Source organism: Gossypium arboreum, chromosome 10, assembly GCF_025698485.1.
Source record: "Gossypium arboreum isolate Shixiya-1 chromosome 10, ASM2569848v2, whole genome shotgun sequence".
NCBI lineage: Eukaryota > Viridiplantae > Streptophyta > Magnoliopsida > Malvales > Malvaceae > Gossypium > Gossypium arboreum.
In genome coordinates this window covers 114,524,141-114,596,229 of record NC_069079.1, presented here as the reverse complement: position 1 = coordinate 114,596,229, position 72,089 = coordinate 114,524,141, and the positions used below count along the sequence as shown (strand labels likewise).

The 72,089-nt window shown below is 31.4% G+C and overlaps 5 protein-coding genes, 2 long non-coding RNA genes and 1 other non-coding gene across 9 annotated transcripts; 3 read left to right on the top strand and 5 right to left on the bottom strand.

Moving 5' to 3' along the window:
• The first annotated feature begins 37,045 nt into the window (after window positions 1-37,045).
• On the top strand, window positions 37,046-38,485 carry LOC108488605 (flavonol sulfotransferase-like). The gene has a single exon (XM_017792892.2). The coding sequence runs from the start codon at window positions 37,205-37,207 to the stop codon at window positions 38,210-38,212; it is 1,008 nt and encodes a 335-aa protein (XP_017648381.1). The 5' UTR covers window positions 37,046-37,204; the 3' UTR covers window positions 38,213-38,485.
• A 1,234-nt stretch (window positions 38,486-39,719) lies between these two features.
• On the top strand, window positions 39,720-40,901 carry LOC128282488 (uncharacterized). Of its 2 annotated transcripts, none has more exons than XR_008272766.1 (3): window positions 39,720-39,930; window positions 40,056-40,144; window positions 40,840-40,901. It is a non-coding gene; the product is annotated as an uncharacterized LOC128282488 (long non-coding RNA). The 2 variants fall into 2 exon arrangements; XR_008272765.1 differs by having other exon boundaries at window positions 39,721-39,926.
• Window positions 40,205-40,909, bottom strand: LOC108487180 (uncharacterized). Its single transcript, XM_017791448.2, has 3 exons — window positions 40,761-40,909; window positions 40,577-40,670; window positions 40,205-40,452 (listed from the first exon to the last, which is right to left on the bottom strand). Exons 1-3 carry the CDS (start codon window positions 40,807-40,809, stop codon window positions 40,350-40,352), a joined length of 246 nt encoding a protein of 81 aa, XP_017646937.1. The 5' UTR covers window positions 40,810-40,909; the 3' UTR covers window positions 40,205-40,349.
• Window positions 40,910-42,429: 1,520 nt separating this feature from the next.
• On the top strand, window positions 42,430-43,968 carry LOC128282474 (uncharacterized). The gene is made up of 2 exons (XR_008272753.1): window positions 42,430-42,836; window positions 43,760-43,968. It is a non-coding gene; the product is annotated as an uncharacterized LOC128282474 (long non-coding RNA).
• A 2,706-nt stretch (window positions 43,969-46,674) lies between these two features.
• LOC108487179 (peroxidase P7-like) lies at window positions 46,675-48,182 on the bottom strand. Its single transcript, XM_017791447.2, has 4 exons — window positions 47,860-48,182; window positions 47,598-47,789; window positions 47,364-47,529; window positions 46,675-47,291 (listed from the first exon to the last, which is right to left on the bottom strand). Exons 1-4 carry the CDS (start codon window positions 48,097-48,099, stop codon window positions 46,903-46,905), a joined length of 987 nt encoding a protein of 328 aa, XP_017646936.1. The 5' UTR covers window positions 48,100-48,182; the 3' UTR covers window positions 46,675-46,902.
• Window positions 48,183-48,434: 252 nt separating this feature from the next.
• On the bottom strand, window positions 48,435-50,243 carry LOC108488438 (peroxidase P7-like). The gene is made up of 4 exons (XM_017792714.2): window positions 49,814-50,243; window positions 49,531-49,722; window positions 49,211-49,376; window positions 48,435-48,971 (listed from the first exon to the last, which is right to left on the bottom strand). Exons 1-4 carry the CDS (start codon window positions 50,030-50,032, stop codon window positions 48,586-48,588), a joined length of 963 nt encoding a protein of 320 aa, XP_017648203.1. The 5' UTR covers window positions 50,033-50,243; the 3' UTR covers window positions 48,435-48,585.
• A 9,126-nt stretch (window positions 50,244-59,369) lies between these two features.
• On the bottom strand, window positions 59,370-60,990 carry LOC108488021 (tyrosine decarboxylase-like). The gene is given in 1 exon segment (XM_053020724.1): window positions 59,370-60,990. A coding segment is annotated over 1 exon segment (1,560 nt). The 5' UTR covers window positions 60,930-60,990.
• A 6,115-nt stretch (window positions 60,991-67,105) lies between these two features.
• Window positions 67,106-67,212, bottom strand: LOC128282861 (small nucleolar RNA R71). Its single transcript, XR_008273213.1, has one exon. It is a non-coding gene; the product is annotated as a small nucleolar RNA R71 (small nucleolar RNA).
• Between the last annotated feature and the right edge of the window lie 4,877 nt (window positions 67,213-72,089).

Below are 72,089 nucleotides of genomic sequence, written 5' to 3'. Positions count from 1 at the left end.
TAAAGATCACACAGGTGGTTGACATGACCGTGTGTTAGGCCGTGTGAGAGACACGGGAAGGCACATGGGCATGTGCCAAGCTGTGTAGGGTCACACAGGCTAGCTACTCAGGCTATGTGAAACCACACTAGCGTGTGGGCCAGTATCCTGAATTTTTGCTCTTGGACCACGAGCATCGCATGAAACGAATACAAGCCTTTACTAAGGCCGTATGAACTGAATTAACCTGTATAAACTAATATTCTGTAACTTGAGACTATGTACTAAAAATCTTTATGTGTGTGTTGCAAATGAAAAATGTTAATGGTATCGATCTATTGTATTCAAGCATGAATTGTATCTAGATATTCGTATAGGACTCTGTACTAACTGTCATTTGAGACTTGCATCTGCATTGGACAAGAATTGAGTAAGGAGGAAGTATTTTGTTCTGAAATAGTGGTTAAACCACTGGTATCTATACTCTAATCTGGTAGTTAAACTGCAAACACTGAAACATGTCAGACCGACACTATGTGATGTGTAGGGTTGGATGGGTAGTAAATACCTTATTGGTGTGTTGGGTTGGTCGGAGATGGTATATAGCAGATGAAATTAGGAAATTGTATCTATTTTGTTCTGTTCTGTAGTTGACTATGACTCGATTTATTGTCTGTTTGTACGGTTTTGATCTATAATTGAATGGATTGTCTTCTGAGTCTGATTCAGTATCTGAACTTGGATAACTACTGGTTTAACTATGACTCTATTGAATATATATATATATATATATAGTTGATTTCTTTATGAGGTATTAATTTATTTTGTTGTTTAATGAATTATAGGTAAATCACAAACTTAAGCTGGTTGACGGAAGGGAAGCTCGGTTATGCTGTTTTATACTAATTAGTACTACTAGTATTGTTAGTTAACTTTCGCATTTTCAACTTAGTAGGGTGATAAATCTCAAACTGCTTATTTTGTTATTCCTTTAAGTCTCTTATGACTCTAGAAGATTTTTAAAACTAATTTTCAAAGTTACATTTTGAATGTTGTTCAATATAACTCTCTAAACTAGGCCTTGTCGCCTAGGCCGGGTGTGGGGTGTTACACATTCTCTATAATCTTAACTTTTGAAGAGATACATTATGCATAAACTTAATTATATTCATAATATAACAATGATGAAACAAGAATTAATTAAATTCAATGATAGATTGTAAATTAATTGTGTATTATTCTCAAAGTAAATAAACATTATGTATGAGCTAACAAAAAGGTTTCAATTTCGTTAATGACATCTTGTTGAAAAACGCAACACAAAATAATAAAATTTCATTTTCATTCGCTCAATATAATAGTAATGAATTGAGGAACTATATTACGTAAAATTCATAACTATGCAATTATAATGTAATATTCCAAGATGATTTATAAAAATTATGGATTACTGATATAGCAAAATTTAATGGAAAAATCATATATTCTTTAACTCAGGCTCTGATACTGCATGTAAAATCTTTTAAATCTAAATATTAAACAAATCAAATCGCAAAATTCATCAAACAATTATTTTAAGATCTTTAGCATATTATGATTTTCATAAGCTTAAGAAATACTTAATGTGGAATTGGAGTTAGCCATTAGACGAAAAACTCTAAGAGCAGTCGATAAATTGATTTATCTTCTTAATTTTTTCCCTTAATTACACAAACCCTAAGTAATGGAAGTTATAATATTTATGTGTGTTTTGTGTGTGTAACCCTAATAGGTAAAGGGAAGATCAATTTACAATAATCAGCTTTTAATCTGATACGTCCATCAAGTAACTAAATGAATGAATATAATTTAACTTCTATCAAAAGTAAAACTCTTATCCTCCGTGAATTTTAGATTTAATTGGATCATTCTGATAAGTTCAGTTAATCAATTTATAAGTTTACGGTGTTTCAATTTCACAACAAATTATTTAATTAAGGATTTAATAGTTTATTGAGTTGTTGCCTTGATTATTTCCATTTAATAAAAATATAATTAATAGATTTTTCATATGAAATTTAAACATTATATTAAAATGATATTTTAATTAAAATCATTTTTATTTAGGGTATGTTTGGACAATACAGAGTAATTGAATGAAGATGTAATTTCTAGGGTGATAATTACACTGTCTTATAATTAAAAAGAATTGTAATTCACTAGACATATTTAGCTGAAAAAGTGTAATTACATTGTAATTCCTAAGTCATGTTTAGTAGTACAAATTATAATTACACAGTTACATAATTTATATTTTTAACAAATATTAATTGCTATAAAAATTATTAACACAATAAAAAAAATTCTAAACAAGTAACAAAAACTAAAATCAAATCACCATATGTATTGTAGAAATGGGGAGGTACTTGCTTTGCAAACAAAAACTGTGACTAAAATAGTTCTTGGAATTATGGCCACAATTTCAACCATAAAATCAAAAGTACAAAACTGTAAAGACGAATACTGAGATTGTTTACATAGTTCGACCTCAGTCTACGTTTGCGGGGCCTTACCAAAAACAATGATTCATTATATTTCTCATAGTACAACCAATGATTTAAGTCCTAATATTAGTCTAACTCTTACCAGTTAGCAACCTCACAGTTGTACAAAGACTGGATCACTCTCCCACTAAACTTCCCCTCGAAAGCATAGTTTTGCAATACAAGAGACGCTCTTGATTGCTTACAAAAACAATGCGCACATAAAATGTTCCTGACTTGAACAAATTTGTGCTCTCTCTATCTCTTGGTTACTCTTTAACTTAGACAAAACTTAAGTTTATATACTACTTAGGTTTTGCTTACATAAGAGTCATAGTCTAATTATTTTTCTATAAAGTAAAGCTAAAATTCAACATAGAATAATAATTCTATAAGAGTCTCAGTGTAATTCAAAGTCTTCAACTATAGAAAGTGATTTTACCTGTTTTGAAAGTAACCAATCTTCAAGCCTTCAATCTAAACTCAATTGGTATTAATGGTTTGAGTTCTAACTCATTTAAATATCTTCAAAATAGATAGTTCAATAATTTTGTTCTAAAATATGCCAACTTTGAAAATAAGCAAGTACGGCAAAATAATGCCTCAAGTTGTGGCCATTGTTTCAACCACAAAAACAACTACAGAATTCACATTGCCTTCAAATGTGTTAGCATGTATTATATTAGTCAAAAGAGTAATTGATAATATGATTACTAATAAAAATAAAAAGAAACTAGTGTTCCATATTTGTTGGGTTATTTCCTTTTTAAATTTTAACATAAGCTCAACTTCACCAAATAGTGGTCATTGACCTAGCTCATCATCATTTGAATTTTAATATGTATCATTAATATTATCGAGATATCTTTCTTCCATATATTATTATAAGTGAAAAGTTGTTATAAAGATATTAAAAGAAAACATAAAAATTAGATTCTACTAGAGACTTAATTGTTAAAATGAAATATTATTACAGTGAGTAATTATTATAAAAAATTCGAATATATTTATTTATATTTAAAATTCATCATGATTGAATAGTCCAAAACATAATTTGGAGGTTGTTTATAAATAAAGCCGGATAACGGACAAAGCATATATATTTTTTGCCTAACTTTATTATTAGTCGTTCAAGTTTTCAAGAGCCAGTATCGATCATGTTTTATGGGAATCAATCCTCTTTTGAGAAGGGGCCAACTTATTTTTAAGGGTTGATGATTCCCTTTAAGAGGGATCCATTTTTTTTTTTTTTTTATATCATGTTATTGGATTTATGCTTGTTTGAGTAATATTTTTATAAAATAAGGTTAGATTCGGAAAAAAAAAATATTTATATTCTAGGTTTGTTGAGGGGTGAGATGGTTCTTTTAACGGATATTATTTTCGATTAAGATTTTATTTTTTGGTTATATGAAAAACGTGAAGTGATGAGCTCAATAGAACGAAAGCAACTCATTCAAACGAATCATGTGTAGTGTGCACGATTAGTTACCAAAGAAACGTGAGCATATTTTTTTTTTTATATGGCTTGAGTTCGTGGCTTACGATATATAAAATATTTAACAACAACTTTATTACTTTGAATTATAATAATATTAATATATTACCCAAACTCAGAATGATTTCCCCCGAATTCATTGATAAAAACCGTTGATCATAAACAAACTAGGCATACCTTCTTAACCCACAATCATGATTTTTAAAATGTCATCTCCAAACCATATTCGATATTCTTCTAGAAACACATGAATCATGATCCAGTCCAACATCAACATTTCTTTTATATTCTTTTCTAATTAATTTTATCAGTTAATTAAAACTTGTCCCTGAGCAAAATAAATAATATCAAAAACTTTTTAATAAATATTTAAAAATTCCTTAAATATAATTAAGGATAAACTATTAAAATAATCACTTTTGTTTACCTAATATTATATTTTAGCCACTTATGTTTAAAATATTATGTTTTAATCACTTACGGTAACATATTTTAACATTTTAGTCACTGAGCCGTTAATTGTTATTAACAATGTAACATTAAGTTGACGCGACACATTAATTCATCATTTCACACAAAAATTTTAGGTTAAATTATACAATTGGTCCCCATATTTTTTCGTTCTGAGCAATTTAATTTTTTCCTTTTATGTTTTTTTAACTTTCTTTTTTTTTTCTTTATTTTTCATTCTTTTCTGTTTCTCTTTTTGTTTTCCTCTCATCTCTATCTCTTTTAACGTAGTTTTTCTATATTTTTTATTTGTTAAACTTAGTCCCTGTACTTTTATTTTTTTTGAACAATTTAATTTTTTTTCTTTTTATTCCTTTTTTTCTTTTTCTTCTTCCCTTTTAGTTTTAACAAATGGAAACATAGAAAACCTACATTAAAAGAGATGGAGAAGGGAGGAAAACAGATGAAGAAGCAAAAGAGAATGAAAAATAAAGGGCAAAAAAAAGTTAAAAGAACATAAAAGAAAAAAATTAAATTGCTCAAAACTAAAAAATATGGGGGCCAATTGTATAATTTAAATTTTTTGTTTGAAATGATGATTTAATGTGTCACGTCAGCTTACCGTTACACCGCTAATGGCAATTAACAGCTCGGTGACTAAAATGTTACAACACATTAATGCAAGTGACTAAAACATAATGTTTCAAATATAAGTGACTAAAATGTTACAACACGTTAATGTAAATGACTAAAACGTAACATTTCAAATATAAATGACTAAAATGTAACTCGAGATAAACAAAAGTGACTATTTTGATAGTTTATCCTATAATTAAAATTTAATCTCTTTCGCTGTGTATCAATAAAGCTTTATTGTCTACTAGATTCCCAAACCTTAATATTATCCTCCAAGCTAGAGTGAAGGGGATGGAAGATTTCTATTAATACCTGCCCAATAATGGTGAGTTGGTTTAACTTTGACACTCACATCATTGAGGGGATGAGTTTTGCTTATCTTCAAGAGTCACAAAGATGGTAAAAATAAAATCTATAATCATTTAAAATGAAATAAGAGATAAAAGGTAAAATCATAGGACTAACTTCAAATTCCAACCAAGTTTTAGGATTTAAGTGAATGATAAAGCTTTATCAATTTTGTGTCTATGCATCGGGAGGGAGAAGAGAAAACTATCAAAGAATTTTTATGTTTAATTAATTTTTCAAGTATTTATTAAAAAGTTTTTAATATTATTTATTTTGCTTAATAATGAGATGATAATTTTGCAATTAATTGAACTTCAAATATAATTCCATCAATTAATTAGTAAATAAAGTTTTTAAATTATAAATTATAAATTATAAATTAAATAAAGGAGTAATTAATTGGAAAGATTCCAATATGAAAATGGAAATTACCCGTCATGAAACAAAAGGGCATATATTCAGAGTTTTAAAAGAAAGTGGGGGAATTTTTCAACAAGAGAAAGAGATAAACGTGGGAATGTGGTTCGTTTATGTTCAGAAAGGTCGTCCACATTTTATAAACAGAGAATATGGACTTGAAAAAAAAAAAAAAGGAAAGAAAACCTTTACAACCACTTTCATAAGCCTTTGTTTCTCATTAAGAAAAAGGGAAATATTGTAAGATGCTAAATCAGCAATATTAACGTCAGTCAAGTGAGGTAAGCATTCATGAAAGAGTTAGAAGTAGAGTTATATATAGGTCAGGTCGGGTAAGTAAAAAATTTTAGACTCATTTTGTAACATTCTAAACTACGCCTAGACGTTATGGCCGAATCTGGAGGAGTTACATCGACTTGTTTGAAAAACTAATTTAAAATCCAAGTTAGAAACCGTGTGATCTGAAAATATTAATTTTGAAAAAACTTTTACATCGTTATTTAGAAAAACTCATGCACAGAACTTACTCATTTTACGGAAAAACATTTAGTTTGATACTTAATTTTGTAGCGAATCTTGTCAGATTTTTTAAGTTTTGAAAATCGAATTTCAATTTGCCAAATTCGTATGGTTTTGCAGTTTTACGTTTAAGAACACTAAAAAATCTACGAAAAGATCAAAACTCAAAAAATAAAACCAAATCCGAAAATTTAGTTCAAAAATCAAAGGTCCAAAGATTTTAATTAAAATAATTCCAACTGTCTTATGTGGAAAACCAATCCGAGTTCCCGCATGCCGTCTGGTCCTAAGTCTGAAGATCACCTGAAATGTATTAAAAAAATGAGTGAGCTAGAAGCTCATTGTGTGACTTAGCCCACAAATATAATTTTTACTTATAACATGCACATATACAAATATCAAATCAAAATGTCATATTACCAAAAACATATATCATATCAAAATGTCATATCAAATCAAAACAAATCCTACCCCCATCCGCTACACACTAACTTTGTCCAGCCAATCACACCAAATAAGATTACAAGAGTCTTTCCATCCAATCATACCAGGTCGTGATAGTATGCCACTCATAATGATGCAACTGAGCTACCAAACAGATATTGTGGTTTAACCGCCGGAATTGCAATAATATACCCATATAACACTTATCCATCATATCAAAACCCACCCCAATACATATGGATAATCATAATAACATACATACATATCACATGAATGGTATGACATGCATACCTAAACATATTTTTTTATAGACCATAACATATCATATTGCTTATACTAACAATTATTCTACATACAGGTGTCACGCATGTTTTTACATGTAATTATGCTTTTAAAGTTATCAGAACACAAATCGTACATAAGTTTCTCACCTATCTTAACCATATTAGATACTGACACATATTGACAGATGTCATATTTCGAATCTTGTTGAAGCCAAACAGACCTCACAGAAGGTCTAATTACGAATTTTTGACTCAAACAGGTCCAGGTGAAAATTTTCAGAAAATTGGGCCCACCCGACCTACTTGTCCAAATCGTGTGACAAACATCAGTCTCGAAAATAGCCTCTGTTTTCTCATTTTTTTTAGTTCTGAATGATGTTTCAGGTTAAAATCACACACCTGATGATAATTTTGACAACTTACTCAAAAGCGAACTCCAAATCCTACATACAACACCCAAAAACAAATCAATTAACAACACGAATTAACCCAAAATTTTCTCCCTTTTCTACAAAAAAAGTCCTTAAAATCACATATGAGCACTTACTTCACAAAAACAGTGTCGAAAATAGCAACTACTAGCTGGAGGGTTTCGGTTCTCACTCATTTTGCCTAATAAAAAACCATGAAAAACACTTAACACAATGTAGAACGGAAATTGTGTATTAACACTCAATCTTGCTCAAAAACAAATTAAAACTTAATATCAGAAAATAACACAACGTTACTTACTCTAATCTTGGGTTACAACCAAAAATTGAGAGTCAAAAAAATAGTCTCACAATGACTTAATGACAGCAAAACAAAATTAACAGAAAAAGAAAAGGTGTCATGCATGTTTTTACATGTAATTATGCTTTCAAAGTTATCAGAACAAAGATCGTACATAAGTTTTTCACCTACCTTAACCGTATCACATACTCACACATATTGACAGATGTCACATTTCGAATCTTTTTTAAGCCAAACGGACCCCACGAAAGGTCTAATTACGAATTTTTTAGTCGAACGGGTCCAGTTGAAAATTTTCAGAAAAATGCGTCCATCAAGCCTACTTGTCCAAACCATGTAATCACACACGATTGTGTGCTCCACATGGCCGACCACACCCTCGTGTGGTGCACTCAGCTAGCCATACGGCCGTGTGATGAACATTAGTCTCAGAAACAAGCACTATTTTCTTAGATTTTTTAAGTTTTAAATGATGATTCAGGTTAAAATCACACACCTAAAAATAATTCTGACAATCTAATAAAAAACGTACTCCAAATCTTACATACGACACCCAATCAATTAACAAGACAAATTATGTAACGCCCCAAAAATCTCTTATATTTATTTTTGTGTGTTTATGATATTAACTTGTATTTACTTCAATGGTTATGTGTAATAGCCTAAATTTTCAGTGGTGTGGAACAATGATTCGAGATCACTAAATCCAACAAATGAGTAGAAAATATTAATGATTTAGTGAATATAAGTTAAGTGTGAAGTTAGGAAAATTTTTGAAATAGCGAATAGTGTACTGGAAATAAAAATTTTAAAAATTAGAATCGGAAATGAGATATCGAGAGTTTGAAAATTTAAAAACGAGCCATAAATATTTTTATAAATATTTATGGAGTGTTAATAAATTAGTATTAAAGTTTCGTTAAGAAATTTTAAAGTTTCGATAGTTAATTGAATAAAAAGGATTAAATTGTAACAAATATAAAATTATGGGAAATGATTAAATAGCTTAAATGATAAAAGAAAGAGGGTTTAAAAGGAAATAGACCCAAGGTCTATTTGGGCTGGACGGCAAGGTGCATGAAATCAGCAGGAAAATTGATTAATTAAGGGAAAATTGGAATATTGCAAAATTTACTTAATAAACTAGGACTAAAGTGGAATTATGTAGAATTCTCATTATTTTTCTGCATTATCATCAGCAAAAACACCATATAAGGGTTTTCTTAAGCTGGTTTTTCATATTTTTACTGCAATTAAGTTCAAATCTTGATTATTTCTTGAAATTTTTGTGTTTTTATGACTTTTACAACTAGGTCCACTTGTTGAATTCATTAGTTTTTGATTCTATAAAAGAAATTGGAAGTTTTTATGAATATGTGTTGGAAGTATATGATGATTTAGCATTGAATTAGAGTTTTAAATTGTTTATATGCTGATTTTATTGAAAGAATTGAATAGAAAGTGAATGTTTGGGACCTAATATTGAAAGAGTTTGAAGTTAGGGTTTTATGTGGAAATTATGAATTTAAATAATTGTGAAATAACTTATAATGTCTAGGTAAAGCATTAATTTGGAAAAATTAGCTTCATTGAGGGATTAATTGAGCAAGGACTGAATTGTATGAACTGTGAAATTTGGGGCAAAAATCGAAATCAACATTTGCACTAAAATAGTTTTGGACAGCAGCAGTAGTCTAACTTTGAAAACTCACCATAAATTGTAGAAATCGAATTAGAAGATGAACAAAATATGAAATTAAATCTTATTGAGTCTAGTTTCTCATAGAAGAAACGGTGTAAGCAATAGAATTGTAGATCATGAGATATAATAGATTTTGTGAGATAATGTCAGAATGATTTCGGGTTCCCCTGTTCTGACTTTGGAAAATCATCAAAAATTTTATAAAAATAATTAGGGAATTAAATTTACATTTTTAAAATCATTAATGAGTCTATTTTCAATAGAAATAAACATGGACATCATCCGAATTCTGTACGAAGAGATAATTAATTTTTAGTAAAGAAGGGTCGGAATTGTCAGACAGCAGAACAGGGGTGACTTTAAAGAATAAACTATACTTATTGGCTAAACCAAAAATTCTAAAAATTTTATGATAAGAAGATATATGAGTATAGTTTCAGGAAAAATTAGCGGATCCTAATTTGGAGTTCTTTAGATAAAGATAAAAATAATTTAGTGACTATGGCACTGATGGATAGCATTGGAATATACATAAGTAAATAATGAAATTATAGATAATATTACTTATAAGGGGGTTGAAGATGAAGTCAATACTGATAAGTGAATGATTTTACAATGATAGATTGAGAACCCGAAGCAAGTTGAGGAAAAGAAAAAGTAGCTGATTAGTCCACGAACTTTCACAAATTTTGCAAATCGACCTGTAAGTTCATATGGTTGAAGTTTAATGATTATATGTTAATTTTATGAATTATATAATGTAATATGTATGATGAAATATATTTATTGATAAATAGAGAATAAAATAACAACACGAAAATCGAATAAATGATTAAATTGAGCGGAATGTCAGATTTGAGTACTTCTGATCAGTGACAAGTGATAAGTGGTAGCCTCAGCTACACTTATCTGATCAGTGATAAGTGACAAGCGACAAGCGACAAGTGATAAGTGGTAGCTTTAACTACACTTATCTGATCAGTGACAAGTGATAAGTGATAAGTGGTAGTTTTAGCTACACTTATCTGATCAGTGACAAGTGATAAATGTGATCAGTGTAAGACCATGGCAGGACTATGACTTCAAAAGGTGATAAGTGATCATACGCAAGACCATAGTTATACTATGGCAAAGTGAAAGTGAAGTACTCAATTTTCCGTAACCATTCCCTAATTTGGTTAAAGAATGATATGTGACAAATGGGCCTAAAAGAATTAAAAGAAATGGATAAGTAGTAGTAAGTTTATACAAGGGAACTCACCAATGGCTGTGGTTGACAGGTGAACTTAATAATTGTGTATATTGTATAAGTGTATAAATATTTGGTAAGATTTATGTTTTATGCCTATGAACTTACTAAGCTTCTATAAGCTTACATGAGTGTAATCAATGTCTCTTGTAGATTGACGTGGAAGTATACGGAGGATCGGATCAACACAGAGGATCACACTATCCAGATTATATCCGGTAGCTTTTGTAAATTTCTTTTTGATTTATATGGCATGTATAAGGTTTGATGATTATATAAATACTAAGACTTGTTTAAGAAATATACATTAAAGTAAAGAATGATGAATATGTTAAATAGTATAATTATAATAGTAGTATAATTTGGTATCAAATTGATTGAAATGAATTGGTTGGTTGGATTGGTCTCGGTTTTAAAATTTGCAGGAAAGGTTAGATATTTATAAAGGGGTTATATTGAGAAAAAAAACAAACTTTGGGATTTTGCAAAAAATTCCCTATGGTTTCGATTTAATTCTGGTTTGGTCTCGAAGTATGTTTTGGGCTTTGGAGGCCCATTTAAAGGACGCCATGACATGTTTTAGTAAATGAATAATATTTAACTCGTATTAATGGAAAATTAATTCGGTAAACTCCGGTAATGTCTCCTACCCTATTCCGGCGACGAATACGGGTAAGGGGTGTTACATTATGTGTACTGGGGGTGTCTGAGAAGTCTTAGGTTCAAGCCTTGTCTTAAACTAAATTTTTGTTTTAATTGAATAAAGCCTTGCTTTTATTCAGTAGGCTTATAGTTAAAAGTTTGTAAAAACATGTCAAAATTGGCCTGCTGGTCTGATGAAAAAGTGGTGTGTTAAAAATACTAGAAGTCTTGGGTTTGAGCTGTGCTTGGGAATTATTTTTGCTGCTTGTGGCGTGTAGGAGTTTGAGATGTGGTAAAATGCTGAGTATTTGAGGTGTGTGGGGAAGTAGTTGATGGTTATGGAGTGTTTGAGGGGTGTGAGGAAGTGTGGGAGCGAAGTTAGGGATAAGTGGGAGGAAATTAGGGGATTATGGGGGAAAATATCCAAAATCTGATCATTTTTTTTCTTTTTAGAAAAAAAATAGTCAATTTTCTCTCAATCTTCCTGACGATTTCCTTCCAATCTCTATCATTTTCTTTTTTCAATTCCTCCCCTTACCGCCGAATTCTGCTTCTCTTCACCCATCCTTGGGGTTTCTTTTTGTTTTCCTGGCTTTAATCGTTCATTTCTGGCAACCTTCATTTCCGTCTGTTCGGTAAGTGAAATAAGGTGGAGTTGGTTTTCCTCTCAACTTTTGGTTTCTCTTTTTTTTACTAAAAGTCTCTTGACGTTTTCCCTTTTCTTTCCCTAGCCAAACCTTTGTCGGGATTCTTCCCCTTTTCGGTTCTTTTCATTTCAACTTTCTTCCTACACATTGTTCTCTTCGCCCTCTCGGTAAGTTTAGTCTTGAGTAAACTTTAAACTGGGATGTGGACAAGTGTTGATATGGATTCTTTTGGTGATTAGAGGTTTATCGAAGGGCTGTTTATAGCTCGTCAACATTCTGAAGGTAGGGTCTACTTAATTTAAGGTAATGGCTTGCCACTCGAAAGTGAACACCTTATTTCGGGATTTCGATATATTCGATAGTTTAATTGTTTAATCAAGTGTATGTTGCTGATTTTAGGTTTTGGGAGTGCTCGGGAGTTTTAGGTGTAAAAATCCAAGCAGGTGTGTAACTACAACACTGAAAACGATAATCGACAAAAAAGCCGAAAAATGAGGTTGTCGACGCCAAACGGGCGTGTGGCTGCCTGTGTGATAGGCCATGTAATGGAACACGGGCGTGTGATCAACGAGATAGGTTGTGTGCGATACAAGGGTCGAACCGAATTGGGTCGTGTGGGCTACACGAGTGAACCACACAAGCATGTGAGATTTTTAGGTCAGGCCATGTGATCCATACGACCAAGGCTGTTTTGGGCCATGTGGGTCCACACGGGCCAATAACATAGGCGTGTGAGCCCATCTCCAATATTTTTTCGCTAAGGTTGCACGGGTCGCCTAAGTTGACTGTGAACCTACTGTAGGGCCGGTAAGCTTACCTAGACACTTAATTGACTGAAATGATTGTATGACTGACATATATGTATTTACATGTTAGCGAGCATGATGATATTTAATGAACTAATATTGTATGCACATTTGCCATGATATAACATGTCATTACTGTATGTTACATTGTAAAGGGTTGGGGGTTGGTATTTTTTGGAGGAAGCGTACTGAAAGGCCTTGAGCCTAATTTACTAGCAGCTCAGCTGCAAACCACTATTTAGTCCCACATTCAGTACTTTTTGGAATGTAGGGATGGGTGGGTTGATTATATCCCCACATGGAGTGTAGGGTTGGACGAAGATGGTGTGTAGAGGATGGCTGGGTAGGAATTTTGTGATTGTATATCTATTACTGTATTAATTGCTGATACTGAAATGGGCTAAGGCCTTAATCAAATCGAATCGACATCGAAAGGGCTTAAGCCCGCATCAGGATCGTGTTTTGTTTGCTTGTTTTATATGGGGATTACACACTGAGTTTTCGTAAACTCACCCCTTTGATTTATCTATACAGGTAGTCCCTAAGTGTGGACGGATTAGTGCAGCGGAGGACTTAGTGGTGGCCACACAACCTTATTTGACTCTGTTTCGTACTTAATTCTGATTTTAAATTTTGTTTGGGAATTTTATTGTAAATATGGCCTCTATGGATTTTTCTTAAATTTGAGATTTTTATTAGTTATGAATTATAACTACTAGTTTTAGGAAAACTCGAGTTTTCAAAGGAACTAAACGTTTTAACAAATTACTCACGAATATGCAAACTGTTTTAAAAGCTTTCGCATAGAATAAATGTTTTGAAAGCTTTCGAATGATTAATTAACACGATACTAGAATTAATAAGTAATAATAAAAAGATTCTAAATGGAAAATGTTTGAAGTAAAGTTGCGGTTTTCAACCCAAGTTACGGTTTTCAAACACATTAACATGTGACACTGTCAGATTCGGCCATAACGACCAGGCCAGGTTTGGGGTGTTACAAATTAACCTAAAATTTTCCCCCTTTTCTACAAAAAATAGTCCCTAAAATCACATACAAGTACTTACTTCACAGAAACAATGTCGAAAATAGCGACTACTCCACTTGAGGGTTTCTATTATCACCCCTTTCACCTAATAAAAAAACCATGAAAAACACTTAACACAATGAAAAATAGAAATTAAGCATTAACACTTAATCTTGCTCAAGAACGAATAAAAACTTAATATCAGAAAATAACACAAAGTTACTTACTCTAATTTTGGATTACGACCAAAAATGGAGAGTTAAAAAAAATTGTCTCATAATGACTTAATGACAACAAAACAAAATTAACAGAAAAAGAAAAGGAAAAAAACTCAACAGGAAAGAAAGGGAGGAAAAGAAGAAACAAAAGAAAGAAGAAACGATGGAGAAGAGGGGGAGTAGGAGAGAGGAACATGAGAGAGATACTTTGGGATAATTTCAAACTACCTACATCCCACTAAAGCCCATTAACTAACCACCCATCAAATTCATTAGAGTTCAAAACAAAAACAATTTCCACGTTGCACACACGGGATTTTGAGCACAATACTTCCGCGTAAGCTAAAGCCTTATCACTGGATCAGTAGACTTTTTCTTATCAACAATCGAGTACAAAAAAAATATAAACCAGATGTTCTAAGATAGGGGTTTAAGAAAAAAATAACAAAAATTCAAGGAAAATGATTCAAACCTAGAACCTCACACACATCAACACAACTCTTAATCACTGAACTAGATCACTTCACTTTTCAAAATTTCCTCAATCTCAACTCAAAATCAAGGTGTAACCACTCTTGGTTTCACTAACCCAATTTCTTCTAACCCGATTTTCGGGATGTGACACATTTTTTAGGCTCGAGTTTTGTCCGGTCTGAAAAATGGGCCTAAAATTTTGTCCAGTCAGCTCAAATAAAATTCTAAACCTAAGTCCGGCTCGCCCATATTAAATTTTTATATTATTATTTTTATATAAAAATAAATTTAAAAATATAATACATCAAATACACTAAAAATTAAAATAAATATTTCCCAACAAATAAAAAATTAAAAAATACTTAAATAAGACTAAGATAAATGTAACTTAGCAAGCAAATACCTCTAAAATAGTAGCAAAATTAATAATAAAATAAGAGTTATACAATATCCAAACAATAACAACAAAATAGTAGCAATATAATAATGAAATAATAGCAAAACAATTAAAAAACAGTAGCAAAACAGTAAAAAAAAATAGCATCAATTTTTTTTTTTTACAAATTCAGGCCAGGTTAGGTCAGGCCTCGACCAAAAAATTTACCCTAGGCTTGATCCGTTTAGAAAACGGGCCTTGTTTTTGTCTAAATCTATTTTTTGAGCCTATATTTTTATCCAGGTCCTCTCACTTTTCGAGTGGACCTTCGGCCTAGCCATGTACAAGTGCAATTAAAAGTATTCATGAATGAAAATTTTCGAGTTTAATTCATGTAATTTTAGGTCAAAATTTTTATATTATTATTTTTATATAGAAATAAATTTTAAAATATAATATATCAAATACACTAAAAATATTAAAATAAATGTTTCCCAACAAATAAAAAATTAATACTTAAATAACACTAAGATAAGTGTAACTTAACAGCAAATATCTCTAAAATAATAGCAAAATTAATAATAAAATAAGAGTTATACAATATCCAAACAATAACAATAAAATATTAGCATTATAATAATGAAATGATAGCAAAACAATAAAAAAATAGCAAAACAGTAAAAAAAAATTACATTGGTTTTTTTTTTTTTTACAAATTAGGCCAGGTTGGGTCAAGCCCTGACCAGAAAAGCTTATCCTAGGCTTGATCCGTTTAAAAAACAGGCCTTATTTTTTGTCTAAGCCTATTTTTGAGCTTATATTTTTATTCAAATCCTCTCACTTTTCAAGCAGACCTTCGGCTTAACCATATACAAGTGTAGTTAAAAGTATTCATGAATGAAAATTTTCTGAGTTCAATTCATGTAATTTTAGGTTTAGGTTTGATGAAAGGATTTGAATCTTAATATTTGTATTTAGACTATGTTTATGCCTCTTGAGATATGGTATTGGACTGGTGAGTTGAGTCTTGAAGATTGGATTTGGATCTGAATATTCACATTTGAAGTAATTATTTTGGCCCATATATCGTAGTATAATTTTTTAAAAGAAAATATTTTTATCAAGATAGTATTGTATTGGTGAACATATCATATTTTTATTTATATTGATACATACTTGTATTAGTATGTTTCAATGTATCATTTCAGATTTATTCATATTGTTAAATCATTATGATAATACTCTAAAATGACGTGTTTTTATATATTAATCATGTATTTATTTTGAGCTTGAGCCTACTAATTTGAGCTATTTATGTCTTTTTATCTTTTAGAGACTAAATTGGAGGTGAAAAGTAAATTCAAGGGAAAAAACGTCAATTTGGAGATTAAATGGGCCAATATGCAACGTGGGACAAATATGGTGCCAAAAGTGCGGACATGGAAGGCACAAGGACTTAATAGCAAATAGAAGAGATTTTATTTTGGAAGACTCTATTTTATTTTATTCTATTAGGATAATTAATATTAAGATAATTATTAGGATTATTCAAATTTAGGATTTTATTTTAATTATCTTTGTTTATCTTTAATTAAATGTATTTATCATTTTAGAATTTAAGTTCAATTAGACTATCTCCCTAGCACTATAAATAGGGGGTGAAGTGACTCTATTTGGGAGCATCTTTTTCTATAAACACTCTCCCCCAAAAGTCTTTTGTTCTTTCATATTTCTTTTCAATAAAATTTCTTTTTCCATATTTTTTTTTATTTGCTTTCCCTCCATTATCATGAGCCACCAAAAAACCCTTCTAGCCAAAAGTTGTCAATATTTTCCCAAAAATGGTTCTTGAGACCTAGAATCCGTACTTAGCCTTCTCGCCAAGTATTCATCGTTTCTCCGCACTACGGGCTGACGCTTCCATCCATGGCCCTTAAGAAGTAAGCTTTTCAGCATATGCAAAGGCGGCCGCTTTGTATGTTTTGGAAGGACTGCATAGTCGGTTCGTTAACTTACTGCGTCAGAGGTTGGCGAGCCAAAGAGACAAAATGGCGTGGGATTCGCCATTGAAAAGCGTTGATCTAGCATAGATTATTGGCTAGAGTCAGGTTCCCTAAAAATTGTAAATCTAATCTTTGGAGCTGGTGGTCGTAGGCGTCCTCTTCCACTATAACTGGCTTACTTGAGTCGAGAAGGATCATCCAAAAGTCAAGGATTGAGCCCAAGGCGGAATGAGACAACCGGAGGCTGGAACTTTCCCATAAGAATTTCTTTTCTCTTAAAACTCTCTTTATTATTTTTATTATTTTCGTAATCATAATTTCAGTAAACTTTAAATTCTGTTTTTATTTTATTTTCGCTTCCAAAATCAATTCTTAAATTCTGTTTTTTATTTTTTTTCCAGGAACACAGGTTTTCTTAGGCACGATTCTGCCCAGGATTTCGAGAGACAAGCATTCGTATAATTCGGTCTCTGAGGATTCGACCCTACTTCCCCTTTACTATTTCTTTTTCATTATTTTACAGGGAATAAGATATTTTTGGTGCTCTCAACGACCGCATCACATTATTATTTTGATTATATATGTGATGTGAAATACATCATTTTATTATTCTTATGTAATATATAATATAGTAGTATTTTTTATAAATAATGTTATTTTTGTTTGGCTTAACATATCTTTTGGTATCTGAGTTTGACATTTCTTTGGTTTAATGCGTACCTATATTTGACAAAAGTTATATATTTTGATAGTTGAAGGTAATTGTGTTACCTTTCTAGTGTTTAATTCGATTTCGGGTTGTTTTTATGAAAGTTAATTTTACAATAATTATATTTGAATATTTCATTATTTTGTTAATAGAATAAATTTAGTGTTAATTGTGAATTTGTTTAATTTTACATTTAATTTTTCAAATATAGTTTGATGGAAGTGTTCTAGTTCGAGTTTTAGGGTCGATTTGACAAAAGTTAATTGCTAATATTATTACCTATTTATGAAACTTCATTAAATCTACTTTAAAACTCGAATTAAATACTAAAAAGTCAACATCGTTAGCTTTAGGTACCAAAATATATAACTTTTGTAAAATATAAATACTATATTAGACTAAAAAGTAACATAAGTACCACATTAAAAAATCAAATTTAGGTACGTATTAAACTTTTTTTTCCTAAAACAAAATATTATTTGAAATTTTCTATTTATCAAATTTTTTAACCATTATCAGTTATAAACAACGTGGAAAAATAAAGCATAATCCTAATTTGGATTTGATTTGTACTTTAAATTAGCAATATTTTTAAAAAGAAAAGATTTTTTGAAAAGTAATTTACAAATATTTTAAGCCTTCATTTAGGTAAATTTTTATTTAATTTTTGAACATTATATTTTTCTATCCAATTTTTAAGTTTGATCCCATCATATTTTACAAGATTAAATTGATATCATCTAACAAAGCTTTAAATACACATAAAAATTTAAATTATAATTTTTACGATATAATAAGTGCAACCACTTTAATAGACTATATCTTTATAACTTTTAAAAGATTAAATCAAATTTTTATATTTTTAGGGGTTAAAGTACAATTTTACTTTTACTACTTTAAAATTTTAAAAGAACTATATAAAAAAATTATTTTAGAGGGTTTGAGCTTGCCAGTGCCCTTAGTTTCACCATTATCTCAAAACTACATATAAATTTTAATTTATTGCACGGTATCATACATTAAACTTTGATTTTATATATAAAATTTTTATTTGATTTAATTTTCACCTAAAAAATATTATTAGAAAAACACCATTTTACATTTATTTATTCCTATATAAATAAATATATTAATTTAATATAAAAATAAATATATGTATTTATTTCTTTTAAAATATATAATTAAATTAAAATTTACAAAAACGGTATCATACATTAAACTTTGATTTTATATATAAAATTTTATTTGATTTAATTTTCACCTAAAAATATTATTAGAAAAACACCATTTTACATTTATTTATTCCTATATAAATAAATATATTAATTTAATATAAAATAAATATATGTATTTATTTCTTTTAAAATATATAATTAAATTAAAATTTACAAAAACCATATAAAAATCTTATTAAAAGGTATTTGAGAATACCTTCATTAGGATTCTATCCTTTTTTTTTTTTTCTTATTTTCTTTGAAATACCAACCCTCGAACCTTTCACCTAAAACACATGCGCTAAAGCACATATCCTTTGGGGACAAGGGAGAGAAGGTGATACATCTATGGCCTTTTATGATAACTAAACTTTCACCTCTGCATTAGCATCTCTGCTTGGGTCTTGTTCTTTTTAACTAGTTTAATTTTTTATTGTTATATACGTAGAGGTGTTTATGGGCCAGGTCAGGCCGAGTTCGGGTCGGACTCAACTAAAAAATTATGCTCATTTATTGGGCTCGGGCCGGGCCCAAAAAATGGGCCTAAAATTTTGCCCAAGCCCGACTCGGATAAAAATACTAAAACACAGGCCCAATGCCCGCCCACAGATTAATTTTTATATTATTTTTTTATTTTAAATATATATATATATATAATACATCAAAATGCTAAAAATATTAAAATAAATATTTCCCAACAAATTGAAAATAAATTTTGAAAAATATGTAGACTTAAATAACACTAAGATAAATGTAACTTAACAACAAAATGCTTCTAAAATAATAAAAAATTAACAAATACCTTTAAAATAATAAGAAAATTAACAATAAAATAAATTTTATACAATATCCAAACAATAACAACAAAATAATAGCAACATAATAGTAAAATGGTAGCAAAATATGGAGAAAACAACAAGAAAATAACATTTAAAAATTAAAAAAATGTAGATTTTTTTTGTCCTTTAGTGAATTTAAATTTGGGGCAGGGCCCGGATTAAAAATACCTTACCTGAGGCCCGGCCTATTTTTTAAACGGGTCTTATTTTTTCGTCCAAGCCCATTTTTCGGGCCTATATTTTTGCCTAATCCCTCCCACATTTCCGGCGGGCCTCTAGGCCCGGCCCATACACACCTCTATATACGTTACATTAGATTTTATGTTTTTATATTTAATTAATTTTTTAATATTATACTTTTAATTGTAATAATGAGAGTAAAATAATATTTTTATTAAAATTTTGAATATAATTAAAATATATTAATTTATGCATTCAACTATTATTATAGAACATTTTCAAATGATAATAAAATCATTTTAACATACTCAAGATAAAATATAGTTTTACTTTATATAATTAATGTAAAATAATATTATTAAAAATAATAATTAATTAACATAACTAACTCTAATATTAATTAAGTGATAATTAATATGCTTAGAATTTTATTCAAATAATAACTCTAGTAAATTATAATTATAATTATCACAATCTTTTCCATATATTTCATGTTTAGAGTTCTATTCAAGTAATAATTCTATTTTAAAATTAGCACAAATTTTTAATTAATAATTATAATTTAAATTGTAATTATTTTTAAATGTGTAATTATCACAATTTTTATTAAAATATAATCATTTTAAATGTCTAGTTATCACAACTTCTATTTTATTTTAATTTTTAAAGTAATAATTATAAATTAAATATTATATTTATTTTTACATATGAACTTAGTCATATAAAAAAAAATTAAGGATTTATATATATAGAGAGATTATAAATAAGCATATTTTTTGACTTACAAGTTACAACCGAAATATCGAATAATCCCCACTTCAATGGGTAAGATTTTTCTTTTTCCTTTAAAATAATTTTAACTAATTAAAATAAATAAACTTTAGATTAAATTCAGAAATGAGTTTTTAATATTAATTATACGTGAAAATATTTAAATCTTATTGTACATATTTCTGTTTATAATAGATAAAATAAATTTTATAAAAATAGTAAATAGTTTGATTAATGTTTTATTTTTTGTTTATGTCAACTTTTTCAGCGTAGGTTAGCAATACGTTTTCTATAACATTTTCCCTAATTATGATAGGAATTATAAATGGTTTAAGTAAATTGTTTTAAAATAAAAAATATATTAATAATACAAATTTCTTCTCTTTTTTTTTTTTAATACCTCATCAAAAAATGTGTCAACAACAATGAGAAACATTACTAATTTGGAACCTGGCGTGCCCTGTTAGCAAGAAACATTCTGATATATTAACAGTCTTCTTAAGTTACTTGAGAATCTGTTGGTATTTCCAAGTCTGATCCAGCAGAATCTTCATGATACTGAAGCACCATTTCTCTGGTAACTAAGTAGATAAGCAGAGTGTACTAAGAAAGAAGCCAAAGTCTTTATGATATGAACCAGCCGGGTATATGAGCAAACAACAGAAATTATTTTCATCATTATCAACGGAGTTGTTCAATAACACGTTCCGAAATAGAAATTTGTATCTACAGACTCACCACCTTCAACTGGTTCTAAACAAGTTTGTTCCACCAACTCACTTCATCTCCACTGAAACTCAATGGGGTTGAGGTCAATGAAATTATTGATCCAAAGTGATTCAAACGGTGGAGATTATCGGAGCTTGTTGATATTACTGACAAGTTGTACCTTGTGATCTTGTTAGTTCTAAAGTGGAACGTTGCGGAATGGGAAGATCCCCAGTCAGTTTCTCACACCCGATGATATATAGCTTGACCAAGGACGAGAATGAAGGGAATCCTGCTTCGTTTCTGGAAGAAAACTATTCCTCCCAGCTTTCTATCCATTTCAACTGCAAAACTTCAAGGGACATAAAGGCTACTGCACCATTGCCATAGAATTCGGGCCTATAATCTTTACTTCGGTCAGCTTGAGTATGGCAAGTTCTTTGAGAGAAGGTAGTTGCCCAAGTGGTGGCAGCGAGTTGCAACTTTGTAAATTTTCAAGAGTTTGTCTCTCCATTTTGGAGAACGAAGCATTCCCTAACCAATTTGGTAAACTCATACCAAAGAAGTTTTTGATCTCGAGATTCTCCAAGTTCTCGCCCGGCTGTAGCTTGTCAAGTACGTTCGATGCATGTGTTGCACAAAGATTCTGAAGATCATCCTCTGCACTCTTTCCATTCCAGTTTTGAGGATTATCCATTGCCTTCTCTGCAATATGTGTATTTCCATTATGAGGTCTAGCAGTAGAAAAAACCAACCGCTGGATTCTCTGCGTTACGATTAAGAAGATCATTTACGATCTGCATGTTACCATTAGGAGGACTATTCCCTGCACTCTGTGTATTGCCATTACATGGAGCATCCCATTCTAGGACCAGCTCTCGAAGGTACTTCTTGTCCTTTAAATTGGCCATTTCTGCGTGTTCTATTCGTGAGACGTGCTGTAGCGTCAAAATGGAAAAAGTGCCACGCAGAAGAGAAAGATCTTTCACTTCACTTATACCTGACACACCATTGTTACCCACAACAAAACAAGTCAACAACTGAAGACGTTTCAGATTACCGTATCTCGGAGGCATCTGCAAGATATGAGTCCTACTGATATCAAGATGTTCCAATTTGATTAGATTCTTCATGTTTGGTGGCAAACAAGTGAGGCTACGACAGTCCGACAACTTTAATATTTGTAAATTATACAAAGAGCATATTTCTTCAGGCAAACAATGAATTTCAGTGCCAGAAAGATCCAAGTAGCCTAATTGTTTCAAAATCACCAATTGAATTAAGCAACTCTGCGAGAGGTGCCCCCTTGAGGTCAAGATGCTTCAATTTGGTAAGGTCCTTCATGTCTGTTGGCAAACGAGTGATGCGAAGACAACGTGACAACTTCAATGACAACAGATTATCCAAAAAACAAACTCCTTCAAGCAAACACTGAAGGTGCCAAAAAGATCCAAGTAGCCTAATTGTTTTAAGTCACCAATTGAATCAAGCAACTCCACGGGAGTCGTCTCCTTGAGGTCAAGATATTCCAATTTAATAAGATTCTTCATGTCTGTTAGCAATCAAGTGAGACGATTACAACTTGACAACTTCAGTCTCCAAGCTATACATATTGCTTACTCCGCTAGGCAAACTTCCAAACATAGCACTAGAAAGGTCCAACTAGCATAGCTATTCCAAGTCGCAGATTGAACCAGGGAACTTTGTGATTTTACAAGAGGATAACGACGATACATGCAAGTGGCTGGGAGATGGAAATAGGTTTTCCAAGGACTCCAAGGTTGAAACCAGTATTGCCCGCACTTGATGATCCAAGTAAAAGGTCCGCAAAACCTTAATTTTTCCATAGAAGGCCAAGAATTTATCAAGCGTGTCACTAAGCCTCCATATGCATGACAAATGGCGAACCCTTGCAGGATTTTGCAGCGCACTATCATCCTTGAACTGAAACAAAATTCCCCTGCTATATGTTGAGCTAAATCGTTGGCAAAGTCATGCATTTCGAAACGTGTTTGATCAAGATGACTTTGCTGAAAAATTGACCCTGATAACAGTTCATGGAAGTACTGCTCACCTGCATCCTCCATTCTTCTACTATTCAGCTGCTGCACTAGGTCTTCAGCGACCCACATTCGAATCAAATCCCCTTTCTCGAATTTGTGGCCCTTCAGAAATATGGAACAATATGCAAGGCAGCGCTTTAATTGAGAAGGAAGATAGGGGTAACTCAATCTTAAAGCTGGAAGAATGTCACTCTTATGATAAGGTAGATCCTATATTCTACTACGCAATAGATTGTTCCATTCCTCTATTTCTACTTCAGAATGTAGCATACTAGCAAGTGTCTTAATTGCCAAAGGCAAGCCATTGCACTTTTTTTACAATTCCCTTACCAATTCTTTTCAGATTAGACTCTTCATCCGGGTCCTTGTCTCCTAATGCATGTTTTGCAAACAAGGACCAACAATCTTCTTTGGCAAATGTCCAGCACCTGAAGATTCTGTGCATCTCTTTTTGTGACAAAACCTCCCCACAAAGGGTATTAGTCAGATAAACTTCATTCCCTTAGCCATTTTGAGATCGAAAGCTTTGAAATAGGAAAGGAAAGGAGTGGTTCAAGATAACTCATATTCCTTCCATCCACCTTGACGAGCTAAAGTCTCGCAAACAACTCCAGAGGAGTCCTTACATGTATGTGATATAACTTGAACAATACTCGGTTCATGTTTTAATTAAAATCACTTTTCTTACATTTTCAGGTCAGTGATTAATAAAATTGGCATTTCAAACCAGGCACACATCCTGCTGCAGGTTTGTCATCTTTGGGACCTTCCATTTTTTCATTGCCAAGGTGGATTTATATGACGCTCGTAGTCATAAATGTTGGATCATTGTTATAATTGATAATTCTAGAATCATAATTAATATGCTACTCTCTCTCAAATGAAGAGATAGGCCTTGCAGTTTCACATTGGTACTATTTGGAAAAAAGGGAAGATTGATTGCTATATATAACATATATATAATCTCGTCTACTAGGCACTGGCTGCCTCCTCTTGCTTTCTGCAACTCTTGTCGTAATAATGATAAGCTGCTGCACCCGATAGCACTGCCAGTGTTAAGGCTTGGGCGTGCATCCTTACATACACAAAAAAAAAACTATGTATGTAACTCAGACTCTACAACACATATTGGAACTATTAAATTTCAGCTTAGTTAATGCTTGAAAAAGAGGTGATGCATATCTACCTAGCATGAATAAGCCTAAGACTCGGCTTAAGGGCAATTCTCGAACCAGTATAAGCCATTGATGCCCCAATTGCTGATGCCCAGATTGCTCCTTTTAACAATCAATACCAAGTCCATCAAGACAATAAAAATAAGAGAGGTACTAGTTAAAAAGCAAAGAATTATAACTGACCAATGCTGGTGAGCTTGTGAGTTGAGACCCAGGACGGAATCCACTCAACTGTATCCATCTTCTTCTCGGTAACCACTTTTGCTTGTTATGTGAAGTACTGGTTAGAAAAGCAGGTAAAATTGGATGAGATTGAGAGGCAAGTGACGGCAAGTGATTTATAGATAAGTGAGATGATGTTGACATCTGTGTTTTCGGTGACTGTGGCAGTGGCCTGCCCCAGTTTGACATTTAATAAGGCTAAACCAGAGGCCTTTCATTCGGCTGGTTTTCTTGTTATCGGTTATTTTAAACTCTCCCCAATGTGGGCCATTTGCATTTCAACAACCTGAAGGGAAAACTACGAGCCATTTGTCACTTTTATAAGTGGATTTGATATTGAGAGTGAGTGTTAGACAAAAATTAAATTATACCTAAATTTATTTAATTATTAAGGGTTTAGTTTTAAAAAATTATAAAATTGTCACTGAATTATACGTTTGCACCAATTAAATTTTTTTCTTCTTTCAATTCATCTTTTTGTAAAATATTTTTTAATATCACGAATCAACGAAATAAAATTTAAATAATTTTTTCTCAGTTCTCCGACACTGAGCATCAAATTAACTGATTCATCATAACATTAGTCAAATCATCGTTTAGAGCTAACTGGTTAAACTTAAAAAAGAAAAAAAAAACCTTAACAACCCAATGACATGAACAAAAATTTTCAAATAATTCAATAATTTAAAAGTGAAAATTTTAAATAATTTAATAACTATTTTATAATTTTTAAAATTAAATGATAAAAATATTAATTTACTAATAATTTACTGACTTTAAAAGAAATTTACACAAATAAATACTGATTGCAACTTTTATAATGAATCTAAATGTGAGTGTTGAGTAAAGATAAAGATTTGATATGTTAGAATTCTTGTTTGGAAAAATTTTAGGGATCATATCTAAATTCTTCATTTATGTTTTGAATTTAAATGTGAAACACAAATATTTTAAAGGGATTTTGTCTGTAGCTTTTGGTGCTCATTTTGAGTCTTCCAATGGGATTAGGTCGGTAGCACATAGGATTTAAATATATGTATCAGCCCATACGGTTCATTTTCCGAGCTACGAGCTGCTTGAGCTTCACCTCCTCTCTGTACTATACTTTATATAGGTAAACACAATTTTGGTTTCATTATAAATCATTCAATTCATGTTCAATAATTTGATTTTTTTATCCATTTTCTTAGAGGTTTAATTTGGATTAAGTTTAGGTTGAATCACCCACTATAATAAAATATTAAAAAATATTTACCAGTGTGATCTGAGTTTAAGTTACGCTAGTTACGTTGATTGTTTAGGTTTTACCCTATTATTATAATTCATCAAAAATAATAATTCAAGTTGTGCAAATAAACTCGAATCATAAATTTCTTGAACCAAATTAGGATGGTATGACACTTAATACAAATTAGTATGTATTTCACTTTAGGTTGATTATTTATTTGTGTTAAATTATAGAGTAATTTTTGAAAGTTAAAATATGTTATAAATCCTTATACACTTCATATATTTAGAATTTATCCTCTACTTTTATTTCCGTGAATTTAGTTCTTCTATTTTTTGGCTTTAAAAATTCAAGTCTAGTTATTATCACTATTAAAATTATTCTATTAAGTTCACTAGTGTGGTATTTTTAAAATAAAAGAAAAGATTCACTTGTTAGTCATGTAACAATAAAAATAATATTGACGAAATGAAAATATACAGGTCAAACTGATAACAAAAACAAAGTACAAGAGCTAAACTAATAAAAAATAGAACATATACCAAAGTGATAATTTAGTTATAGTGCAGGGACTAAAACTGGTATCAAGCTTAAATTTTAAAAGTTCCATTTGTGTGGAATTTTTAGAACTTTATGAATAATTTTAAGAATTTATTGTTTTTTTGGGGGTGGGGAATTTAGGGTTTTTTCATTTTTTCAATGAAAATCTTGATATTTTAAAAAGAAATTTAAGTTTTTTTAAAGTAAAACACCTTAATTTAAAAAAATATTCTAAAATTTCTAAAATTTCCAATAATTTTCAAAAATAGGTTATGATTTTTTAGTATTTTCTATAATTTTCTGAGTTTTTTTTACTTTTAATTATATTTAATTTTTAATTTTTTTAGTATTTTTCTTTGACATAAGTTAACATGTTATTGGTTAGTTTAATTTTTAATAGAAATTTGGATTGGAGCAAACTGATAACGAGGATTAATGGAATGAAAGTATAGAAACCAAACTGATAGCAAAAATAAAATATAAAGGCTAAATTGATAAAAAAAACATTATAAATTCCAAAATGATAATTTAATTATAGTAAAGAGGCCAAAAGTGATATTAATCCAATTTAAAAAGTCAAGATTGTAGTAGGTGAAATGAGTGGAGGGCCCACTTGAAGGATCATTTACTAAAATATTTTGTTTTTAAAGTACGGTAGATTTTCTCTTGAAATATATATATATATATATATATATATATATATATATATAATATACTTCTTACAGTTAGGACCTCACATTAAAACACTTCTAAAATGTGATAAAAGAACGGGGTAATATAAACTTTGTTGTTAAAATTTGGTAATTACGTTCATTTTAATATTTATATCTTTTATTCACTTTGGTACTTTAAGTTGACAACTAGATTTATTTTAATCCTTAAACTTAAAAAATTAAAAGTATGATGATGTGGCATTTTGAGATTATGCCACATTATTGTTTGAAAATTAAAAAATATATATTTTTTAAGTGATGACGTGATATAATCTTAGAGTGCAACATACAACGTTCTAATAACTAGACTGGAGGTTGAACCATTCAGATCGCTAATTCACAATTCAAGCGGTTTGATCAATTCAACCATTAGACCAACAAAAATTTAATAAACAATTAAAATACATAAAAAAAATTAAAAAAATATTAAGCCGGTTCAACTTGTTTAACTACCAATTTTTGTCTCGATTTTCAATTTTTACCGATTTCGAGCAAATTTAGATTCAATTGGTTCAACCCCTTCGTTCAAACTAGTATACCGATAAATTCGTGGTCTAATTGCTTCGATTGACCAATCTACTCCTATTCCAAGAATACCGATCATATCATCAAATTTTGACGGAATTTAAGTTCAAGGGACGATAATGGATCTAGTTACCAAGTTCAAGTATCAATGTGAATAAATAAAAAATATATGTACCAAAATGGATCTAGTTGCCAAGTTTAGGGGAAAAAAATTATGTTATCCCTAAAAGAAATGGTTAAAAGTACTAGGGAAGCCGTTGTACTTAGGGGTGGATAGCATTTTGGTCCCTCTACTAAAAAAATGGATAAATTAACCTTTATACATTTCGAAACATGTAAATTAGCCTCTCCATTAAATTTTTCTGTTAAATTCCCCCTACTTAGCCCATGCTTGCCCTCAAGTATAGTTTGTGTCTACTGTGAAAATTAAATCCTGCCATGAAAGAAATACTACTCTAAAGCTTTATAAAAATTAGTCAAAATGTACATGAAAAATAAAGAGAACCCTTAGCTTGCTTTAAGTAAAATTGAAAAAGTATTCCAATTAACACATACAAAAATTAAGATCGACTTGGATTATTTCATGAAAATTAGGTAATTTTACCAAACCTATCAAGACACCTTATTTATTTCTCTCTTCAGTCCCCAAATTTTATTATTATTACTTTTTTTTCTTTTTCTTTTTTTTTAGTTATTAATTTATTTTTACTTAGGAATATATTGAACCTTTTGACGCGAAGAGAGATAACAGCCAAGCACCCCACCCCGGTTACTCAGCCCAACACACTACTAATTTTTTTTCTTAAGAACATATCAAACCTTTTGACACGAAAAGAGATGACAGCCAAGCACCTCACCCCGGTTACTCATCCTAACACATTCTTAAAAATTAATTCCGGTTAGCGGAGTTTTACCTAACACGTCACACAACCTTTTGACGCGAAATAGGATGACAACCCAAGCACCCTACCCCGGTTACTCAGCTAGTCACGTATTAAGTTGCACTCATAATCACGGAAACATTATTATTATTAAACGAAATTTTAATTTAGGAGGACTTAGGAGCAACAATCAAGTGTCAAAAATAAGTTTCAGCAACCACCTTAATAGTCATGAACATATTTTAAGCATGCAATTGTATTAAGTGTCCTCTCTGTATTTAGACTTAATCAAATTTATTAAAAGCAAAATAGGGTTAACTCTATTAATCATAATTATTTTAACATAATATAAATAAAACAGTGGAGATGAAATCAATTATAGCAAAATCATAATTTTATCAAAAGACAAAAATGATGCTTGTAAGTCAAACAGTGGGCAATTTTTGGTAAAAAAACCTTGGGCATGAAAAGAGTCAGAATATACTTAAAAAAAATAAATGGGCAAAAACGAGCACAAGCAAAAAGAGTAGATAAAATGACAGTAATAACAAGGAATGCCGCCCCCCTGCTTAAAACACATTGTCTTCTATGTGAAAGTAAAAAGAAAACAAATAGGTAGAAAAAGAAAAGTTTAGAAAAATTCCCCATGTAATTATCGTTGTTTCGTCGGCCAAATCGACGCGTTTGGGTGCCAAAAATCTGCGTTGGCGACTATTGACGGTGAAAGACGGTTCGGCGGTGGCTCAGCCTCGGGTTCTCACCATGGTGTTGGAGGAAGCGACGGTAGAGATGATAGAAAGAAGGTGCTTGTGGGGGTTTGGGTAAAAAATAGGATAAGTTTTTAGGGCTTAAGGGTGCATAGGTAGAATGTTTGGCTGAAGGGTGGGTGTTTGGCTACAGTTTTTGATAGTCATCGACAGAGATGAGCTATTCCTTATTGGAATAGGGATAGGATTAAGGTTGTTCCAAGCCAATTTTTCTCATTTTTTTTTTCAATTTACCTAAACAAAAGAAGAGATATTTATTAATATCCAAATAAAGTAACAAATAATAAAATAAAATAAAGTAATAAATAAAAAAGAAAACAAAAGAAAACAATAAATAAAATAAATAAAAATAAAATAAAAATTGGGTTGCCTCCCAATAAGCACTTGTTTAACGTTGCTAGCTTGATGCCTCAACTAGTATTGGGGCTGTTCCAGCTGAATTCTTTTGTTCGTATGGGTTTGGAAATTCTCATTTTTTATCACATCCACCATATTTGGTTTTAATCGTCATTGCGCCTCTTTCCTTGGTTTTATATTTTTCTTCAAGGGGTTGATCCCTTTTAAGTCGGCAATGGTCTCATCATTTTCCAAAAATATGAATTTGAGATGCTCGGAAAGTGGTTTTAATTTCGGATCTGGTGCTTGCACAACAGAAAGTAGAAGTTTAGTATCCATAGGAGCAAATAATTTATTAACAGATTCAAAATCATCAAATATCATTTTAGATTTATCTCTATAAGATGACTCAAAGGTTTTTTCTACTGATAAGTCAATTATGTCGACACGGTTTACGTCCAAGACTTCACTTGGGTGACTAATAGTGCCATAAACGTTAAACTTTACGATCTCCCTGTCAAACTCCATCGTGAGGGTTTCGCTTCATACGTCAATCTTAGTATTTGCAGTACTAAGGAAAGGTCACCCCAACAAGATGTCCGAAGACCAAGGAGCGTTATCCTCCTCCATTTTTATCACATAGAAATCTGAAGGGAAGATAAGCCCATTGACTTTGACTAATACGTCCTCGAAGACTCCTTTGAGATGCACAATGAACTTGTCTGCCAACTGAATTATAACACCTGTCTTTGTCAACAAACCCGCATTAAGTGATTCATAAATAGAAAAAGGCCTGACATTTATGGAGGCCCCTAAATCACACATAGCCTTCTTAATTCCTAAATGGCCTATTTTGCATGGTATTGCAAACATGCCCCTATCTTTACATTTTGCTGGCATTTTCTGCTGTAACACTAAAGATACATTCTCACCAACACTTACATTTTCATTACCTATTAATTTTCATTTGTTGGTGCAGAGTTCTTTAAGGAATTTAGCATACTACGAATTTTGTCTTATGGCATCCAACAGTGGCATATTGATCTTGACATTTCTGAATGTTTCGAGGATTTTCTTGTCTTCTTTGCCTTTTCGATATTGATTTAATCATACTAGAAATGGAGGTTGGATTTTCGGCAATGGAGGTTTTGCTCAGACCTGTTCATCGTTTTTGAGATTTTCCTGGGCGTTTTCTTGGCCAAGATTTCTGCCAGGAATTGGTTCCAGTACCTTTCCACTTCGCAGCGTTACTGCATTTGCATGTTGTCTTGGATTAGGTTCTGTTTGTGACGGTAGCTTCCCTTGAAAGTTCAATTTCTCAATTGATATGGTCAAATCTCTTATAGATCCCTTGGTTTTCTGTTGAAAATCAAACATATTAACTGCTAATTTATTGACCAAAGTTTCTAGAGAATTACTTGAATCTTGTGACTGTTGTGGAACCTGATTTTGGTATGGCTGGTTATATCGTGGACTGGCTCCATAACTTAAGTTAGGGTGGTCCCTTCATCCTAGGTTGTACGTGTTAGCGTAAGGGTCGTATCACCTTTGTGGTAGCCTAGGGAAATTTCCCACAGCATAGTATCATCATACAAACTAGGACATGCATCAGTTGTATGTTCAGGTGTAGCACATATTCCGCATATTCGGGCTGGTTTGGCTTTTTTTGCAACAAGAAAACTCACAATATTAGTAAGTTTATCAATTTTATCTTCTAATGTTGAATTACTTAGCTGGTGAACCCTTCTAGGGGGTTCAGGATTGGCTCAGAATTGCTGAGCATTTGCAGCCATTGTGGAGATCAAGTCTCTTGCTTGTTGAGGAGTCATGTTGACTAACGCTCCTCCACTAGCGGCGTCTACCATATTCATCTCCATGGGTTTCAGGCCTTCATAAAAGTATTGGAGAAGAGATTTCTCTGTTATACCATGTTTAGGAAACTTGCACACAACTTCTTAAATCGCTCCCAATAGTCGTAAGGAGACTCTGATTCTTTTTTTTTTCTTATTCCAACGATATCTCTTCTTAACTCAGCTGCTCGTGATGTTGGAAAAAACCTATTGAGAAATAAACGAGAAAGATCAGCCCAAGTTGCAATAGATCCAGTAGATAAGTAAAATAGCCATTCCCTAGCTGAATTTGCTAAGGAGAAAGGAAAAGCATCCAATTTGATTTGATCCTCAGTTACCCCCTGAGGTTTCATACTAAGGCAAATCATATGGAATTCTTTCAAGTGCTTGTGGGGATTTTCATTTTGCAAACCACGAAAAGTTGACAGTAGCTGGATTAAATCTGACTTTAGTTCAAAATCAATATCCATAGTAGGATACGCGATACATAGTGGCAGCTGTTCTATCGGAGCTTCGGCCAGTTGCCGAATTGTTTGAGCCATAGGTTGAGGTGCTAGATTAGGATTTTCGTTAACCCTAGCGTTAAGCACTTCTTATGGGGAATTGACTTCTACTTTTTCACTTTCAAATGTTTGAGTAGGGTTTTCATTAACCCTAGACTCTGTTTCGTCGTCGATTCTGTTTTCTGGCGGTAGATTACTTTGAGTCCTAGCCATCGCTGACTGCTTTTTCCTTAGCTTTGTTTCTTTACAATTAGCTCTCACAGTCTTTTCAATCTTCAAATCAAACGCAAGAGTACTTAAAGCAGATCTGGTCATAAGAAACAGAAAACAAGATTAGTGTGTTATCGGTCCCCAGTAATGACGCCAAAATTTGATGCGGTCGTTGAGAGCAACAAAAATATCCTATTCCCTGTAAAATAGTAAAAATAACAGTAAAAGGGAAGTAGGGTTGAATCCTCAGGGACCGGATTGTACAAATGCTAGTTTCTTAAAATCCTGGACAATTTTTTGGCCAAGAAAACCTGCGTTCTTGAAAAAAAAAAGACATAATTAAGAATTTCGAAATAAATAAAAATAGAATTTAAAGTCGAATTGAATTTGCGAAATTAAATAAATTGCGAAAATTAAAATGGAGAATATAAAAATAAACAAGTTGGAAAAAAAAAAGAGTTTCTTATGTAGCGAGATTCCAGCCTCCAGTGTCTCGATCCTCTTTGGGTTCAATCCTTGGCTTTTAAGTAACCCTTCTCGAGCAGGATAATCCAGTTATAGTAGAAAAGGACGCTTACGACCACCAGCTCCAAGAATTTAGACTTAAGATTTGGCAAAACCTGACTCTAGCCAATAATCGCTTTTGTGGGACTATCTTCTGCTAGATCATCACTTCCCAACGGCGAATACCACGCCGTTTTGTCTCTTGGACTAGCCAACCTTTGACGCAGAAAGCCAACGAACTGACTATGCAACCTTCCCAAAACGTACAAAGCGGTCGTTCCTTGCACAAGTTGAAAAGATCATCTATTAAGGGACATGGACGAAATCGTCAGCTCCGTAATACGGGGAAGCGATGAATACCCTATTGAGAAGGCTAAGCGCGGATTCTAAGCCTCATGAACCTTTTTTTTTGGGAATTTTAACAACCTTCAGCTAGATTGGTTTAGTGGCTCATGATTTTTGGGAAAGAAATAAATATAATAGAAATGAGATTTTTATTGAAGAAAATATGGAGAGAACAAAAGACAAAGTTTTTGGGAAATGGAGTGTTTACAGAAAAAAAAGAGAGATGTCAAATATGTGCCACTCCATCCCCTATTTATAGTATTAGAAAACTTAGCCTATTCCTAACTAAATTCTAAAAGATAAATACAGATAATTAAAGATAATTAAATATAATTAAAAATAAATCCTAAATTTAAATCTAAATAATTATCCTTAATAATTATTCTTGTATAATAAAATATTAAATAGAGTCTTGTGCTAAAAAATCTATTTTTTTGCACTTTCGCCCTTATGTCTTCCATACTTGCATTTTTGGCACTACCTTTTTCCCTATGTTGCATGTTGGCCCATTATATCTTCAAATTTGCACTTTGTACCTTTAAATTTCCTTTTGCCTCCAATTTAATCCCTAAAAGGTAAAAGATAATAAAATAACCTAAATTAGTAGGATCATACTCAAAATAAACATGCAATTAGCACATAAAATATGTCGTTCTAGAATATTATCATAAATGATGACGTGAAAATGTTGAAAATTATTTTTTAATTGGTAAACTATAAAAATGGTCACCCAACTATGCATTCCATTCTATTTTGGTCACCCAACAATTAGTATTTTCGATTTAGATACTAAACTTTTCACAATTAAATATTTTAGTCTCTTTGAGTTGATGTTGGTTTTTTATTGGTCTATATATTAACAAAATTATCCCTCTAATTTTTGCACATTCTATTAATTTTATTATAAATGTAAAAAATTCAACAAATTTAACCCTTAATGTTTACAAAAATTTTCATCTTAGTTTTAATTTTGAAAAATTCAATAAATTTGGTCCTCAATATTTACAAAGTCTTTCAATTTAGTCCTAACTTTGAAAATAAAAAAAAATTCATTTTTAGCACTTCATAACTTATTAGCTAACTAGTGATGGCAATGGGGTGGTTTTTTACCTACCCCAACCTCAACCCGATGCTCTGCCGCCATGCCCCACCCTGACCAAATCCCAAATTTAAAAAAATTTAACCTGCTTCGAACCCGAACATTAATAGTATACTTGATTCTGATCCATCCGACCTTAGGTTTTTTCTTGTAAAATTGTAATTAATTAATTTTTTAAAAAAAAAGTTTTGGCACCATTTCTTATTAGATTTGTTTAATGATTTATTTCTAGAGTTGGGTGCTAATGTATATTTACACACATGTTGTGATTATAACAAAGAAAAAAGAAGGAACAAAGGTTCCTTTAATAAATTATTAAATTAAGAAGATAGAAAATAAGAGAAATAACCTTACAAGAGTGAAAGGGAGACTAGTATAAAGGTAGTGGAATGAGACTAGTACCGATAAATTTTAGAGATTTTTTAATTTAATTAATATTAAATATGTATAAAGAGTAATTTCATAAATATCTCGTAACAAGCTGGGACGATTTCATTCTGAATCCAACCCAACCCGATTATTTTTTAAAATTAACCATCTTGACCTGCCCTGACACTTGACTTCAAGAAAAGAAAAAACCTGAACTATTAGGTCGAATCGGCTCAAAATCTATTGGATTCGAGTTTCTTTTGCCATCCCTACAACTAACCCATGTTAGATATTAAAATAAGAAAAAGAAAAGTACCCTCTTTCAAGTCACTTGCAAAATAACTCTAAAAAGTTGGGATAAAAAAAATTCAAATGAAAATACAAGCATTAAAAATGTTATACGTTCAGGTAGTAATGCAGTGGGTAATTCCATATAGGTTCCAAATCAATTGGTTTGGTCCATTGTGAAGCCTAAATTTAGTAAAAGAAATTGTTGCAAGTGGCTTGAAAGAGGATCCTATTTTTCTTATTTTCATATCTTACATGGGTTAGAAAAGCTAAAAATGATTTTTTTAAAAAAGGCTAAATGTTGATAGTCAAATTTATTAAATTTTTAGAATTAAAACTAAAATGATGAATTTTGTAAGCATTGAGGGCTAAATATGTTAAATTTGTTATGTTTAGGATCAAATTGATAGAATATGTAAATATTAGAGAGATAATTTTGTTACTAGAAAAATAAAAAAAACTCACGTCAACTCGAATGACCAAAATATTTAATTTCAAAAAGTTTAGTGACTAAATAAATAACAAATTTAAGCATTTTCCACATCATTATTTAATATAAAAATTTAATGGAGGAGCTATTTTACACGTTTTGAACTATATAAAGGCTAAATTTCCAATTTTTCCAATAAAAGGGCCGAAATGTAATCTACCCCTAAGTATAAGGGCTTTCCTAGTATTTTTATCAAAAAAATGTGAAGTTAAAAGAAAAAAATCCGAAAAAGATACAAATTAGAAAAGTAAAAGTTGCCATGTGTGCGTATAAGTATGGGTGTTTATAGTTTGGTTAAAACCGAATTAATCGATTGAATCGGTCTAATTTAGTTATTCGGTTGATGTTCGAATTTAGTTCGGTTGGAAGTCAGTTAATAATTTTTTAGAATTTAAGTTATCAATTAATTTGATTCGAAATCGGGTAATTAACCGAAATAAATAATAAATAATATATAATTATTAACTTTTGGTTTAGCTTTCAAGATTTATGTAGTATTTTAATGTTTTATTTATTATTTTCACTTTTATTTAAAAGGTTTTGAACTATTAAAAAAAGAACATTAGTAATGTATTTTGATATGTTTTATACTTATTTAAATTAAAAGAGAAAAATATAATTTTCGGTTAATTTAATTAACTGAAATATTTTGATTCAATTAATATATTTAAAAAACTTTAATTCAATTAATAGTTAAAATCTTTTATATTTTGAATAATTCAATTAATAATAATTTAATTTATATATTAACTAAACCGATCATTTTAATAACCCTATGTATAAGTGTAACTTATAAATGGGTGAAAGCAAAAATGCCAAAAATATTGGTAAAAGCATAAAAGCAAGGGAGTAAAAAGATAATTTGAAAAAGCCGATGGATAAAAGCATTATTCACTGATACATAACTAAATCGGATTCTCTGAAAAACTTATGCTTTTGGTGGAAAAAACCAAAAGAATCATAGGATCCTAAACATAACAAATTTAACATATTTAGCCCTCAATACTTACAAAATTCATTATTTTAGTTTTAATTCTAAAAAATTTAATAAATTTGACTATCAACATTTAGCCTTTTTAAACTAAATCGGATTCTCTGAAAAACTTATGCTTTTGGTGGAAAAAACCAAAAGAATCATAGGATTGTCTTTTATTGCCCAACGGGAATGGTAGGTAAAATTATAATGTAGGAATATTTATTTTTATTTAATAAATAAATAAATTTATATATATTAAACTAAAGAGTTGATTTTTTATTAAATAATTTATTAATTTATATAGTTAAAAATTTAATGCGTAATATTTATCCAATGATATCGATGTGTCATTTGTATCTTATTCTAACCTATAAAATTAAATCTTTAACAATAAAAATAAATAAAATTTTTAATAAAATAATTAATTTACCTATTAATCTAATATGTTAAGATTAGTTTACTATTTTTTAATAGCAAAATACAATCTTTTCATCATATTTCTAGGCGAGATGAGATTACTTAAATATAGATTTATATGGTTGTCCCTATATGTTACATTTGAGATAAATTTATATATATGTATTCCAGTCCTGGCCTGCAGATTAATTTAACCCGAATAAGTCCTTTTCATTCCAGTTGAGAATTTGTATTCAACTAAACATTTTGGACTTTGCTAGTGTCTTAATGTTTCTGAGTTTATTTTTTTTTTTGGAGGTTGGTCTGATATGGCGCTCAATCTCTCTACTACCTGTGAAAGCTGTAAGGATGAAAATGGCAGTCCACCACCACCATCATTCAAAGAGATCATCTCCACTCATCCTACAGAAAATGGGTGGAAAGTTTTCCAGCATCTTTGTTTCTACCAAGGTTTTTGGTGCTTCCCTCTTCACCTCGAAGGAGCCATGTTTGCTCAACACCATTTCAAGGCTCAAGCTACTGATGTTTTCTTGTGTAGTGCTCCCAAGACGGGAAACACTTGGCTTAAGGCCCTCAGTGTCGCAATCGTCACTAGAAATGATAACTCCAACAACAAACTCTTGCTCAACAAGGTCCCCCATGAGTGCATCATGTTCTTGGAAAAGGATCTCATCAAGAATCCAACTGCTCAATCCGATGAAGGCAGGCTCCCTCTTGTGGCCACTCACCTGCCTTACACTGCTTTGCCTAAATCCATCCTCCATTCAGGTTGTAAAATGGTCTATATTTGCAGGGATCCTAAAGATGCATTTGTTTCCTTGTGGCACTTTGCAAGGGGTATAAAAATCAACAACAACCCTGATCTCCCCATTGATGTTGCCTTTGAGTTGTATTCCCAAGGAAAATCAAATTTCGGTCCTTATTGGGACCATGTTTTGGGGTACTGGAAAGCAAGCCAAGAAAACCCAGAAAAGGTCCATTTCATGAGATATGAAAATCTATTGACAGACACCATTTCTGAGGTGAAAAGGTTGGCTGAGTGCTTGGGGTACCCTTTCTCCTTCGAGGAAGAAAAACAAGGGTCAGTGGAGAAACTTGTCAACTTATGCAGCTTACAAAATCTGAGCAGCTTGGAGATCAACAAGAATGGGAAATATGGAGATGCTGAAAGGGGAATTAATAACAATGTTTACTTCCGAAAAGGGAAGATCGGGGACTGGATGAACTATCTCACCTCTGAGATGGGAGAGAAACTGGACAACATCATGGAAGAAAAGCTAAGTGGGTCAGGGTTCACATTTCGTGAACCCAATTAAACCACTAAAACCTGCTCCAGTTACTAGTTTTTTATCTTGCACTCTTTAGGGTTTGAATAAATCTGAGCTTGCTGCTTGAATAATGGCTGCAAATTTCGAGCATTGCTTTTCTCTACCTGTTGAAATTGCAGGGTTGCATTTCAACGTGTTGTTTGAAGTTGCAAGGCAAGGGTTTTCAAGTTATTTGTCATTTTCGACATGTTGATATTGCAGGTGTCGTATGTTTTCTGTATGAATTGATGATTAAATTAATCCATCTTCAACTTTTCATAATCTACGTCAACACATAATATAAAAGGTTAAAGTACTGTAATCATTCTACTTTTAAATAAAATGTTTAATATAAAAATTGCCCCCTAAACTATATCTCTTTTACCATTTTGGTACTTAAACTTTTGCTCTCATTTTTACCCTTCAGCCTCTGCAATTGCTACCAAATCATGGGTTTCTCAAAGTAATTGTAATCTGTCTTTAGGACGGCCAAGCTAATTACAGATTATTGAGCAGAACTAATATTTTGGGAAAGGATGCATTTTAGGGTTAAGTTTTTAAAATTGTGACCAAATCGATATAATACATATAAGTCACACGGAAATAGACAACAAAAAAAAAACTAATTTTGATTAGTTAATTGACGAAGTTAAAAAAAAGTTGATTATTCATACATATTTTTCCTTATTAAATCTCATCAAAAGAAAATAAAATCTAAAGTTTCATGAGTTCCACAACTTTAACCGATGCAGAGGTCTTGATGAAATATCATTCCACCAAGCATTCACACAAGGCCGACTAGTTACAAATGACGATTTAGAGCTTCTTATGAAATAAACAAGGTAAGGAATATGGTGCAAATCGGCCATGCTATAGAAATCTCCTCCGAGATATTTATATTCCGACAACCTTTCCTCGTAGACATCGAGAACTTTGGCTAGGTTCCGCAATTCGATCTCGATGATCTTCTCGTCAGGGGCGACCCCGTATATTGGATTGACAAACATTTAGCGAATGAGTGCATGCTTGCGTTGGAGGGTTGAATTGGTGAGACTCCACTTCCATCCATGTATCCACAAGGGTGGAGTCCGTTAAACTACTTGAACCCAAAAGATCGATGGTGATTCTAGTTTCGTTATATTTGCGTGCCAAGTATTTGCATATTGCCCTTGATTCTGGTTTTCAATGGAATTCATACAAATTATCAACAAAAAAACAATTTTTTTAAAGAATTAATGAATCTTACCAAAGATCTTGACATGTCCATCTTCTAATGCCGGTATCTGGCCAAAGGGCTATCATTAACTAAAAAAACATTTGGATTATGTTGCTTAATATGTAAATGGAAATCACAATTTTATAAACAAATTAATTATTTATAAATATGAAGGTGATTTGATAAAATATCATGTTTATGTTTGGGCCGAATTTAAACAATTAGTATATAAGAGATGAAGCTGAACCCAACCTAAACCAACCTGACCCATCAACCCCAATGGTTAATAGCCTTACATTTAGAGATAAATAAGGTGGTTTTTTGTGGGCAGAATTTTCGACATCGACCGGGACAAGCTTGTATTGGAGGCCTTTCTCGCATAGGCAAAGCAAGACGCGTGCAGTGCATGTAGAGAGGGGAATTCCATGAACTTTGATCACCATGGATATTTGCTGTAAGCTATTCTTTATTTCACCAAGAAATGAAGATGAGGGTTGAGAAGAAAATGTTGGTTTGTTTTTTCTTTTCTAGTTAAAGATTGATATCACTGCTTTTTCGGTTTCTATCGATTCATTCTTTCCCTTCTGTTTATTTCTTTTCAATTGCTGCCTGCATTTCTTGTCGGTTTGTTATTAGAAATGGCATCTATGGGAAGAAATGATACAGCTGCTTCAATGCTTGCATAAATTATTCACACTCCAATCCAAGTGCCTAGAATTAACCTGGTACGTTATATTCCTTTCATTCAACTTGGTGATATTATTAAAAGAAACTAGAAAGTAGAATGATAAAAGACCAATCAAAGGTCACATTCAGAAAAAAAGAAAGAAAGGATACATCATTAATTTCGATTTTTTCATCATCATCAAACCACTAATAATCAAGATTTCAATGTTACATAATATAGCTATTATGAGCTATGAATCTGGTCTAGGCATTGGTGACCTTCTCTTGGTTACTGGTACTTTTTTCATAGTAATGGTAAGCTGCTGCACTAGACAGCACGGCCAGTGTTAAGGCTTGTGAGTGCATCCTACATCAAATCAAACACATTTTCATCATCATCATCATCAGCAGTATCTGACATAAAAATACTGATAGAAGTATGCATGCTAAGCTGAGTTTAATCAGGTTTCAGAAAGAAAAATGGTATAAACCTTGCATGAATAAGCCTCAGACTTGGCTTAAGAGGGCTATTTCCACGGCTGTTATAAGCCAACGATGCCCCAATTGCAGATGCCCAAACTGCACCTGCAGGATCCAATATTGCACCATATCAACAAAAAAAATGAACATCCAGAAAAAAACAATGAAACAAAAGGAATTAAATCTTAAACTGACCAATGTTAGTGAGCTTGTGTTCTGAAACCCAAGACTGAAATGCCTCCATGTTTTTCTGGTTACTATCTGTTTTTGCTAGTTATGTGTGAAGCTAAGATTGAAAGGGAAGAGGGCAAGTAATTTATAGAGAAAGTGAGATGATGTTGAAACGTGTGCTTTTGTTGGGAATGCGGTGCATGTGGCCCCTGGATTTGAGGTTTTCACTATCTCTTGGAACATTGGATAAGGTTAAACCAGAGGCTTTCTCACCTGTTGGCTGGTTTTTGTTCCTGTCTTTACTTTTTTGACATGTGCGTAGATCCTGTGGGCCATTAGCATTTGGACCTGAACTAAAAAACTAGGAGCTAAGATATTTCTCACTTTGAGCAGGTGGTGGTGTTAGCAGCAGTGGGAATTACTATTTTCTTTGATTAGCTCACCAAACATCAAAGTTGTTTAGTCCTCCTCAACTAATAAATTCATTTTGATTTTAACACAAATATCTTGGATGTGTTTCTTTTTGTTCAATTTTGTGCCTCAATTTCATATATGTAAAAGTTTGATGACATAATATTTTGAGATTATGATACATCCACACTTGAAAAATACAAAAAATATATTTTTTTAAAATATTTAGATGATGATGTGGTACGATCTTAGAGTGCCACGTTCTCACATCTTGATGGAATTTAAGTTAAAAGACCAAAATGAACTTAATTGTTAAATTCAGTAACAAAGTGAACCTAAAAAAAATACAAATATCAAAGTAGACCTAATTACCAAGTTTAGGGATTAAAAATTATATTAACCCTCAACTTTATTATAGATGTGGGCTAAGAACACTGAGAGAAGCCAACAAATATTACAAACTGAAGCACATTGGGCTTCATCCATGGCAACAGAATAGTTTAGAATTTAGCTTTGCTTTGGCATTTGACATATATACGGTAACCAAATTGGCCCAAAAGCATTCGATTTTGAAAATGTCGGCGGTTGTGTCTTAGGAATCCAATAACTTGTTGGATTGGAGCAGCGTCCAGAGCTTTCAACGGTTCCTCAATAATTCCATCCTTTCCAGAATCCCTCCATTTTCATGGCTATATTAACTGAATTTTCCCGCCAACTCAAAACCAGCTGCATCAATGCACTCTATAAAACAAAACCCACGCTCAGATTTCTCTGGAAAGAAGAGAAAGATGAAAGAAACTGAATCATCATTAACAAAACGAAGAAGTAAAACCAGCAAAAGGAACCCTCTCAGAAAACTCCATTAGTTATCCTACTTCTAAGTCCAACTTCACTGCCACTGAATCCATCATCAACAATAAAAATGACAAGAACAAGGACGAGAAAAAATCAGAGTAACAAAAGGCAAACGCTAGCTCCACGCCGTCTACATCACTAAAAAATGCCTTTTTTTCATGTAATTTTGATTGGTTCTCGGTTTTTTCTTCCTCTGTTTTATATTTGTATGTTTTAAGTGGGTTTTGATTTTCGAGTCTGGGTGGTCTAGGGTTTTTAGTTCTTGAATTTGGGTTTTTGGTCCATGAGAGAATGTTATTTTTGTTGTTTTAATACTAATGTCTTGATTAACATCTTGTTACAATTAAGCTTTTTGGGTTTTAAGTAACATTTTTATGTTGAATTTTATTTTTAATGAATTAATTAACATTTCTCCTGCATTAGAGTTTAATGGGTTTTGATTTTATGCTTAGTTAAGCTAATAGAATTGCATCTACAATAAGCCTATGAATTTTAATTGATGTTGATTTTATTAATTTAGTTTTTAGTAGTTCTTTTAATTGTTTCATTTTCTTCATTTTCAATGCAAGCTACATTATTTGTTTGAATATGGTTATTTAGATTCTAGACAGTAATCGTGTGAATTGATTAGTGTTTTTGATCTATGGAACTACTTATTTTTTAGAAGCAGTAGATGGAATACACTCTGTGGTCTGAAAATTATGTGATGTTGGTTATCTATGTTTTTCTCAGCCACTTTTTCTCTCTAGTTTTCTGGGTTTTTCATGTAAACTGTACTTTGTGGTTTCGATATACGAGTTGTTGATCACACTAAACAACGAGGCCGGATTCAAGGTGGGTTTCTTTGAACACTCTGCATTTCTTGTTGGTTTGATGCTTTGTAGTCTTTGATTACTCGAGAAGGAAAGGATACTTAAAAATTGTTAGCAAACTTAAAACCATAGTTGGATGATTTATGTTAGTCCTTGAGGCAATCAAATGGTATTTCAATGTTGTAAGTAGATATTTACAACTAAATAGAAGATGGAAGTGATTTTCAGCATTCACTCTCAACTTGATAGGTTGTTAAGTGTTTAGGCCACAATTATAAGACGAGGACTCCAAAACTTTGATCAATGAAATGTTCCAAATGTTTATTCTTTTGGTACCTTGTGCTTGACCATATGTTTGGATATTAGAAAATAGAAAGAGAAAAAAAAGGGCATGAAACAATTGCTAACTTGGTTAACAAATGCTTATTTTTTTTTAATCAGTTTTCATTCATATATCTTCTGTTTCATATAATAATTGAGTCTCGGGGGAGATGGTAGGTGATGAGAATGATAGACTGTTGCTCCCTTTTAAAATGGTTTTGTTTTAGATGCCCTGGTTTTCCACATATTTGTTTTGTATCAATTTTCATTCATATATCTTCTGTTTCCTAACGTAATCGAGTCTCGAAGGAGATGGTAGGTGATGAGAGTGAAAGACTGTTATTCCCTTTTAAATCAGTTTTGCTTTAGATGCCCAAGTTTTCCTCTTGTCTATATTTCTAAGCCAAGTTCCTGTGAGGACTCAGAAAATGACTTTTGGAACATGAAAGTTTAAGATATTTGAATTATTGTGTCTTGTGATAGCATGTTATATTTAGGTATTGAAAATATGATCTTATTTATTTAGATTTTTAATCTTCTTTACTCTTTGTATCTTGTTCTCTTCTTTACTATCCCTCACTTACCTTATTTACTAAAAGTCTTTTCGCCTTGTCTTTAATATAGGAAAAAGATGGATGGAGATGGTGATATTGATATCTCCAAATCATGGCTAATGCTATTTTGAAAGGTTAGCTTAAAAGCTCCCCTAGTTTCTTAATTTGTATTGAATGGATAATTATGCTATTCATCTTTGGGAGATTTTGGCCTTTCATTAAAACAATTTATTTAGAAGTTCTCTATCAACCTTATATATAAAACTTATGTTGCTCTGACTCTTCATCTTTTTTTATGTATTTGTGTTTGACGCATATATGGATATAGGTATAACAATATGACTCCAAGGATTCTCCAAATTACATAAAACCAAACCTTGGAAAAATTGAAATACCTTTATTTAACACTCACATCCAAGTTTGAGTAAATGATGCATATATGTACAGTGTTTCTTCCTGTCATGATTTCTTCCCTTGGAGTCAACACGACAATTTTTGGATACGGATAATGGCAGGTGACAGTAAGATTGTTCTTTTCCTTTTCACATTCCAACATTTTACTCAACTAGGGGTGAAAAAGAAGAAAGGACAAACAAAATGCTGTGTCAATGGACAATTTGTCGTTTCACTTCATGGAATCAATTTAACTCGAAAATGATTACATTCTGCCTGTTATTGAATCATTAACATGCCATGAATGCTTGTTTATAGGCTGTGCTATGGCATTTAGATCAGTTTGCATTTTTCACACAGATATGGAATGGAATTCAAGTGTTAAACACAAAAGTCGGATGGAGCATGTTTCTGGAAGCAAAACAATGATATCATGCCTTTTTCTTTTTATCTACAATTTTTTTTTTTTTTTTGCTTTAGTTACGTCACTAGTATTAGTTATTACACATTGATGTTGATGATTGCTTTTGCATTAAGTCATATCTTGCTTCGGTCTCTTTGAAGCTTTTTTTCTTCCATAATGATATGAATCCTTTAAGATAATTTGGATAAATATGTTTTAAGCTGAGCTTAGTGGTTTGGTTATGTCACCACGATAGCAACACTGAGAGAAGGCTAAGCCGGTGAGGTATATGCTTCCAAGCACGACTTACCCCACGATTTCATTGATAAGTTGAGCTATGATACTCTGATTCGACTGCGAGGGTTGGAAATGAGTATGTATGCAACATGGGTATGTTCAATTTTTTTTTCAAGCTTTTCAGGTATTGGGAGAGTCCTTAAGAGATTCGTATTGGATCCTTACCCTTGTTGGATACTGGTTTTGATGCATTGGAACATGTAGAAAATTCAAGAGTCGGAACAACATAAGGATGGTCACTGACAATTTTTGGTGTAATATAATGCTTGAAAGTCTTCCCAATCGTAGGTCGAGTAGCGAATGTGCATCCAATTATAATCAACCACCATGATAGTTTAGACTACACTTCTACCCGTTTAGAGTAGCTTTTAATGTGTTTGATTGACAGATTTTCCATGTCTAGCAAATCTGTAGTTCATAAAAAAGCATACTCTACCGACACTGGCATTAAAGCATGGGCTTGATTCCCTTTTTCAATTGTGAATTATTGGTATCATGCTGGCAGGAAACTTTTGTCTTGTTCCTGTATTGTCCAAGTCTTTTGCTGTTGTACTACCAATAATGCAGGTTAGGCCTATGTTAATCGGATTTGATTGTTGTCGGGCATGGGTGTTCAATCTTTTCTTGGATTTTTATAAGAGTACGATGAAAGTATCATGAAGACTCTTATAATAAGAGTTAGATTATATTTTATTCTTTGTATTTAAAAAATAAATAAATTAGTTTTTATATATTAAAATAAAGAGTAAATTGATCCTATTAAAAATTCTATCTATTTCTATTCTTTAAAATTAGTTTTTATATATTAGTATGGTGTACAGGTGGCATGTCACGTATTATTGTTCAGTTATTTCATTAAACACACCGATTTTTAAACCGTAAATAGGTGAAATAAGTGAAATTTTGTTTTAAATCGATTTTTTTGTTTAAAAAATAGGTGAAATTTTAAAAGAAATAATTAATTTATCTAATTTTTTAGTAGAAGAGGTAAAGCATAATATTACGGGCATCTATTTCCATAAAAAAGTATACTTTAGAAAAGGAAAATTGGAAGCAACAAAGGGCCAAGCAACAATTTGATTGTGCCAATCAGCCATTACATTTATATAAAATTTAATATTAATTATAAGTATATGTAGTTTTGTGGTTTGCTTGGATATGAGTGGTGGAGCCTACTGAAAGAAACATTTTACCCTATACTGAGGCTAAATAAGCTCAGGGTTATACCTTTCTTTCTATTATAATAAAAGTGGTAAAGGACCCAAGGATTGTTACTGGAGCTCATTTTAAGCAAAACATTACTTTATTTTATTATATTTCTGCTTTCTTCATCGGTTTCCAAAGTAAACTTATTTTGCTCATCTAATCTTCCTATTCAATTGGATCCTGTAAAAGTTAATCCTTCTTTTTTCTTTTTTGATAGAGAAACTCTAACATTCAATTCGCTCAATTGTTTCAAAGATGGGTTAACCTGAGCTTTAGAAAAATCAGTATGCTTCTTACACTCATTTTAAGCTAATATATAGAAAGATTTTGGGTTGATTTTTAATTGGGGTTGTGCCTGAGTTAAAGGTGAAGTTATAAGAAGTTTGAAACTTAAATATTTGGTGTAAGTTCTAATTTTAAAATTTGAAGTTGGTTAGATATAAAAATTGAACTGTTTGAATTTCTTTTGATTTAGTTCAATTAAATTTCATTTGCTTGATAAAATATAAGTTTGATTTTCATATTTAACTTTGAACTCAATTACTTTTATTTGATTTTCAAGTCAAGATTGAATTGAGGTTTCTAATACTTCTAAAATAAACTTCAGTTAGATTCGTTAACTATTTAAGTCAATTATTGAAATATTCAAATTTAACTTGTTCGATAACTTGAGCTATAAACTCCAATTAAAAAACTCTAATTATTTTTTTATTTGAAATCGAAAATCTTACAGGTACAAGTGCTCTTTTATTGCATAAACATTTTATTAAAAGAAGGAGAGAAAAAAAAAAAAAAAAGAAAAGGATAGTACAAATTTAAATTATATGAACATCTCAATCACTCACTTCAAACAACAGACAGATAACTTTTTTTTTTTTTTTAAATAAAATTTCTTGCAAGTATGGAAACATGTTTCAATTTGCTTTCCGGCAGTTGATTCTGATTTCCCCAGCATTTCCTGTGAGAGGTTTAATGTTTCCCATCTTGATCATAGACTTGGCAAATTCCTTGAACAATAATGAAGTATCGGCTGCATACTTTTTAACCAAACCATCAGTTAAAGAACTTCCGTTGAAGATCTCTTGATCTGAATGAAGCAAACCCTTCTTATCCAACAAATTCTTGTAGTATAAGTTATCAAAACAAGTTGGTGTTTGACGGTCGAGAGGGGCGAGCACACTATCGTTGCCGCTTCTCGGGCAAATCCGTCGCAACGAGTTGGCAAAGGAGGGGTCTATATTGGAGTCGTTGTAAATGTGTGACCGAAATGATGTGCAGCGGGCGAGGCCAATGGTGTGTGAACCTGCGAATCCGAAAATGAAACATGATGTGTCTATGCTAAAATGTAGTTATCCGAAAATGACATTTGGATTACCAGAAAGTGCTACAAGGTTTTTTATTGAGAGGCCTTGAGCTGAGAAGCTTGAAATAAGAGCGCTTAGATTAGAGGTGGGCGGTGGAATAGAGGTATTTGCGGCACTTCTGCTAGCGCTTGTCGAATCCCTTCTTCCCAACCTTACTTTCCATGACGGACCCCCTAACTGCATACACCACGAAAATGATCAATTCATAACATTATTGACTGCAATAAGGTACCAAGTGTACTTACCCGAACAACCGAATCACGAGCAGCAATGGCGAGAATATCAGCGCAGGATACAACTCCAGGACACGCTTTCTCCAGCCGAGCTTTGATGTTGTCGACGACGTTGAACCCTCTCGCCGAGTTATTGTTCGGAACCGCGGTTTTCTCACCTATAAACGTCGAGTTATCGTCCAAAAGTACCGACCCATCACAACCCTGCTCACCATGAAGGCTCAGTGTAGGATTGTCAAACACAGGTATTTCAAGAAAAATGAAGAGTACTCACGTTAACGAAGCAGTCGTGGAAATGTAATCTCAGCAGCGAAGCTCCGATGCGAGTTTCGTTCTTTATAGCAGCGGCAACTTCGGCCTTCACTATAGATAAAGCTTGCGGGCAAGTGGATGAATAGTAATTAGGAGAGAGTTGGGCATTGGTTTGACATGAAGAAACAGCAACAATAAAAATAATTAGTAACAGTGAACGAAACAAAGCCATGTTGGTTAATGCAAATTTGTTGCCAATCATATTGGAAATAAAATGAGGCCCTTTTTATAGTGTGTAAATGCGTAAAGATTTGGGTTAATTCTCACATAAGGATTTGGAAAAACGTGGAAGGTATAAATAAGGTAACGTAGGTTGCCAAGTTCCTTCTGTTGATTGACGTACGTTTGTTTGTTGTGATGTTTTTTTCTTTATTTTCAAGATCTTCTATTGAAAGCTTAAGGTTCCTTTAGCCTCCAATGCTGCCTTTGAGTAAGTTTTATTTTACACTGATAAACAATAATAAACTTAAAGACCCGTCTCATCTATCACGATTGCAGATATAAACAATGTTACAAACAACTCGAATTGAAGGCATCTTTAAGCAAATCATGAAAGTAAAAGTAAGTTTTCACTGTTTCTGATAAGTTTACCAGATGTTCTACAGCAGCTATTGTTGAAGTTCTGAAATAAGCAAGATAATTGTAACGAAAATAGTAGCTATAATCCTTTCACAAACACCATGTTTTTTCAGTTTACTTTTCTGCAATTGATCCTAATTTGCCCAGAATTTCCTGTGAGAGGCTTGATGTTGCTCATCTTGATCATAGATTTGGTGAACTGTTTGAAAAACTTTGAAGAATCTGCGGCATACTTTTTAACCAGAGAGTCGGCTGATTTGTCGTTAAAGAGCTCTTGATCGGACCGGAGGAGACCCTTCTTTTTCAACAAGTTTCGAAAGTAGAAATTATCGAAAGTAATCGGTGTCCGTAAGTCAAGGCGTCGATGAATGTTATCTTTTCCGTTTCTGGGGCATTTGTGTTGCAGGGACTTAGCAAATGAGGGATCAATGTTGGAGTCATTGTAGATGTGTGCTCGAAATGTTGTGCACCTTGCCAGGCCAATAGTGTGTGCACCTACATACCATTCCAAAATGAAACCAGTAGTTAATCAAAACAAAAGTATAAGCCTTCCGGTGCTTTCTCTATTTTACTTGGACTCTTCTTCATTCTTAAAGTACTCATATCAAACACCTTTATTGACACATTTTTAGATATGGGAACACATGAAAAAGCTTATAAAAATTGGATATACCCGAATCAGAGTAACATAACTCGAAACAATGTAGAATTTGCCTAGTTAAGAGTCTAATTACCTGAAAGTGCCACCAAATCTTTCAATGAGAGTCCTTTAGCATGGAAGTTTGATTTGAGAGCACTTAAGGTGAAACTGGGTGCAGGAATGAACTTGTTTGCATCAGCCCTGCTAGCAGTGATAGAATCCCTCCTCCCCGATTTAACTTTCCATGACGGACCCCCTAGCTGCAAATGATAAAAAGGCCATTAATTGCGGTGGTCCGACATTTTCACAGTCACATTGCGGTCAATTACAATAAACATCAACGTTAAAGAAAACAAAACCGTCAAATAACGACCATAACATCGCGTTGCAGCTGCTACTTAAATGCAGACTTACTACGACAGTCGAGTCACGAGCTGCAATGGCAAGAATATCGGCACAGGAAACTACTCCAGGGCAAGTTTTCTCCACTTCAGCTTTAATGTCGTCGACAAGTTCGAATCCCCTAGCCGAGTTATTGTTAGCAAGTGCAGTTTTCTCACCAATAAAAGTCGAGTTATCGTCCAACAATATCGAACCGTCACAACCCTGCAGGTATTTTCATAAACCAAACAGCCAGAAGATTGGAGCTAAGACATAAAAAAAAAAAAAAAATACAAGTTTATGAAACAATGCTCACATTAACAAAGCAGTCATGGAAATGCAACCGCAGCAAAGAAGCCCCCATCCTTGGTTTCTTCTTTAAAGTGGATTCGGTTTTAGCTTTGACAATGGACAATACTTGGGGACAAGTGGATTTGTAGTAATTTTGAGAGAGTTTGCTTCCATGGCTGCCTTCAACAAATGCACCAAAGACAAGAATGATAAGAAGAAGTAACAAGGACCAAGCTTTAGCCATGGAATGCAGTCCTGTGAAATCTCAAAGGAAAAAAATGGTTATTTCTGGACACTAAAAACTACACAAAGTGGAAGCTTTTAAGCCTAATATAGCTCAATTTCTTCAGATACTTGGGTGATTGGGTATTTGACAGAAAAGGGGAGAAAAGTTATAAGTAGTTTCATACACTAATCATTTCAATTAGAGTTAATCCTTAAAAGTAATGGCAATTTGTTTATAGCTTTATATCTCCACAAATTTTATGTTTACATTATGCAAACCTTCTTTTCGATCCTACAAAATCCAATTCTAGTTACCATACCAATACAACACTTTCAATTACTTTGTTTTTTATTTATTTATTTATATATTACAAGGTTTCACTTAAGAAATAAATCCAATTTTGGATATATTAGTCCAAAGTTAATGGTTTGTTGAGTAAACATTTAAAATTAAAATTTTCAATATTTTATATTTTAAATGTGTTTTAAATTATTTTAATTTTTATTTAATATAAAAATTTACCAAAAGATGTTGAATAAGATAAGTAGGTATGTAGCTACTTATCATTTAATGTAGATTTTATTTTATTAAAAATTTAAATATTCAAATTAGTATAAGTATCTTTTATCCAAAACTATCTAAAATAGTATAAAATATTATATTAATAATATTAAAATTTAAAATTAAATAATTTTTAAAATTAATATTTATTTTTTCAAACAATAAAATTATATTCAGTACTTATATTGACTAATTAACCAAACAATTTTTAATATAAATTCAACACTCATCAAATTTAGTAGTAAAAATTCAGTCCTTCAATTTTCAGTATTTAAAATTTCAATTTATCAAACATATCAACTAAGAAAAAATCTAGAAAATCAAAATATGATTCATGTTATATTGTTGAATTCGGTTTGGCATCTTTGATATTTACATTTTTCAATTGTTTTTTTATGTTTTAGTTAAATTTGGTTATAAAAGAGTCAAATCCTTTTTTATTTTAAATATAAATGCTAATTAAAATATTAATTTTTAATTATATTGGCATGGCATTCATGCTGACATGACATTATTTATCTTATGTCTCACATCAAGAAATAATTTTAAAATTATAAAATCTTTAAAAATTCTAAGAAATTAAAATTAAAAAAAGTTTAAAAATAAAAAAAATAGCATGAAGTATATGTGGTAACCCATTTGGGTTACTATATTTAAAAAATTAACATTTTAATTAATATATTCGTTAAAAAATAATAGTTAAACTCTTTTTAAAAACGGTGATAGTCAAATTTAATATTTTTTTTTTTTAAAAAAATTCAAGAATCAAATTTAACTAAACAAAATAAACATCAAATTGATAAAAGATGGAGTTTTGTTGAATTTGGCTTGGGTAATTGGGTATATTTCGTTTGAAGGTTAAAATTGCCATATTTAGAATTGAGTGGAAGTAAAATATATATAATTTTTAATTAGTTGTTAATTGTTATGGTATAAACTAGATATTTTTAATTTAAGGAATAAAATTAGAATACTAGATAAAATGATCAGGACAATGCTTTGCTTTTGGTTATTTATTTGTTTATATTAAATTATAGAGTAAAAATTTAAAAGTTAAAATATTTTTAAGTTTTTGTATACTTCCTACATTAAAAATTTAGTCTCCTTACTTTTATATTTAGGAATTTAGTTTCTTTACTTTTTAAATTTGAAAATCTAGATTCAATTATTACAACTGTTAAAAATTGTTTGTGTTAAATTCACTAGTGTCATATTTTTAAATTAAAAAAAATTCACTTGATAGTGATGTAAAAAAAAATAGCATTGAAAATACCAACTAGTGTTGGGTGCAAAGCTTGTAACCAACATTGTTGGAAGGGGCAACTACAAACCCCAAACATGAATTGTGAAACGAACATGAAGAATACCAACAAAAAAAAATAACATTGAAAATAAAAATGTGGATTTTTCTTAAAATTACCCATTCAAACTTGTAATTATAAAATAGTTTTTTTGTTGGAATAGTATTCTTAAAAAATGATGTTAACATTGTAATTGAAATAATTAATAATATTACTATTTAGACAAGCTAATGACATTATAAAAGCAGCGAAATCAAATTATGTAAAAATTTAAGTATATGAATTAAATCTAAGTTCAGTCCATTATAGGGCCAAATTGAAATTTGATCATTGTTTTATAATGTTAAAAAAATACAAACCCAAAAATATGTTGATTTTTATATATAACCACATAATATTTTAATCAAAAGTCAATGATATTAACTATTTAGACTAACTAATAACATTATATAAATATAGATACCAAATTATGTTAAAAATTAGAGTATAAATTTAGGTATAACAAAAGACTAAAATTAAAATTTAACATTTTTCTATAATGTGAAGAAGAAAATTATACACCTTTCAAAGTATATAAGTAGACCTATTAATGGGCTAGATTATTTGCCTAAGCTTAAAGGCCGGCTCGAAACTTAGAAGGGTTTGAGCAAAAATATTAAACTTGAAAAAAAGGCTTGGCAAAAAAAACATTAGGCTTGTTTAAAATATTGATTGGGCTTGAGCTTGGATAATCAAGGCCTGAGCTCAACCCTGACCCGACCCTTTTTTTAAGTTTGTTATTTAGATAATGTTATTTTTATATATTATATAGTTTATAACACAAAAAAAAAAAATAAATCTATAGTAGTATGTGTAAATGTTAAAAATATTAAGATGACTTTATATAAAATTTTATAAATAAAAAATATAAATATATTTTAATTTTTTTAAAATAATATGGACAAACCTAAAATGGATTTGAGTTAGCTATTTAGAAATATGAGCGGGTTTAAATCAAATTTAATCGCATATTTCGAGTTGAGTTAGGTTTGAATAAGAATAAAGTGTGTTAATATCATGTCTAGGCCCAAGCCAACCATAAACACCTTTAGATATTATGTATATAGATTGGATTTTTTTCTTTTTAAAAAAATCGATGCTGTTGTACTTAAAAAATAATAAAAATTATTTTGATTATAATTTGATTCCAGCTGTGGATATAACTACCTAAAGTCGCCTTAGAAGTGATATTGTTTTTAACATTGAAAATTGATGAAGGGACTTAAGGTGGGTTTGGATGAGCGGTGAGGTGCGATGCAGTGCATTTAGCTTACTTTTTATCTCACACGGTAATATCTAATTTCATTGCCACCGCTATTTTTACCCTAATCGCAGGTAAACGTTTGACCCATCTAAACATATCTTTATTCGCAAACTTTTGGATTGTTAACCTTAACCTTAACCTTAACCTTAACCTTAACCTTAACCAAACAAAACCATTATCATCTTTTATTAGCATCCAAAAAGTGAAAGCCTTCATGTCATTGAGCACTTCAATTCATTATTCTCTTTACCCATATTTGACAATTAAGCCAATTAGAAACAATGCTTATGTTTTTGCTTAAAAGTCGTGCACTTTAGGTAACCTTAAAAAGGAAATCATTGCTATGATATTCCTTCATGTACGTTGTCGAGTAGAAGGCAAAAGCCTTTCACATCACTCTTTAAATAATTGCATCTATGTTGTTAATTGTGGAAATTTGAAGTCATGGGGCCTATTTTTAAACATTTTTTAATGACCTAATTAATTAATTAAATTTCTGAAGTTTTTTTCTTCTTTTGGATAATTTAAATATGTATCATGATTTGTGAGCTAAAATTTTAAATTTTTAAAATGGGATGATTATGTATATTTTTTTCTAAAATTTTAAATTAAAAATTATAATATATTAGGATAAATAATACTGTTGGTCACTTAATTATATAAATTTTTATTTTGGTTACTTAATTTTAAAAAATTACAATTAGGTCATCGAACTATTTGGGATTTTATTTTTGGTCACCTAGTCGCTAAATAACTAATAAAATGATGAAATGATCTTTTTTAATTGGCATAATAATAAATTTAGTCATTAATATTTACAGATTATGTCAATCTGGTCTTAATTAAAAAATTAGCCCTCATCATTTACTCATTATGTCAAGTTGATCTTTAAAAACTAAAAAAAGTATACATAAAAATATTCAATAACTTTTTAAAAAATTGGAAAAAGTTTTAATAAATTAAAAAACATAAAATTAAAAAAATTCAAAAATAAAAATAAATTAAAAATTAAATAAAACTTTAAAAATTAATATGCTCATTGCAAGCCGTAATGGACAAGCCATAAAAGTTTTCTAGCTCACTATCCTTTTTGGTGAACACAAAATTTGTTTTCCCTAATTTTTCTTCATCTTCTTTTTCTTTTTCTTCATCAGTGATTATCTATTTTTCTTAGCAACAAATTTTTTAATATTTTCCCAGAATTTAAACTTAGAAACTTCAAATAATAATAGCAAAAAAAGCAAAAAAGTTTTGAATTACCATGGCAAGTTGGGGAAGAAGATTAAGTGCATCATATGATGCATTTTCAAAGGTGGATTTCAAAGGCAAAGTTAGTGAATCCATATCAATGGAGGTTCTTGGTAGAGATATCCGTTCAACCTGTAGTTTTTTTTTCTTTGGCTTTAATCCGATATTTATGGCCATGCATTAATATAGCTTCTTTTTTCTTAATTGAGTGTTTCAAATCTTTGATAATTGGAAAACAAGTGTTTCAAATCTTTGATAATTGGAAAACAAGTGTTTCAAATCTTTGATAATTGGAAAACAAGTTTGTTGGTACTAAGTAATACAACATAGTTTCATTTAATAAAATATAAATAATACAACATAGTTTTTTACGACAACTATCAACTATTTCGATTTGGAGATGATCTACTTGTATGGCCTGGGTTCCTACACCATCCGCACAACTCCTGATGATTGGTTGTTTCTTGAATATCCATATTGGTACGTATTCTAGTCAAGCAAGGTTGACCCTTTGGTTTACGACGAATTCTCTATCCGGTAACAGCTTAAAAAGAGCAAGCAATACAGGTGGCCACTTACGTTCATCTGGGACAGGTGGGAATACGTGTCTTTAGACGTTGTACATGGTTTCTAGTTTGTACACTTCATCGACATAGCTCATGGGATCTAGACGGAGATTCTGACAAGCTGCAATTTCATGAGCGCATGGATAACGAAGTGCGTCAAACCTCTCACAGTTGCAAGTCTTATTTCTCAAGTGTACACGATATTGCCTGCCAATAATACCTTCGTGCGGCTTGTCAAACTCTGTCACACGAAACCATAGGTTGTCTCAATCGTGACAGACTGTGTGCGTAGTGTTCGCCCGCGCCTTCGCCTTGTTAATTTCTTGCAATACCTTTGCACACCATACACAGCCTCCTTGCATTTGGCCTTTATAACTCGCTGCTCGCTTCGAAAATAGTGCCGCTAAATGAAAATATATCTCTTGAACAACCGACACTAAAGTTCTAGGGTCGGACTTCACCGTCTGTAGTATTAAGGTAGCTAACATATCTGAATTCATCTGGGATAATCTTTCGAAACACCTATCAACGAAGTACGTTAAAAAATGCAACAGTACGTAATAACAGTACTAGTAAAAAACTCTAAACAGTTAGTGATACTGTACTTGAAACATATGAATGTGGACCTTTGTACTTTTTTATCTCCCACAAGCCTGTCTTTTTCCTCAACGAGGCCATGATTTTCCTTAAACATGTATCATCTTGCACTGCACACTTGGCCTCAAACTTATTGGATTTGGATTTAACCACAATGTAGTTAACCCCGTTCATGATGCTAAGTTGTTTAATGCACCAAGAAAACTATCTTTACTGGAAAACTTCTTACCAACTTCCAATTCACCTAAATCCAATGAGGAACTTGTACGGTCACGCCTTCTGTGTGGTAGATTTGGAAACTCTAACGCATCATCTTGAGATAGATCGACATTATGCATGTGGGCTGAAGGCGAGTACGCCCTGAATCGTGGCTTTTCTTCTTCATCATCTGAACCCCTTTCAACATCTTCAGGTATGGTTGGAACAGGCTCTGGTTCAGAAAATAATGCAACTTCTGCACTATCGAGGCCGGCCTCTCGAGGTGGATTCGCATTGGACTCATTATCTGACCCATCATCATGTGCAACGTAGAAGGTCCCTTCACCGGTGGACGTCGTAGGGAGTACATCATCCCTCCTTATGGACATTTCACAACGTCTCCAATTAGATATGGATTGCCAACCATTAGAAGTTGATGTTATTCCCCAGTACGTATTTCCAGAATCAAACATCGACCCACTGAGCTGCATGTCCCATCCACTAACGGAGTGTCGCGCAGGGGTTGGCTATTCTATATTGCTACTAAAAACGGGCGCTTTCATGTTTTGCCACCCATTAACGGAGTGTCAGGCAGGGGTCGTGTATTCCTCTCGACCAGCAGTAAATGTTGAAGCTGTAAATGCATCATTTGGGGATGAAAATTTTACATATAACTCAAGATAGGGTGGTCCACTAACGAGATGAGTCTACGCTATTGCCTCCAAGCTACGAGCGCCTTTGATGTCGAATGAGTCATATGTCACAAGATCAACTGAAGCACAAAACCGATACTTAATAGACAAAACTTTCATTGGCATCATTCTGAAGATTTTATGCCTAATTCTTTTATGAAGTCCTATCAAATCTATGTTCTGGTTAAAAATCAATCTCGTTGTGTTCTCTGATAAAAAAACAACACCATTCTCGATGTTACAGACCTCACTATTATAGTAAACAACAGCACTAATACGTTCACTCGTCTTCAATTTCTTTTCTTCTTAGCCTTTCTAATTTTTTTTTGTAAGTTATGCAATCTGAGAATAAAATTTGGCTAATTTATAGCCTCATTTTTTTACGAACTACTGTAGCAAAAGAACATCCACGTGGGAGCTTTTTTCTAAAATTTTCCTGACAGTGCATCCTACTTGAAGCGTTTTGACACTATTTGTTCAGAAACGTCTACTCAGAATTGTTTTTTTACGAATTACTGTAGCAAAAGAGAGTCCACGTGGGAGTTTTTTTTTTGAAATTTTGCTGACAATGCATCCTGCTTGAAGCATTTTCGACACTATTTGTTCAAAAACGTCTACTCAAAATTATTTTTCTACAAACTACCGTAGCAAAAGAGCGTCCACGTAGGAGCTTTTTTTCGAAAATTTGCTGACAGTGCATCTGCTTGAAGCGTTTTCGACATTATTTGTTCAGAAACGTCTACTCAGAATTATTTTTCTACGAACTACTGTAGCAAAAGAGCGTTCATGTGGGAGCTTTTTCTAGAAATTTTGCTGACAGTGCATCCTACTTGAAGCTTTTTTCGGCACTATTTGTTCAGAAACGTCTACTTAGAATTATTCTTGCAGAAACCCTAAACCCTAAACCCTAAAACAAAAAAAAATTTATATTGCTGATATGTTTTTTCTAATACCCTAAACACAAATTTATTTAAAAAACTAAATCCTAATTTAATGAAATAACCTTAATACCCTAAACTCTAATTTCAGTATTTAGTATTTAAAATTAATAATTAATTTAATTGATTAACCCTAAAACCTTAAATCCTAGTTCAATTATTTTTTTCTCAAAACCCTAAACTTAGCATAAGCGCCAAGATGTATATATGTTGCAATCATGTTATCTTTGAGAATTTTTTTTGTATATGTATATTGAAATTAATAATTAAAAAAATAAAAATGAGCTTGTTACAAAGTAAAAGAAACTTAGCCAGTGGATCAAAAATAAAATGATCTAAGCCATTATAAGGGGAAAAAACCTAACCGCTGAAGTAATCGAATTACCAAGTTGTTGTTTACACGTTAAGAGTTATTTAAGGGTTTTTACTAAAATATTATAAGAAATAAAATATTAAAATAGTATGTTTAAACCATTATGTATCAATTAACCCTAAATTTAATCAATCAACCCTAAACCCTAAATTAATCCCTAATTTAATCGATTAACCCTAATACCCTAAACTCTAATTTAATATTTAGTATTTAAAATTAATAGTTAATTTATACCCCAATTCAATTAAATTTTTCCTAAAACCCCTAAACCTTAAAACCCTAAAAAACCTTAACTTAAAAAACCCTAACCTTAAATCCTAAAAAATCCTAATCCTAAATCAATTAAATAATAAAAAACCTTAACCCTAAAAAAAGGGCAAAACGCTTCTCTGAGGGAGCGTTTTGCTGACACGTACTCTGAAAACGCGCTTATGTGGACGCGTTTTCGTGAAAAACGGCCTAATCCGGTAAATAACCTAATAAACGACCCATTTCCATAATTAAATTTTTTAAAGGGAAAAAGGCCTTTCATTTAACAAGTAATAGGTTACTTTCTAGCTTTCACAAAACCTATTGTTGTAGAGAAAATTAATTTCATTTTAAGTTTTCATACATTCAAGAGAGTCATTTTCACTAAAAATTATGATGGAATTGAGTTGCCATTTTTTCAGCCACTGCTCATAATAAATTTACAAAATGGAATATATTAAATTGATTTAAAAATAATAAGTTTTATATTTTTTTTGACCATCGGATAAAAATAAATATGAGGTTGAGATTAAACTAAGACTTCCACTTTTTCACATTAACACCTTCCCTTTTCTATCCCATATTTCAGGAAAACACTAACTTTTCCTTTCATCGTCTCAGTTTCTTGTCCAGGCTAAAATAATCGTAGCTCATGAGTCATAAAAAAGCAACAATTATGTTCTTTCAAGGCCAAAGAATGAAGAATCTTCAATCAGCGTGACCAAACCTGGCACGAGATGCTCAAGAGGGTGACTGATATGGTTTTTTCAGTCATTTGGACCAGTAGCTTGCCTGTGACTGGATTGGTTTGAATCGAGACTCTTGTTTTGATAGTTTAGTTGATTGGCAGATGCAGACAGTCATTAAAAATTTAGTTTTTAATTGTTCAGCATAATCGTTACACTATGTTTGGAAAGATAAATTTGAGAAATGGAGTGTTAACTCAAATTTAAAGTTGGTGTTAAAATCTAAAATACATGAATTTTTAGAAACAAATAATGACGATTTGTTATTTAAAATATATGTTTATAGCTTGTATCAAGTGACCTAAAAGGTTTAACAAACTCATCAAAATGATAAATTTTCTTTTTACAGTGTGCAAAACATTTCAGTCCAATAATATCCACTTGGATTTAATAATTATAGACACATCTTTGGAATCAAACTCCATACATATATAGGGGGCTTACACTACATGCATTTGCTGACTCTAAATGATGGCATAACATAAAAAGATACAAATATGTAATCAAATACCTTAGATATATAGGCACACACTTATCTAACTTTATTTCTGATGGACTGAATATAGATATTATATTGCTTTAATTATATAGTAGCCAACATGCCATCAACCGTCTCTTGCACCACTTTCCAAGCCTTGATAACATGTTTATCCTCCGTCAGAGTGGCACCAACAGCAAACCGTATCACATAAATACCCTCAACTATAGTGTGAGTCATAAAAACTTTGCCTGACGCATTCACCGTCTCTAGCAAATTCCGGTTGAAGTCATTTGCATATTCCTGGTCGATAAGTTTTGCTTCAATATTTCCACTTTCAATGTTGTACCCATTCGGCTCCTTTTTAAGTGTTGTTGGCAAAACCCTGAAACATACCATTGCAAAGTTCCTTGGCACCACCACTTCAAACCTATTGTCACTTTCGACCAGTTGTTGGAAACGTTTTGCCATTTTTACATGGCTCCTTAGGAAGTTCCTAAGATGCTCCACACCATAGCTTCTCAAAACAAGCCATAACTTCATGGAGCGAAACCTTCTGCTAAGGGTTATTTGCCAGTCTTTGTAATCCACAACTTGTTTGGAATCACTTGCATTATTTTTGAGGTACTCAGCACTTGAAGAGAGTGACTTTGTTAGTGCACCAGGATCTTTAACCCAAAGACAACAACAATCCAAAGTAGTGAAGAACCATTTATGGGCATTGAAACTAAATGAGTTTACATTCTCTACCCCATCAATGAAATGACGATACTCAGGGCATATACAGGCACTTCCTGCATAAGCTGCATCAACGTGGATCCACATTCCATACTCTTTGGTTACTTCACTTAACGACCGTATTGGATCAACGGCAGTCGTTGATGTTGTCCCGATGGTGGCACAAAGAAAAGCTGGGATAAGTCCAGCTTCAACGTCCAATCTTATTGTTGTTCTCAATGATTCTGCGGATAGTTGAAATGCTGTGGATCTCATTGTCTTAATCGCCCTAAAGTTCTTACACTCTAAACCAGCGACTTTAGCTGCCTTTAAAAGTGCACAGTGGGTTTGGTCTGACCCATAAAAAACTAACTTCCCTATGTTCTCTCTCCCCACTTTGGCTAACATTTGATCTCTGGCAGCTACTAGTGTGCATAAAATGGCCTCACATGTAGTCCCTTGTATAACACCACCGCCAGTTCCAGAGAAAAGGAAACTTTGAGGAAGCCCAAGCATCTGGCCAAGCCAATCCATGGTTACGAATTCAAGCTCAGTCGCGGCTGGTGATGATATCCAATTGAACCCCACCACATTGAAGCCGGTGCTAAGCACCTATCCAAGAAAGCCAGCAATGCTGCCACTTGAAGGGAAGTAGGCAAAGTAGTTGGGGCTTTGCCAGTGAGTTATGCCGGGAATGATGTATTGTTGGATATCGTGGAGGATTGTTTCAATAGGCTCTGGAATATTAGGGGCGGACTTTGGTAGAAGTTTGGCAAGGTAACCAGGTTGGACTTGGCTTAGAACAGGGTATTTTTCCATGTTTTGGTAATAATCAGCTATGAAATCTATGATCATATGACCTTGCCTCCTAAATTCTTCTGGATTTAGAAGGTGAGCAGTGTTGGAAGAGTTGTTTTCTTCTTCATAGTGGGGATACAAGCTGCCCATTCCCGCTATAATAGGAGTTTGAATGACAGAAATCAAAATGAAACTATAGTGTAAGGATGGATGCCGTATGTTTTAGGCCATTTGGGCGTCATTTATATAGGCCACAATGTTTAAACAAAATGTTAAAATACGCCCATAACTACCTTCCAGAATTTAATTTTTTATTTTTTATTTTTATGAATTTAATGAAATTAAATAATTTGATATGAATTTTAAATTTTTAGAAAGAAAAATAAATAATTTAAATTTCTAAAATAAAATATAAAAATTAAATTTTAAATTTTAAATTTTAAATTTTCAAAATCCAAGGAGAATAGAATAAAGGAAATAGTTATTAATTGGCACATTGAAAGAGAGAATTATGTAACTAATATGTTAAAAAAAGTAAAATATAAAAATATTTATTTAACTATTAATTTTTATTTAATCATTTAACTTTTGAAATTAAATATTTTAGTTAGTAACAAAAATCTAATGTAAGCTTTTATTAACTTAATAATAAATTTAGCGAGTAATATCAATCCAACAAAACACTTAAATATATAAATATAAATAAAATAGATAATGAGCCTATGCAACTATAAATATATAGATAAAATAGATATGAAATAATATTTGGTATTCTATTAATGAAATATATAAACTTCACAATGGTTAAGGGATTGATAGTTGAACTATATGGATATAATAAAATATTAAATAGAATAAATATTTCAAAAAACAAACACCAATCAATTTGTTAACATTGTTTCAGGAATAAAAATTATATTATCAAAAAGAACAAAAAGCTTTATTTCGCATATTCCCTCTACTCTCCGCTTCTCACAAAGATTTTCGCACATTGCCTCTACTCTCCACTCTCCACTCTCCGCTTCTCGCAACAAAAAGTTAAAAAGTCCTCTATGAATAAAATAAATAAATACAGAAAAAACAGCTGACCTTGACAAATACCCCTGGGAGGGGAAATAGGACCAAGCATAGTACCGTTAAAACGTATAACCCTCCGCCGCTTGCTAGCCTGTTCATGGAAAAATTTAGAGCTCGCATCACCATGCCGCATCCATAACACCTTTACTCATTGTCTGCAGAAAAACTTCGTCTTGCGCTAATAACACAACTAACTCAGACCTGAGCTGAAGTAAGTCATCATCTTTAGTCCCAGAATGCTGCAATCGAGACAGCTCATCTTTATCCTTTTTAATTCTTCCTTGAAAATACTTTTAAATAGTTATAAATTTAAAAATAAAATAAAATATAATAAAGATCTTGTATATTGCATTAAAGGTATAACAACTTGTATATGTTACTTTTTATTCTTTTCATTTTCCTATTGTTTTTAATGTTTTATATTTTTATTAAGATCATTTATATATTTTATATTAAGAATTATTATCATTTCATATATGTGTGCAAAATATGAGTTTTTTTTGTGAATTTTTAATATCTAATTACTCTCATTGGTATCGTAAAGTTTTAAAGCATTTTATGATGGCTCAAAATAGATTTTTTTCCATTCGCATTTTATTTTTATTAAAATTTTATTTTAATTAAAGTAAGATATTAAATAGTTTTTAATTTTATAAAGATAACATTCTCAATAAAATTATTAAGATAGTCTTTTACAATAATATATATTAATTTATTTTCTTTATTTTTATTAACATTTTTAATAAAACATATGTTTCAATTTTATATTTTAATAATTTAAAATTATAAAAGATATTAATTTTCATTTATTTTTAAAATTTATTATATATTAATATTATTTTGAAAATATATTTTAAAATTTTAATTATATATATATTTTTAAAATAATTTTTATAATTTTAATTACTATAGAAATGTGTATAAAATTAGAATTATAAATATGAGATTAGTTTTTCATTTTACAACAATGAAAACGGTTTTGTTAATATATAAAGGTTTTAATTTTTATTAATATAAGCATATAACTAATTAAATTTTTATATAAATTATTTTAAAATTTTGAATATGTTTACAAAATATTTTCAATGTTTTAATTTTTGTAGTATATTTTATTAAGATAATATAAAAGTTAATAAGTAATATAATTTTAAAAATTTAAATAGTTCAATAAAATATTAAATAGTTTTAATCATTTAAAATTTAAACTTATTTTACAAAGTCATGCATATTTCTTTTATTTTGAATTTCCTTAGTGATTGCGGATGGTACAGCCTTCACCAGCAGCGCTTGGATTACCAAAGGAAGAATGGGGTAGGTGTTGAGCTCGTGCCAACTAACTAACATGTAGGAGACGAAAGCTCGTGAGTTGTATGCGGAATTTTGTAGTTAAATAAGTGCGAAGTTGGGGCCAATGGTTAAACCTTAAGTCTTGGCCATTCATTTTTGCATAAATTATCAATAGAAACATCAACTTTTGATTTTAAAATAGAAAAAATATTTCAATTTAGAATCTACACAATTAAACCTCAAAACTTTTAAATTAAAAAATATTAATTTAAAAATTTTGTATAATCGAAGATCTCTCATTTATTTTACAATTTAAGTCTAATTTTATTCTATCCGAACTAATATTCAAATAAATTATTCCAATAATATCTACTCCAAATTTTAAACTCAAGGAAAATACGTTATATTTGTGTTTCTTTCAGCCACGTATACTATATCCGGCAAATAATATCTGTGCCGCACATTATACGTCACGTTTTTTTTTTGAGACACTGTATGTATTAAATTGAGTATGGGTGTGTTGCTAAATTACATCGATAGCAAAATGTAGAGAATCACACATCACGCGCTTAAAATTGCAGTTCATACACCGGCAATGGAATATGCTACTTTTTGTAGGATGCTCTGTAGGTAATTGGAGAAACGATGATAGATTTTATAAATTAACATCACTGACAGCTTTGTGGAGTATCTTTGCATACGTATTATGAGGAACCATTAGAAATTGCAGCAGATAGTGAAGTAATAACTCATGTAACAATTTATGTATATTTTATAGTTATTATGTTTAAAAATTATAATCCTCCACTTTTATATTCTACTTCTATATTTATTCTCTTTATTTAGAATCTAATTTTATAAAAAAATTATTTTAATTCTCTATTTATTTTAAAAGTTAACGATTTTTAAAATTTACTAATATGATATATATGTGGATTGTCAAACTTTCTTTTGTAAAATTTGTAATTTTGTATGCTGCATTATGGTAGTGCATATTTTAATTTAAATCTCATTAATTTTATTTGTTTGATATCTTTATAATTTTTAACTAATTAAATTGATATATTTGCTTTAATTGTGGTATTAATGCTTTTTGAAACAACTAAACGATATTTGCAAGTAAAACTAAGCAGTGCCAGAAGCAATATTTAAAAGTAGTGTCAACTGCTTTAAGAATTGGTGATGATTAAAGGAGAAAAACAATGAACACGTGAAATATTTACGCAATTCAATTTTCCTACATTTGTGGGGTATTACCTAGAAAGATAACTCACTATTTTAGCACCTCGTACAACATGTGATTATAGGCGTTATGTAATGACCCGAAAGTCAGTGGTGTCGAAAACAATAATTTTGGAAACCCATTTCTGATATTAGTATAAAGTTTAATTAAAGTTTAGTCTTTTAATTTTGACAATTGGATAGTTAACTAAGGTATAAGTGTAACGACCCTAAAGTCAATGGTGTTGGAAAATGAGGTATCGGGACCTTGTTTCCGTAAATCAAGCTTGTAAATATTTTTATTAAATATTTACAGAGTTGTTGTATAGGTAAATTGAATTTTGGATAGATATTTTGTTGAATTAGTGACTAATTAAGGTATAAGAATCAACGTGTAAAAGTAGTAAAAATTAATCATTAAGAAATTTTAATTAATAAGAAGACCAAATGAAAAAATAGGCCATTATTAAATGGCCAGACGGTGGTGATAGCCAACTATCACCCAATAAAATTTTCTAAGTAAGGTTAATGTTAATTAGTTATTGATTAATTAAATTAATTAGGATTAATTATAAATTAATTAAGTTATATAAGTTAAAATCAAATGTCATCATCTTTTATATTGCTTCTTCTTCAACCGAAACTAAAAACAAAAAAACATAGGAATCCATTTTTTTATGAACTCTCAGCACTATAATTTAGTAAGCAATGAAGTCATTTTATTATAATTAATTTTTTATGTTTTTGAAGTTTCGGAAGCTTGATTTAGCTAATCCGTGTACCAATTTGTAAAATTGTTAAAGTTTTTAAAAGTTGCCTGATAAGTGCTAAAAGTAATATGTTTTAATCTCATTCTTAATGTGTTTTTGGATGATTATTCGATGTTAATTGTGAATTTTATGCTCCTAATACTTTAAATTCATGTTTTTATACTTAATAAAGTATTTTGGGAGCAAAAAGAATGTAAAACAAGTGAAAATCGAAAAATCGGAGCAAACTACAAGAGCCACATGGGCTAACCCATTCCACGTGGCTGTGTGAGCCACACGGCCTGCCAGATAGCCATATGGTAGGCCGTGTCGATTTCGTGAATTTGCACCCTAAATAGCTGGAAATCGTGTTTTTAGGTTTTTCAGGCATTTTAATACGTATATATAACAAAAATAACAAGATAAAAGGGAGCCGTCATAGAATACTCAAGAAAACAACTCAAAAAACACCATTGAAGCCGTTTCTGAAGCAGATTTTTGTCAAGATTGAATATTTGTATTTGATTTCTTAGGAAACCATCAAGAGTTTCTTTATTTCTTGTGGTTATATAGTATTTTGGATGTTTTTATTTTCAAGTATGAACTAATTTTCTAAATACCTAGGGGAGATGAACCTTATGATGAATTTTGTCGTTTGATTTTTATTTTACGTAATAAATACTTAGATTTTGTTCTCAATTATGTGTGCTTAATTCTTGATTTGATATTTTTAGATTATTAATCCATATTTGATGTGCTTAAATCAGAGGAAGAATAGACCCTATTTAAGAGTAGATCTTGCGTAATTGAGTGAAGTTGCATACAATCCTAAAAATAGGACGACATAAATCTACCAGATTAGAGTCAAATTTAATAGGGAAATCCATAGATCGAGTTAATATGATAATAGGGGTTTTAATTAGAAAGAAATTTCAATTAATCAATCTAGAGTCAGTTGCTCTTACTCTCAAAAGAGATATTAACATAATTTAGGGATTCCTACAGATCAAGATATTGAGTAAAGAAATTCCATAATTTAGATTGATAATGATAGATGAAACCTAAGTGTATTCTTTTCTGGGTATTGTTTTTCTTATTGGTTGTTAAACAATTATTTTCTTGAATTTTTCTTTGTTGTGTTTGTTAGTTAATTAATTTAGTTAATTTTAGTTTTAATAAATTACTCGATTTATTAGGTTAAATAATAAATATTCGGTGATTACTAGCACTTTTTAGTCTTCGTGGGAACGATATCTTGCTCACCATAGCTATACTATTAATTAATAGGTGCACTTGCCTTAGTCAAAATTTTAATTGGTTCTGTGGACATCAAGTTTTTGGTGCTATTGTTGGGAACTAGAATTTTAGGAAAACTTTATTTCTATTAATTTAGTCAATTTGATTTTAATTTTAACATTTTTTGTTTTAATTTAAATTTTACATTTAAATTTTTCTTTTATTTGATTCTCTAGTGAGATTGAAAGCACTACTCACAGAAATCGTAGAGAGGTCAGAGAAGCAATACAAGGTCAATAGGTTTTAATAGATGATTAAGAGGAAAATGATATTACTATGGAGATGGATGACAATCAAAATAATCAGCAGCCTTCTACACCTTCTACTCCTTGTACTATGTATGACTATGCTAACCCCACATTGATTGGGGCTGAATCGAGTATCGTGAAACTGAATGTTGCTGCAAATAATTTTGAGATTAAGTCGAACACAATTTAGATAGTGCAACAGTATGTTTAGTTTGATGGGTTGCAAGATGAAGATCCAAATGCTTATTCAGCTAACTTTCTAGAGATCTGAGACACATTCAAGATTAATTGTTTTACTGATGATGCCACACGCTTACGGTTGTTCCCATTTTTTTTGAGAAGTAAGGCAAAACAGTGGTTGAATTCACTTTCACGAGGTTCCATCACTATTTGGGTTCAGATGACTAAGAAGTTTTTGTTGAAATATTTTCCACAAACTAAAACAACTAAGTTGAGAAATGATATCTTTTCTTTTGTTCAATTTGATATTGAGACACTTTGCGATACATGAGAGAAATTTAAGAATTTGTTGAAAAGGTGTCCTTATCATGGACTACTTTTGTGGCTCCAAGTTTGAACTTTTTACAATGATTTGAATCCCTCAACTAGATAGATGATTGATGCAACAGTTGGCAGAACATTGAATAACAAAGCACCTGAGGCAACCCAAGAGTTTATTAAGGAGATGGAACTAAATAATATTCAATAGCAAGTTACGAGAGTAAAACTTGACAAAATAGCTGGAGTTTTTGATATTGATGCAATTTTTAAATTAGCGAGTCAGGTTAAAGTGCTTGGTAAGAAAATTGATGGTTTGAGATTGGCTAAACATGTGAATCTGGTAATACAATGCGATGCGGCTGGAGCGAGGATGATTAGTCCATGATGTTTGCCTTTCAAGTCTAACATGGAGCATGAGCACGTCGACTTTATAGGTAAAAATTCGAAACCTCAGAATAACCCCTATAGTAATAATTATAATCCAAGATGGAGGAATCATTCAAATTTCTCTTGGGATGGTTAAGGAAATCAAAGGTCATAACTCCCTTAGGGTTTTCAGCAGCCTTATCAGCAAGAAAATAAGCTAAATCTGGAAGAGATGTTAACAAAATTCATTTCAGTTTCAGAAACTAGATTCCATAACGCTGAAACAACTTTGAGGAATCAGCATGCATCTATTCAGGGCCTCGAGAATCAGATTAGTCAATTTACAAAATTGGTTTTGGAGAGGTAACAAGACAATTTACCTAGTAAAACTGAAACCAACCTAAAGGAACAAGTCCACACAATCATTGTATGAAATGTGAAAGGGTTAGTCAAGCCTGAAAAAAAGCTGAATCTAGATACTGATGAGAAAAATAATGAGGTTGAAGAATGCAGAAAAGAGCATAAGTCAGTGGTTAGTGAATACAAAACACCAATTTCATATCTGGAAAAAGTGAAGAAAGACCGCATGAACAAACAATATGTTAAATTTATTGAACTTTTAAAAAATTGCATATTAACTTACCTTATGTGGAACCCCTTTTGCAGATGCCAAAGTAAAAAAAAAATTTAAAGGAGCTGTTAACAAATAAAAGGAAGTTAGATGACGTGTCCACTATGGAGCTCAATGAGAAGTGTTCGACCATTTTCCAAAATAAACTACCCACCAAGCTTAAAGATCCAGGGAGTTTTACTATTCCATGTTTAATTGGTAACTTAAATATTGAAAAATCTTTAGCTGATTTGCGTGCTAGTATAAATTTATGCCTTATAAAATGTTCAAAAAACTTGGTCTCGGGGAACCAAAATCCACTAGGATTAGTATACAACACCCTAGACCATGGGAACCATTTTTTTTCAATTGTTTTCTTTTTTTTTCAAAATTTTTTTATTTTTTTCTTTTTCAGTAATAATAAAAAAAGTGTACTAAACACGCAAAATAATTAAAATAAAATAAATAAAATAAATAAAACACACTTAGGTTGCCTCTCCAGAAGCGCTTATTTAGAGTCTAAGCTCGGCTTCCCTTTTCAAGCTAATGGTTAAGGCAGATCTCAGAGCCGAAGCTCCTTTCTCTTGGTATCAATATCATTACCAAAATAAAGTTTGAGTCGATGACTATTTACCTGAAGTGTGTCATATTTAGGATGTGTTACCTCAATGGTTTCGTATGAGAATAAGTTCTGTACCACAAATGGGTTCGATCCTCCTAACTTAAGCTCTGCAGGGAATATTTGTGGATCTAACTTGTCTAGGAACTCCAACTTTGAATTGGTTTGTCCTCTTTAAATGAACATCATGGCATTGCTTTGTTACTCCTTTGTACTTTCTCGGTTTCTCATAAACCTTTGCTCACCACTCATCTAATTCATCAAGCTGCACCATTCGTTCTCTACTTGTCCCTTGATTTCTATCATTTGAACATGATACGTATAACAACCCAATTTTTTAGTGGTGTCAGAAACAGTGGTTTGGAAACACGATTCTGACGAGAGAGTAAATATTTTAATATTTATTTAAGGTCTATGGGGTTATATTAGAGTCGTATTAAAGTTTCATTAAGAAATTTTGAAGTTTAAATAGTTAATTAGGTAAAAATGACTAAATCATAATATAAGCAAAAGTTGAATTCTATTAATATAATAGGTTATTTTGCTATGGAAAGGAAAGCTGGTAATTATACCATACATGTTGATAGTCGACAAATATGAACATGTTTATGCTAGTATTTAAGTTATAACATAAGGGCAAAAGAGTAATTAATTAAATAAGCATGAAATAAATAAAACGAAGGCTATCGTCTTCTTTTTTTTTTTTTGCTTGCTCAACCGAAAACACCATTGAAGGGGGAGAAAAGCTTCAATTTTTGTTAATTCACTTGCATGGTATGTATTCAAGTCTCGTTTTTAGTAATTTTTATGTTTTTGAGCTCCTTTTAACTTAAATTAATTAGCCCGGGGGTTAATTTGAAAAAAGTTGTTTAAGGTTGAAGGATATGCCATGAATGAAATTGATGTGTTTGTGATGTTAATTGATAGTTTATTAATTTTGATTGTTAAATGACCGTGATTTGTTAAGTGGATTTTTATGAATATAAGGTTTAGGGATTAAATTGTTTAATTGAAGATTTTCATGAATATTGTATGAAATAATGGAAAAGTGTAGATTATTTAAGCTTAGGGAAGAATCAATTACCATGGGTTTGGGTTAAAAATGATTAAATTTCAAGTTATGAGCTTAAGGACTAAGTTGTGAGAAAGTTAAAATAGGAGGGGTAATTTTGTAATTTCATGATAATATGAATTATCGATTGAATTGAATACTTGAGGTCATTTGAAGTACTTAATTGAATAAAATTATCTATTTAGATCAAGATAAGTAACAACGAGAGTTAAATCGAGGAAAAACAAAAGCTTTGGAATAGTCTTCAACTCTACTTTTGGCGACTATAGTTATCGAGGTAAGTTTGTATAAATTATAATCTTATTAATAATATTTTGATTGATTATTTGTTATATTATGTTAGTTATAAACTGACTTGAATATATATCGATTTTTGAATAGTTGACGGATAAATAATCCTATTTGAACCTTAAGAATTCTTAGGATACGAATGACATGTCATTAGGGATTTCATATTTTAGGTGCTGGTCTTGAATGTCCTACCCATGGCTGAGGTCTTGCATTTGTTGCGAATTGTCCACAATTTGTGTGAGCAACATCGTGTAGCTAACATTTCGACCCACAACTCATGTAAGCACTATTGAAAAGAAAAGGTTATGATTGTATGGAAAGGCAACGATGTGTGAGCATTCCCAAGTAACTAACGTAATTCTAAATGGTTCAATGGGTAAGTAAAGGATGATGGAAAAGTATGTATACAAATGGATAATTTTTCATAATCTTATGCAAGGTAAATTTGATGAATGAAAATGAATTGAAGGGAACTAAATGATCATATGATGAATGGTATATACATGAAAATTTACTTATGATGTGATTGAACTTATATGTATCATGTATTTACTTACTAACTTGTGAGTTTGGTGGTGTATATAGGAGTATATTTAGCTTATGTGCATGGTAATGATGTTATTTATAAGGGTAAGTTATGTTTGAGTTTATACGAGTTTACTAAGCACTAGTTGCTTATGTAGTTATTTTCCTTTATTTTGTAGATTATCGGAAGCTCGATTGGTTGGAAGCTTGTCAGAGTTCTATCACACTATCAGCAATCACTTTGGTATTTTTTGAGTTATTTTGGCCAAGGTTATAAATGACATGTATAGGACTTTTTATAATGGTAGTTTTTGAATGTGCTAATGATCAATTTGGCATGATTATGCCTTTAGAGTATACATTTTGTTTGTTGGACTTATAATGCTTTGGCAAGTTTATGTCCTTTGGTCATTTTTAAGTATTTTTTAATATGTGGTTCTTTTGGTATGTTTATTATAAAAAAAATGGATATAATTGATGTCATTAGGTAGCTAAATTGACTAGGTTTTGTGCTTGAGATGTGGCAATATAGCTTTGTTTTGGTTGAAGTTGTTTTGGTATAAATGAGGTGCCTTTGAATGACATATTGGTGAGGAGAATAGGTTGATTTAATTGGTATGTTTACATGTGTTTGAAAGGTGTTTAGGTCTATTGAATGTATGCACAAATGGAGATGGTTGGGTAAGTTTTGGACTTAAAATGGCTTGTTTATATGGTCAAATTATGGAGCACACGGCCTAGGACACAGGCTGTCACACGACCGTGTGACACTCACAGCCTAGCTACATGGTCGTGTGTCACTTATTATTTCAGGTGTGAGTATCACATGGCCTAAGACACGGTTGTGTGTATCAAGTCAATGAGTTACACAGCCTACGTCATGGCCGTGTGACAAAGGTCAGAAAGTAGTTTGGCACATGGTCTACAACACGGTCGTGTGACCCAAGTCAGTCTGTTACACGGTTTAAGACACAGGCTGGGACATGGCCGTATGTCTCATTGTTCAAACACTATACGGTCTATGCTATGTTACACGGCCTGGCCACACAGCTGTGTGACCCCTATTTTTCAAATTTTCAAATTTTTCCCAAAAATTTTTGAATTGTTTTAAATTAGTCTCGAATTGACTTCGAACTATTTTTAGGGCCTTGAAGGCTCGATTTAAGGCCTAAATGTATTAGTTTTCTAGGTTTGTAATGAGTTTTAGGTAATTAATATTTTCGAAACCATTTTTTTGAAAAACGGGGTCGACTTTGGTTTTGAAAATGATAAACGAAAGTTGGGAGTTGCCACCAATCTTTTTTGTTTAGGTGTGATCGGATCACCAAGACGTTTGGTCATTTTAATAAAATATTTTGGTTTACTAAAACAACGATTTTGGTCTACGAAAGTTGAGAAAACAAGTTCGGGGTTCGGTTACGTGAGAGGAAGGGTTAACACCCTCATCA

Excerpts from the sequence above, each read along its gene's own strand:
- LOC108487179 (XM_017791447.2), bottom strand. The coding sequence starts at position 48,099 with ATGATTGGCAACAAATTTGCATTAACCAACATGGCTTTGTTTCGTTCA. Across the intron at positions 47,790-47,859 it reads TCCACGACTGCTTCGTTAAC|GGTTGTGATGGGTCGGTACT; the intron begins GTGAGTACTCTT and ends CATGGTGAGCAG. Across the intron at positions 47,292-47,363 it reads AAACCTTGTAGCACTTTCTG|GTTCACACACCATTGGCCTC; the intron begins GTAATCCAAATG and ends TCGGATTCGCAG.
- LOC108488605 (XM_017792892.2), top strand. The coding sequence starts at position 37,205 with ATGGCGCTCAATCTCTCTACTACCTGTGAAAGCTGTAAGGATGAAAAT.
- LOC108487180 (XM_017791448.2), bottom strand. The coding sequence starts at position 40,809 with ATGGAGGCATTTCAGTCTTGGGTTTCAGAACACAAGCTCACTAACATT. Across the intron at positions 40,671-40,760 it reads ACACAAGCTCACTAACATTG|GTGCAGTTTGGGCATCTGCA; the intron begins GTCAGTTTAAGA and ends TGGATCCTGCAG. Across the intron at positions 40,453-40,576 it reads CTGAGGCTTATTCATGCAAG|GATGCACTCACAAGCCTTAA; the intron begins GTTTATACCATT and ends GATTTGATGTAG.
- LOC108488438 (XM_017792714.2), bottom strand. The coding sequence starts at position 50,032 with ATGGCTAAAGCTTGGTCCTTGTTACTTCTTCTTATCATTCTTGTCTTT. Across the intron at positions 49,377-49,530 it reads CTCGTGACTCGACTGTCGTA|CTAGGGGGTCCGTCATGGAA; the intron begins GTAAGTCTGCAT and ends TATCATTTGCAG. Across the intron at positions 48,972-49,210 it reads AGATTTGGTGGCACTTTCAG|GTGCACACACTATTGGCCTG; the intron begins GTAATTAGACTC and ends AATGGTATGTAG.